At 52.2% G+C, this 62,550-nt stretch overlaps 5 protein-coding genes across 5 annotated transcripts; all 5 read right to left on the reverse strand.

Moving 5' to 3' along the window:
• Window positions 1-20,968: 20,968 nt before the first annotated feature.
• LOC128972876 (protocadherin alpha-C1-like) lies at window positions 20,969-27,518 on the reverse strand. The gene is made up of 2 exons (XM_054389001.1): window positions 25,064-27,518; window positions 20,969-21,022 (listed from the first exon to the last, which is right to left on the reverse strand). Exons 1-2 carry the CDS (start codon window positions 27,464-27,466, stop codon window positions 20,969-20,971), a joined length of 2,457 nt encoding a protein of 818 aa, XP_054244976.1. The 5' UTR covers window positions 27,467-27,518.
• Window positions 27,519-32,434: 4,916 nt separating this feature from the next.
• LOC128972877 (protocadherin alpha-2-like) lies at window positions 32,435-37,255 on the reverse strand. Its single transcript, XM_054389002.1, has 3 exons — window positions 34,757-37,255; window positions 34,466-34,481; window positions 32,435-32,559 (listed from the first exon to the last, which is right to left on the reverse strand). The coding sequence occupies exons 1-3, from the start codon at window positions 37,253-37,255 to the stop codon at window positions 32,435-32,437; spliced, it is 2,640 nt and encodes an 879-aa protein (XP_054244977.1).
• A 4,016-nt stretch (window positions 37,256-41,271) lies between these two features.
• Window positions 41,272-43,914, reverse strand: LOC128972878 (protocadherin alpha-2-like). The gene has a single exon (XM_054389003.1). It carries the CDS (start codon window positions 43,912-43,914, stop codon window positions 41,272-41,274), a length of 2,643 nt encoding a protein of 880 aa, XP_054244978.1.
• Window positions 43,915-43,920: 6 nt separating this feature from the next.
• LOC128972880 (protocadherin alpha-8-like) lies at window positions 43,921-51,578 on the reverse strand. The gene is made up of 3 exons (XM_054389004.1): window positions 49,076-51,578; window positions 48,919-48,960; window positions 43,921-44,105 (listed from the first exon to the last, which is right to left on the reverse strand). The coding sequence occupies exons 1-3, from the start codon at window positions 51,576-51,578 to the stop codon at window positions 43,921-43,923; spliced, it is 2,730 nt and encodes a 909-aa protein (XP_054244979.1).
• Window positions 51,579-57,771: 6,193 nt separating this feature from the next.
• On the reverse strand, window positions 57,772-60,396 carry LOC128972881 (protocadherin alpha-6-like). The gene has a single exon (XM_054389005.1). It carries the CDS (start codon window positions 60,394-60,396, stop codon window positions 57,772-57,774), a length of 2,625 nt encoding a protein of 874 aa, XP_054244980.1.
• Window positions 60,397-62,550: the final 2,154 nt, after the last annotated feature.

A 62,550-nucleotide genomic window follows, 5' to 3' on the forward strand; every position in this document is an offset into this window, starting at 1 on the left:
GCATTTAAGTGATGAGGTGGGCCAGGAACTGAGCTTTCAGCAGCTCTGCCCTGCTAGGAGATCCAATTGGAAGGCACTGGAGCAGAGCTTGAAGGATGATCAGAAGTCACAGAGCTCTAGGGCAGTGTGAAAGACTCCTTGCTATTAATATAATTAATACTAACCCCCTGGATGTGGGATTGGTGTCCTTCATTCACACACTGTAAGCAAAATCACTTGTGGCTGGAAGAGGATTGCCTACAGAGATGAGTTTTGATTTCTCATCACCTCTTAGCCTGTGCAGTGTCCATTTCCAGGAAAGTCTCTACCAACACATTCTTCAAGGCAGGGTCTTAGATGTTGCTGATGTGCACAGACTCAGCATAGAATGGGTTGGGTTGGAAGGGACCTCAAAGCTCATCCAGCTCCAAACCCCTGCCATGGGCAGGGACACCTCCCACCAGCCCAGGTTGCTCAAGGCCTCATCCAGCCTGGTCCTGAACACCTCCAGGCAGGAGGCAGCCACAGCCTCCCTGGGCAACCTGTGCCAGTGTCTCCCCAACCTCACTCTCAACAATTTCTTCCTCCTCTCCAGTCTCAATCTCTCCTCTCCCAGCTCAATGCCATTGTCCCTCATCCTGGCACTCCCAGCCCTTGTCCAAAGTCCCTCCCCAGCTCTCCTGGAGCCCCTTCAGGTACTGGAAGGCTGCTCTGAGGTCTGCCTGGAGCCTTCTCTTCTCCAGGCTCAACAGCCCCAAGTCCCCCAGCCTTTCCCCATAGGGGAGGTTCTCCAGCCCTCTCATCATCTGTGTGGCCTCTTCTGGACCTGCTCCCACAATTTCCAAGTCCTTCTTGTGTTGGGGGTCCCAGGACTGGCCCAGGTTAGCAAAACAGCACAGAGTTGGATTCTAACTGTGCCCTTCAAAGTCATAGCTGGTAACATGCCAAAAGATCCTCTGCCAGTAATTAAATGCAAAAAAAAAAAAACACCCTGCAACAAACAGCAGCAATTTTACCTCCTCACTTCTTGTGGAGACTTTATCAACAGGTTGAGTTCCTTGGCCATAATTAAACTGAGCTTTTAATTTCTCTAATCCATGGTGGTTTACCTGCACTCGTTTATTTTCTTTCTTTTAAGAGGTAGAGATTTGTAAAGGAAAAGTACATTAAAAAGAGTATGAAGGGATCACAGAAGCACAGAGTGTTAGAGGTTGGATGATCCAGAGATCATCCAGTCCAACCCCCCCTGCCAGAGCAGCATGACCCAGGGTAGTCTGCACAGGAAAGCATCCAGGTGGGGTTTGAGTATGTCCAAGGAGAAGAAGGAGACTCCACAACCTCTCTGGGCAGCCTGCCCCAGGGCTCTGTCACCCTCACACCAAACAAGTTTCACCTCATGTTGAGGTGGAGCCTCCTAGGTTCTAGTTTGTATTCACTTGGTCCTTGGCTGATTCCTGTGCACCACCCACAAGAGCCTGGCCCCCTCCCCTTGCCCCCCACCCCTCAGCTATTGATAGACATTGATCAGATGCCCCTCAGCCTTCTCCTCTCCACACTAACCACCCCCAGGGCTCTCAGCCTCTCTTCACAGGGGAGATGCTCAAGTCCCCAAATCCTCCTCCTTGCTCTCCCTTGGCCTCTCTCCAGCAGGTCTCTGTCTCTCTTGACCTGGGGAGCTCAGAACTGGACACAGGATTGCAGCTGTAGTCTCAGCAGGGCAGAGCAGGGGGGCAGAAGAACCTCCCCAGCCCTGCTGGCCAGACTTTGCTTGCTTCCCCCCAGGATCCCATTGGCTCTCTTTGCCACCAGGGCACATTGCTGTCCCATGCAGAACTTGGGACAGCAAGTTCTCCAAGATCTTTCTCTGTGGAGCTGCTCTCCAGCAGGGCAGCCTCTCACCTGTCCTGGTGCCTGCTGTTATCCCTCCCCAGATGCAGGACTCTGCACTTGGCCTTATGATCTTCATGAGGTTTGCCTTCCTCCAGCCTATCAAGATTTTGTTGGATGGCAGCACAGCCTAAGGGGGTGCTGGGCACCCACCCCCCCGAAGGAAGCTTGCCTGCAAGTGTGTGCAAATGGGAAAGCATCCCTTGAGATCATCTGAGTCCAGCCATAACCTAACATCTTCTTGTACACAACTCTTAGGCCATGTCCCTAAGCTCCTCAGCCCAACATCTTGGATCCTCTGAAGGAAGTTCTGCACATGTATAATTCACTATCTGTAATGGGTGCTGAAGGGAGAGAACTGTTTGGCTTTTCTGAAGTGTACCTTTAGTAGATTTGGTTTCAAACCTCCCTTTGGAATCCTGTAAAACCCCAGCAATGCAAAATATTTCTGGTTTGAGTTTAGTAGGTCAATATTACTTTCCTTGAGCACAAGAGTTCAGAGTGGTTGACCTAATAAAGTATGGGTTTGAAAACCAAACTATATCCAGTGGTTAGTACTAATGAATTAATTAAGATCAAGGAGGGAAGACTGAGACTGGAGATGAGGAGGAAATTCTTTCCAGTGAGGCTGGGGAGACACTGGCACAGGTTGCCCAGGGAGGCTGTGGATGTCCCCTCCCTGGAGGTGTTCAAAGCCAGGCTGGATGAGGCCTTGAGCAACCTGGGCTGGAGGGAGGTGTCCCTGCCCATGGCAGGGGGTTGGAGCTGGATGATCTGCAAGGTCCCTTCCAACCCAAGGCATTCTGTGACTCTCTGAATCACTGCTGCTCTATTAATGCAGATGGACCTCATGCATGCTGCATGGAGCACACACACAGCAAACTCATTCTTGCTACTGAGAGAAGCCCACATTGCATTGGATGGTAGGAAGAAATTCTTCCCCATGAGGGTAGAACTGGCACAGGTTGCCCAGGGAGGTGGTGGAAGCCTCATCCCTGGAGGTTTTTGCAGCCAGGCTGGATGTGGCTATGAGCAACCTGCTCTAGTGTGAGGTGTCCCTGCCCATGGCAGGGGGCTTGGAATTGGATGCTCCTTGAGGTCCCTTCCAACCCCGACAGTTCTGTGATTCTATGTTCCTGTCCCTGCAACAGCAGATAAGGCTGCAGCCATGCACAGGACTTATCCTCAGCTGCTCTTCCAGAAGGGCACAGACCTCCCACAGGTCATAGCTGCCAACCTTGCAGGGATACATCTGTTAGCTCTGGTGTACCTCAGATGACACCAGACTCCCAGCTTTATCAGCTCAGCTGAGCTCAGTGTATTTCCTCCACCCTTGAGTAGAGAGACCACAGCAGGATGCAGGAGGACACTGAGTGACAAGCAGTGATGATGCTATCAAATGGACCCACTGAAATCAATCCTCCTTCCCTTGCACTAATGCAAACATTGTCCTCCACAGCCAGAGAGACCTGAAAAGTGTCAGCAGGATTCTGCCCACTGCATATTCTTTTTAAACTGTCCTGTTTGGGGACAGCTTTCAGGATTGAGCATTTGGAATATGAACCATTAATGACCACAGGGTTAGGGGAAAGAAAAATCATAGAATGGTTTGAGTTGGAAGGGACCTTAAAGTTCATCTAGATCCAAACCCCCTGCCATGGGCAGGGACACCTCCCACCAGCACAGGCTGCTCAAGGCCTCATCCAACCTGGCCTTGGGCACCTCCAGGGAAGGGGCATCCACAGCCTCCCTGGGCAACCTGTGCCAGTGTCTCCCCACCCTCACTCTAAAGAATTCCTTCCTCATCTCCAGCCCTTCTTCTGCATCCTAATTTGACAGACTTCTTTCCTCAGCCACACACGCACAACCTTTTGCACCTTCTCTTACATTTTTTGGCTGTCCTGTGTGAATACAGGTGACAAATGTCAGACCTTGCCATTCCTTGTAGAATGTTGTCACTATTCCCCCAGAACCAGAACAAGCACCTTGACAAGCATCCTCCAATTTATTTTCATACTGATAGAATCACAGAATTGTCAGGGTTGGAAGGGACCTCAAGGCTCAGCCAGTCCCAACCCCCTGCCATGGGCAGGGACACCTCACACCACAGCAGGTTGCTCACAGCCACATCCAGCCTGGCTGCAAAAACCTCCAGGGATGAGGCTTCCACCACCTCCCTGGGCAACCTCTGCCAGTCTCTCACCACCCTCATGGGGAAGAATTTCTTCCTAACATCCAATCTGAATCTACCCATTTCCAGTTTTGCTCCATTCCCCCCAGTCCTATCACTCCCTGACACCCTCAAAAGTCCCTCCCCAGCTTTCTTGGAGCCCCCCTCAGATCCTGGAAGGCCACCAGAAGGTCTCCTCAGAGCTTTCTCCTCTCCAGACTGCACAACTCCAACTCTCTCAGGCTGTCTCCAGAGCAGAGCAGCTCCAGTCCTCTGCTCATCCTCTTGGCCCTTCTCTGGACACTTTCCAGCACCTCCAGATCCTTCCTGTAGACATCTTCTGCACAGCTTGGCTCATGCTGCAATCCAGGTCTTTTGCTCCTCAGGAAACCTCACTTCAACTAAAAGAAACTATTTGAATTCTATCCCAGTTCTCCGTTGGATTTTGTTAAGGACTATCAGGACCTCTCCTATTGGAGAACCAGCACAGAGAGAACCCTGCTCTGGCAGGGGGTTGGACTCAATGATCTCTGGAGGTCTCTTCCAACATCCTGTGAGCCTGTGAACCAGAATGCTGGAACCCAGCCCAGTGCCCTGGGAAACAAAGTCTCTGCCCAGGCTAAGTGATGCAGCTGCTGCCCTCTCATTTGCAAGTTTAAGCAGTGGCAAAGCTGAGCAGAGAGACACAAATGACACAGCCATGGCTGGTCACAGACTGCCACAGGCAAGGTGCTGCCTTCCACACCACCCACAGCCACGACTCAGACAAGACAGAAGCACAGACAGCCAAGTCCCCTGCTCCTCTTCAGCTGGCAGAGGCAGGAGGTCATTAGTGCAAGTGCCACACACTGCACTCACAGCTCTCTGGGGTTGTGCAGTCACAGAGCCCTCAGATACTCACAGGGTGGGGGTCAGGGGCGTGGGGCCAGGCTTGGTTCAGTGGTGTCCAGTGACAGGACAAGGGGTACCAGGCACACACTTGAACTGTAGAAGTTCCATCTAAACATGAGGAGAAACTGCTTTAATTGAAGGGTGGTGGACCCCTGGAGCAGGCAGGGGGATGTCTCCATCTCTGGAGGCATTCAAAACCTGCCTGGATGTGTTCCTGTGTGATGTGTCCCCCTTGGCAGGGGGACTGGACTCAATCTCCAGAGGTCCCTTCCAACCCCTACCACTCTGTGATTCTGTGAAGCACCAGCACAGCCCTTCTGCTGCTGAGTACCCCAGCTCCTGGCCCTCTGACCCACCCCACATGTCCCCTGCTCCCTGCCTAGTCCATCTTGATGCTCATTGCCAACACTCAGCACTCACACACTCATCCAGTAGGTAACCCCACACCCATGGCTCCCCCTGGAGACCAAGGGCCCCTTCTTGCCTGCACCCAAGCCCCCCTGTACTGCCCAGTTTGAAGTCTGCAGGTGAATACCTCTGCATGCCCCACACACACCCATTTGAAGCAGGTACAAGACACCCTCCAGCTGCAGGCACGTGGGCTGTGACCTGCTGCCCCATTCCAGCCATTGATGCTGAGTCCCTCACTCTTGCCAGTCCATCAGGAAGCTGGAATTCAGAACATGACCACTTCCACTCCACTGACTGGCACTGAGACCTCCACTTACTCCAGCTGCTGACACTGTAGCTGAGGGACACCTCCAGCTCTAGTAGCTGGCACCCAGTTAGGGGCTGGAAGGGACCTCCAAAGATCATCCAGTCCAACACCCCTGCCCAGGGCAGGATCATAGAGAGTAGGTCACAGGGGGGATTTTAATATCTCCAGAGGAGGAGACTCCACAACCTCTCTGAGCAGCCTGCTCCAGGGCTCTGTCACCCTCACAGCAAAAAAGTTTTTCCTTACATTCCCATGGCACCTCCTCTGCTCCAGCTTGCACTCAGTGCCCCTTGTCCTGTCATTGGACCTGGCTGCATCCTCCCAACACTGCCCTGCACATCTTCAGCACCAGCAATGAGGGCACCCCTCAGGCTCCTCTGCTCCAAGCTCAAGAGCCCCAGCTCCCTCAGCCTGTCCGTGTTGTGGGAGGTGCTCCATCCCTCTCATCATCTTTGTGACCCTCCTGGAAGCTGGAAATGATGACACTGAACAGAGAAAGGACAAACTGACAATGGCAGAAGGACATCTCAAGACCATGCAGGAGAACCAAAAGCACATCCTGTCTGTCTCCCACAACCAGTCCAGTTCTCTTCTCAAGGGGTCATTTGGTCTCCTCCCATGCAATGTATTTCTGCACTTCTGCACTGAAATTAGGACCCATCCCCTCCTCTTCCCTGCAGCTTGATCCTAGACTGGGCATTGATTTTTCTTTGCTTCAAAGCTTTAGATCACAACAACCCCAAGCAATGCTCCAGGCTTGGGGCAGTGTGGCTGGAAAGCTGCTGGCAGAAAGGGACCTGGGGGTGCTGATGGCCAAGCAGCTGAACAGGAGCCAGCAGTGCCCAGGTGGCCAAGAAAGCCAAAGGCATCCTGGCTGGGATCAGCAATGCTGTGTCCAGCAGGAGCAGGGAGGGGATTGTCCCCTGGGACTCAGCTCTGGGGAGGCCACACCTGGAGTGTTGTGTCCAGTTTGGGGCTCCTCAATCCAAGAGAGATGTGGAGGGGCTGGAGCCAGGGCAGAGGAGGGCAAGGAAGATGGGAAGGGCCTGGAGAAGAAATCTGATGAGGAGCAACTGAAGGAGCTGGGGATGGTTAGTGTGAAACAGAGGAGGCTGAGGGGAGACCTCCTGGCTCTGCACAACTCCCTGAAAGGAGGTTGTGGAGAGGTTGGTGCTGGTCTCTGCTCACAGGTAATTAGTGACAGAACAAGAGGGAATGGCCTCAAGCTGTGACTGGGAGGTTTGGACTGGACAGTAGGAAACATTTGTTCCCAGTAAGAGTGGTCAGGGATTGAAATGTGCTGCCCAGGGAGGTGGTGGAGTCCCCAAGCCTGGATGTGTTTGAAGGTGGTTTGGATGTGGTGCTTGGGGACATGGTTTAGGGGTGAGCCTTGTAGGGTAGGGCTCTGGGTTGGACTTGGTGATCCTGAGGGGTTTTTTCCAACCTGAATGATTCTGTGGTTCTGTGATTCATGTTCTCAGCTCCAGCCCCAGCTTTCTTGTAGGCCACAATCATACAACTGGAATTACAGGAAGGTTCTGCCAGCTCTTGGCTGAAAGAGGGCTCTGTGCTGGCAGGACTCAGAAGGAGCTGAGCTCTGCAGCTCTTGCAAGATTCTCTCAAGTACAGTGAAGAGGAATTTCTAAAAAGTTTGTCACTCAGCCAGCCTTAGCAGACCTTAATGGCTACCAAACATGACAGAAAGACAACTTCATGACAAATAGCAAATTCTGCTTCCAAACTATACATCAGCAAGACTTCAGGGGAGATCAGACTCACTTTTATTCCAGCCCAAAGGGATATTTTTCACTACTCTTGAGGCTGGGGACTAACCATATTGTGGAGCTGAACTTGTCTGACAGGCAAGCCCCAGCTGACACACATCACCTCCCTGAGAGTCCAGGAGGGGCTTGTGATGAACAGCACAGAGCAGTTTTACAGTGAGCAGGGGTTATGAGCACAGCCTGAAACCCTGCAAGGTTTTCAGCCATTCCTTCAATAAGGGAGAGAGCTGGAAAAGTAGAATGAACCTCTGGAGATCATCCATCCTGCTCCAGCAGGGTCACTCACAGAAGCTTGCCGAGGGTCACAATGGTCAGGTGGGTTTGGAAGCTCTCCCCAGGAGACTCCACAACCTCTCTGAGCACCCTCACAACGAAGAAGTTTTTTTCTTGTACTTAGGTGAAACCTCCTGGGTTCCACTTCATCCCCATTGGCCCTTGTCCTATTGCTGGGCACCATGGACAAGAGTCTGGCCCCAGCCTCTTGCCTCCCACCCTTTAGCTGTTGGTGAGCATTGCTCAGATCCCCTTTGGGGCTGCTCTTCTCCAGCCCCAGGGCTCTCAGCCTTTCCTTGCTAGAGAAATGCTTTTGCCCCTTAATCATCTTTGTAGCCTTTCATTGGACTCTCTCCAGCAGTTCCTTGTCTCTCCTGAACTGGGGAGCCCAGAGCTGGACACAGGACTCCAGCTGTGGCCTCAGCAGGACAGAGTGGATGGGGAGGAGGACCTCCCACAACCTGCTGGCCACTCTCTTCTCAAGGGACCCCAGGAGCCCATTTGCCTTCTTGGCCACAAGAGCACACTGCTGCCTCATGGGGAACTTTTGCCCCAGGATGTAGCTTCACAAAAACCAATCGTAATTGCTTTCATTACATAAATAGGACCAATGTGAATGTTGCTCACACTGAGGAATGGTCTTAGATTTGTCACTGAGGTGACAGAGTGCTCTTCAGATGGCACAACATCAAACTCACAGAATGGTTTGAGCTGGAAGGGACCTTCAAGATCATCTGGTTCCAACACCACTGCCATGGGCAGGGATACCTCCCTCCAGCCCAGCTTGCTCAAGGCCTCATCCAGCCTGGCCATGAACACCTCCAGGGAGGGAGCAGCCACAGCCTCCCTGGGCAACCTGTGCCAGTGTCTCCCCAACCTCACTCTCAAGAATTTCTGCCTCCTCTCCAGTCTCAATCTCCCCTCTCCCAGCTCAAAGCCATTGTCCCTCATCCTGGCACTCCCAGCCCTTGTCCAAAGTGCCTCCCCAGCTCTCCTGGAGCCCCTTCAGGTACTGGAAGGCAGCTAGAAGATCTCCCTGGAGCCTTCTCTTCTCCAGGCAGAATAGCTCCAACTCTTGCTGTTCTCCAGCCCTCTGGATTATCTTTGTGGCCCTCCTGAACCCTCTCCAGCATATCCATGTCCTTCTTCTGTCAGGGGCCCCAGAACTGGGTGCAGTACTCCAGACGAGGTCTCACAGCTAATCTATCTTCCTTGGTTTAAGCAATTAAGAGCTTTCCAGTACCTGAAGAGGGCTGCAAGGAGGCTGCAGAGGGACTGTTCCCAAAGGCCTGCAGTGAGAGGATGAAGGGCAGTGGTTTGAAATTAGAGAAGAGCAGATTTTGACTGGATATCAGGAACAACTTCTTTATCATGAGGCTGCTGGAATACTGCAACAGGTTGCCACGGAGGTAATTGAGGCTGAATCCCTGGAGATATCCAAGGTCAAGGCTCTTGAGCAACCTGATCTAGTGGAGGACATCCCTGCTGATTTCAGGGGGTTGGGCTAGATGACCTCCGGAGGTCCCTCCCAACCCAACCCATTCTGTGATTCTAATCAAACAGCATAGGTTGGCTACCAGGAGCAAATGGAGCTGCAGCACCAGAAGCTGCTGCACCCAGGAGCTGCCACTGCTCAGGTTCTCACTGTGACAGTGTGAGAGCTGAAACCCCTGTCCCACACTGACATACCCAGGCTAGCTCAGTCTGGAAGCAAATGCAAGCTGTATGTACAGGCAAAGCTACAACCTGTGATGCAATGCAATGAATCTGCACAGACAGACACTCCTCACAACATTTACACATGTGTACAATCAACAGGAAAGCACAACCAAGCTCCCCCTGCTTCCCCCAAGGGGCCTCCCCCCCAGCCAGAAGGAATCCCCCCAGACCCTCCTGGCAGAAGGCAGAGAGTCAAGAAGCAGAGAGGCTGTTAGCTTGTCAAGGTCAGTGTGGTATCTTCAGCCAGAAAAGAAGAAGCAGGCAGACTGAGAGAAGACTGAGAGCCTGCCTGACTGCCTGACCTTGTTTTGAGTAGAGATTCTTAAACATTTCTCTCTCTCCAGTGGAAGTGTTTAGAATCATCAATATTTTGCTTTCTTACACCCAAATAGTGATTTATTTACATAAAATCATCATTAGTTTGCTTTCTTGCACCCAATAATGATTTATTTACATAAAATCATCATTAGTTTGCTTTCTTACACCCAAATAGTGATTTATTTACATAGAATCATCATTACTTTGCTTTCTTACACCCAAATAGTGATTTATTTACATAGAATCATCATTACTTTGCTTTCTTACACCCAAATAGTGATTTATTTACATAAAATCACCATTAGTTTGCTTTCTTACATCCAAATAGTGATTTATTTATATAAAATCATCATTAGTTTGCTTTCTTGCACCAAATAGTGATTTATTTACATAGAATCATCGTTATTTTGCTTTCTTACACCCAAGAGTGATCTATTTACATGCTTTCACTTTTCTCTGCTCAAACTTTATGAAGGAAAATTAAATACAGTCTTAAACCCACCACACTCCCTGTGAAAGCATTGTGCAGGAACTTTCCTTCTGGAAGAACTCCTACTGCATTAAAAATAGATGATAGCAAGTGACTGTATGCTCCTCCAGAACAGTAACTACAAAATACCTTTCATGCAGAACACTCCTCCCTAAAAATCCTCCCAGCTTTATTGGAAGGAAACCAGGGCAGGGCATGGGAGGAGTGGCTGACAGCCCCCCAGCAGCTGTGCTACCATTCAGCAAGACTTGGACCCCACCTGGACCTCATGAAGTGCAACAAGGGTTAAGTGTAGAGTCCTGCACCTGGGAAGGACCACCACCACGCACCAGTACAGGTGAGAGGTTGACCTACTGGAGAGTAGCTCCACAGAGAAAGGCCTTGGGGTCCTGGTTGATAATTAATTATCCATGGGACAGCAATGTGCCCTGGTGGCCAAGAAGGCCAATGGGATACTTGGGTGCATTGAGGAAAGTGTGGCCAGCAGGTTGAGGGACGTTCTCCTCCCCCTCTACTCAGACCACATCTGGAATGTTGTGTAGAGTTCTGGGCTCCCCAGTTCAAGAGGGACACAGAACTGCTGGGAAGGGTTCAATGGAGAGTGATGAGGATGCTGAAGGCACTGAGGCATCTCTCTCATGAGGAAAGACTGAGAGCCCTGGGGCTGTTTAGTCTGGAGAAGAGGAGGCTGAGGGGGCACCTTATCAATGCCTACAGCAGGGTGGCTGTCAGGAGGATGCAGCCAGGCTCTCCTCAGTAATCCTCAGTGACAGCATGAAGTGCCATGGTCTCAATCACAGGAAACTCCATCCCCACATGAGGAGAATCGTAAAATCATAGAATCAGTCAGGGTGGGAAGGGACCACAAGGATCAGCCAGTTCCAACCCCCCTGTCATGGGCAGGGACACCTCACACCAGATCAGGCTGGCCAGAGCCTCATCCAGCCTGGCCTTAAACACCTCCATGGATGGGACCTCAACCACCTCCCTGCACAACCCATTCCAGGCTCTCACCACTCTCATGCAGAAGAACTTCTTCCTCACATCCAGTTTGAATCTCCCCACTTCCAGCTTTATTCCATTCCCCCCAGTTCTGTCACTCCCTGATATCCTAAAAAGTCCCTCCCCAGCTTTCTTGGAGCCCCCTTCAGATACTGAAAAGCCACAATAAGGTCACCTCAGAGCCTTCTCTTCTCCAGACTGAACAGCCCCAACTCTCTCAGTCTGTCCTCATAGGAGAGGTGCTCCAGCCCTCTGCTCATCCTGGTGGCCCTTCTCTGGACACCTTCCAACATGTCCAGATCCCTTTTGTAATAGAGGCTCCAGAACTGGACTCGGTACTCCAAGAAGTACTACTTCCAGAAAAAGAACCTTCTTTGCTGTGAGGGTGCTGGAACCCTGGAGCAGGCTGCTCAGAGAGATTCTGGAGTCTCCCTCTCTGGAGATCTTCAAACCCCACCTTAATGCATTCCTGCTCTAATTGGTCCTGCTTTGCAGGGTGGTTGGACACAATGACCTCTGGAGGTCCTTTCAAACACCTACCAGTCTATGATTCTGTGACTAGCAGCAGCCAAATCTATACTTGGAAGAGTCTAAAGCTGCTTCTGTGGAGGTGGCTGGAAGCCCTTGGTCTAGAAAGATGAAATAAATCATCAGACACATTTCTTGGAGATTTTTTATGTGTTTTAAATGGCCACAAGTGGTGGAGATTTGCCAGAGATTTGCACAGGAGAAAAGCTTCTGCCAAGACTGTGATTTATTTAGAGATTAGTTTAGTTTTTATTTGCTTGCCTTTTTTTTTTTGGTGTTCCCGTTCTTTACAAATGAGGGAAAAAATATCTGGCCATGTTTTCAGGGAAAATAAAAAAACCTCCAACACCCAACACAACAAACCCACAGCTGCTGGAACTCTGCTCTTCTGCTAATTCTGTCCTAAACTGACTTCTTCTCCACAGACTCATTTATAAGGAAATAGAGAATTTAAAGACATCTTTGCCATTTCCAGTGCTTTGTGCTGCCATCAGGTGGGATTCAAGACTCTTCAGAACCCTTCAATTCCAGGAGTGTTGCCTCACTAACCCAATAACTTTCTCCCTTCCCTAAGGGCAGAACTGGTAGCCCTGACAACCTGCAAGCTGCTCTACAGATGACTTAAAGAAGCCTCATGATTACAGAATCACAAAATTGTTTCAGCTGGAAAAGGCTTCCAAGATCCTCCAAGATCCTCCAGTCCAAGCAGCAACCCACCCCCACCATGGCCACCAAACCATGGCCCCAAGTGCCATGGCCACAGGATCCTTGAACACCTCCAGGCATGGGGACTCCACCACCTCCCTGGGCAGCCTGTGCCAATCTCTGACCATTCTTGCAGAAAAGACATTTTCCTAATCTTCAGCCTGGCACAATTTGAGGCCATTTCCTCTCCTTTCACCTGAGATGAAGCAGAAGAGCCCAAACCCCACCTGGCTCCAGCCTCCTCTCAGGAGCTGTAGAGAGCAATGAGGTCTCCCTCAGCCTCCTCTGCTCCACACTAACCACCCCCAGCTCCCTCAGCTGCTCCTCCCCAGCCCTCTTCTCCAGACCCTTCCCCACCTTTGTTCTCCTTCTCTGGCCCTGCTCCAGCTCCTCAATGTCCTCCTTGCACTGAGGGCCCAAAACAGAACCAAATATTCGAGGGATCAAACTGCCCTGCAGATGGAGATCCCAACACCATTCCAGGTCCTATCCCTGAGTTTCAACACACTCATGAAGAATAATTTCTCACTCAAGTCCAGCAAGATTTTCCCTTGGTGCACTCTGCCTCCTCTCTGTCATTGCAATGTCCATGAGGCAGTAGAAAACTACTCCTCAATTCCCCCCTTGTGGTGTTTTGGGGGTTAGGTTTGGGGGGAGTGGGAGGAGGTGTGCATTTTTATGGGTGAGGTTGCTTTTTGTGCTTTTTGGTTGGTTTGGTTGTTTTTTTCCAATCAGCTTTAACACCCTGCTGGAGGAGAACCCCTCCTCTCTGGAGGTATTCAAGGACAGGCTGGGTGAAGCCTTGAGCAAAGTGTCCCTGCCCATGGCAGGGGGGGTTGGAACTGGCTGGTCTTAAAGGTCCCTTCCAATCCAACCCAGTCTGTGGTTCTATGCCTGCAATCTGTTTGCTACAGCAGGGAACATGAGCCATGCTCCATGTGTGCTGAAGAATCAGAGAGTGAAATACAAACCTTGACTGTGATTCATCTGGGGGGAGGGAGGGAAAAAGAGGAGCAGATGGCTTCACTTTGGACACAAGAGGGGCAGGAAATTCGTTTAGCAAACAGATTCCCCTCACATTTTAGGGAATCACTCTGCTGAGTGCAATGAATTGGCAAGTTTGGAAGTGGTGCAAATCAGGTTCTGGCCTCAGAGCCAGCCCAGGTGTGCAAAAGCAGAGAGGTGTGCAGAGCAAACTACTGCCTGCCTGCTGTGGTGGGTTGAAATTACCAAACTCCCCCAACTAATTAGGAGAAAACTACCCCCAAAAGAAATTTCCAGAGCAGCTGCGGTTGGGATGGAAGCAACTGAAGCTCTAGTTACAAGCAAACAAAAAATCTAGAGATATGAAATGCAATGAATGTGTGCAAGATACACAATAGATGTACAAGAGAGAGAGATTTCCACTTGATAAACAACACAGAAACTTCTCAGACTACCCTGGATGGATCCAGGGAACCTGTTCACCTCCTCCCCCATGCTCTCCCTCCTTCACATTACCTCAGACAGTAGTTAAAACAGAGATTCTCTGGCTAGGCCTTGGGAGAGAGAGAGAAGTTGCAAGCAGAAGTGACAAGAAGAAGAAGAGAGGAGAAGGAACTGTTTCTGCCTCTTTAAGGTCCCTTCCAACCTAAACCAATCTATGAATCTATGGCTGTTGGTTCCAAGTTTTCCAAGAACCTAACCTGGCTCCATTTCAGATCCTGGGCTCCATACCCTGGATGATAATGCAAACAATCTGATGAGCTAACTTTGTGCTGCATTCTATGGTCCTGCTCTAGCAGGGGGGTTGGACTCAATGATCTCCAGAGAGGTCCCTTCCAGCCCCTCACATCCTGTGTGATCCTGTGACCTATTAACTCAGAATGGTGATTTACACTTCCAGGGCTTGATGTTTCCATTCAGATTTTATCCAAAACCAAACAGCTGGGACCTCCTAAACCAGCTTGAGGGAAGAGAAGCTTGCTCATCAAACATGGTAGTGCCATAAGGAATGGCCTCAGCTGCCTGAGAGCTCCAAAAAGGAGAATGTTCTTCAGTATGAATTTGTATTCCACAGCTACCTTCTGACCAGCATCAATCTGGCATCTTGCCATGCTCTGACCATGCTCAAACTGGCATCTTGCCATGTTCTGACCAGCATCAAGCTGGCACCTTGCCATGCTCTGCATTACTTGGGGTTCATTTTTCTTGTAGGGTTGGTTGTGGTTTTTTTTTTCAACTAAGGTGAGCTGCATTAAAGAGATTGAGAGCCTTGTAGAGAAGCAGGATGCTGTTAAAGAGAAGACAGCAACTCACTAATGCTAAATTCCCCAGGCAGATGCATAGTAAGATTAAAACAAAGCTAAAAGTGCAAATAGCAGCCATGGACCAACAACTCATCCCCCTTGGAAGGTATTCCAGCTTGCAGCTCTGATTAGAAAAATCATTGATGGGCTGAGGGAGCCTGGAGAAGACTTCAGGGGGGATCTTAGAGCTGCAGTCCAGTACCTGAGGGGAAACTACAAGGAAGCTGGAGAGGGACTTTTCATAAGGGTGTCTAGAGACAGGACAAGGGGGAATGGTTTGAAGCTGAGGGAGAGTAGGTTTGGACTGGAACTTAAGAAGTTCTTGAGTACAAGGGTGGTGAGACTCTGGAATAGGTTGTCCACAGTGGTTGTGGATGCTGCCTCCCCGGAGATGTTCAAGGCAAGAATGAGGCCTTGAGCAACCAAGTCTAGTTGAGAGATGTCCCTGCCCACAGCAGGTAGCTTGCAGTAGATGATCTCTGAAGTCCTTTCCAACCTAAGCCATTCTGTGTTTTCCTAGGATGATTTTACTTCACCAGAAGAGGTTGAGAATGGTTTAGAATCATAGAATCATAGAATCAGTCAGGGTGGGAAGGGACCACAAGGATCAGCCAGTTCCAACCCCCCTGCCATGGGCAGGGACACCTCACACTAGATCAGGCTGGCCAGAGCCTCATCCAGCCTGGCCTTAAACACCTCCAGGGATGGGACCTCAACCACCTCCCTGGACAACCCATTCCAGGCTCTCACCACTCTCATGGGGAAGAACTTCTTCCTCACTTCCAGCCTGAATCTCCCCACTTCCAGCTTTATTCCATTCCCCCGAGTCCTGTCACTCCCTGATAGCCTAAAAAGTCCCTCCCCAGCTTTCTTGGAGCCCCCTTCAGATACTGGAAGACCACAAGAAGGTCTCCTCAGAGCCTTCTCCTCTCCAGACTGAACAGCCCCAACTCTCTCAGTCTGTCCTCATAGGAGAGCAGCTCCAGCCCTCTGCTCATCCTGGTGGCCCTTCTCTGGACACCTTCCAACATGTCCAGATCCCTCTTGTAACAGAGGCTCCAGAACTGGATGCAGTACTCCAGGAGTGGTTTCACCAGAGCTGAGCAGAGAGGGAGAATCCCCTCCCTTGACCTGCTGGCCACACTTCTCTTGCTGCAGTCCAAGCTCTGCTTGGCTCTCTGGGCTGCAAGTGCACACTGCTGGCTCCTGTTGAGCTTCTCCTCCCCCAGCACCCCAAGTCCCTCTCCTCAGGGCTGCTCTCCAGCCAGTCCCTGCCCAGCCTGGATTTGTGCTTGGGATTGTCTCGACCCAGCTGCAGGACCTTGCCCTTGGTCTTGCTGAACCTCCTTAGGTTGGCTTGTGCCCAGGTCCCTCTCCAGCCTGCCCAGGTCCCTCTGGATGGATCCCTTCCCTCCAGCCTGTCAGCAGCACCACACAGCTTGGTGTCATCAGCAAACCTGCTGAGGGTGCACTCAATGCCTCTGTCCATGGCACCAACAAAGATGCTGAACAAGCCTGGTCCCAGCACTGATCCCTGAGGGACTCCACTTGTCCCTGGCCTCCACTGGACCATGGAGCCATTGACAGCCACTCTTTGGGTGTGGCCATCAAGCCAGTTCTTTATCCATCTCATGGTCCACCCATCAAACCCATGTGTCACCAGTTTGGAGACCAGGATGTGGTGTGGGACAGTGTCAAAGGCTCTGCTCAGCTCGAGAAGGAAAAAAATCTCTCCACTGAGGGTGGTGAGACACTGGCACAGGTTGCCCAGGGAGGCTGTGGCTGCTCCCTCCCTGGAGGTGTTCAGGGACAAGGTTAAATGAGGCCTTGAGCAACCTGAGCTGGTGGGAGGTGTCCCTGCCCATGGATGATCTTTAAGATCCCTTCCAACCCAACTCATTCTGTGACTTTGAGAAGGCAGCTTTAGCAGAATAAGAAAGAAATGAAAAGCTACTACAAGAGGTGTCAAGAGCCATCAGGCTTGGACAAGCCCAGGGGGAGATGGAAGGAACAGCAGATCAAAATGTGAAAATCATTCCTTTGGAGAAGAAAGAATCCAAAGAGCAGAAATGTGTTTGTTTCCCTTGGTGACTGCTCAAAGACTCCAAATATTTTCTTTACTGCTAAAAGTACCTTCTTGCTCTGATATTTCCACTTGTCCTGTTTGTTCAGTTTGCCTTTATTCTCCAAATGCCTCTGATAGCATCAAAGCTTTGAGCTGCTGCCCTGCCCCAGGCTTAGCCTCACAAATCTCAGCTGAGTATCTCAATTATCCTGGTTGGTAATAGGTTGTCCATGGCACAGCAATGGGTCCTGGTGGCCAAGAAGACAAACAAAACTTGCCCTGGCATGTCTTAAACCCATTTCCTCTCCTCCTGTCCCTAGTTACCTAGAATCATAGAGGCACAGAATTGTTTGGACCCTTCCTTATTTTGGCCACCTATTTTCTATCACAGAATGGTCTGGGTTGGAAGGGACCTCCAAAAGTCAGCAGGAACATCCCCAACTGATACAGCTGAAGGCTGTAAGGCCATCCAGCAAGAGCTGGACAGGCTGAGAGCTGGGCACAAGAAGGGCAAGTGCAGAGTCCTGCATCTGGGGAGGAAAAATAAACTGCAGCAGTACAGGTTGGGAGGTGATCTGCTGGAGAGCAGCCCTGTGGAGAGGGACCTGGGAGTGCTGGTGGATAAGAAGTTATCCATGGGCCAGCAATGTGCTCTGGTGGCCAAGAAGGCCAATGGGATCCTGGGGTGCATTAAGAAGAGTGTGTCCAGCAGATCCAGGGAGGTTCTCCTCCCTCTCTACTCTGCCCTGCTGAGACCTCATCTCGAGTACTGTGTTCAGTTTTGGGCTCCCCAGTGTAGCAGGGACAGGGATCTGCTGGAGGGGGTCCAGCAGAGGGCTGTGAGGATGATTAGGGGACTGGAGCACTGCCTGGTGAGGAGAGGCTGAGGGACCTGGGGCTGTTTAGTCTGGAGAAGAGAAGACTGAGAGGGGATTGAAGAAATGTTTATCAATATCTGAGGGCTGGGGGTCAGGAGGGGACAGGCTCTGCTCACTTGCTCCCTGGGATAGGACAAGGAGCAATGGATGTAAGCTGCAGCACAGGAGGTTCCACCTCAGCACAAGGGGGAAGCTCTTTACTGTGAGGGTCCCAGAGCACTGGAACAGGCTGCCCAGAGAGGTTGTGGAGTCTCCTTCTCTGGAGACTTTCAAGGCCTGTCTGGATGTGTTCCTGTGTGACCTGAGCTGGATTGTATGGTCCTGCTCTGGCAGGGGGGTTGGACTTAATGATCTCCTTGGGTCCTTCCAACCCCTGACATCCTGTGATCCTGTGATCTAGATCAGGTTGCCCAGAGCCCTGCCAAGCCTCACCTTGAATATCTCCAAGGACAGGGCCTTGACTACCTCCCTGGGCAACCCTGGGAGAAGAGACCAACCCCAGCCTCACTGCAGCCTCCTTTCAGGGAGCTGTAGAGGGCAATGAGGTCTCCCCTCAGACTCTTCTCCTCCAAACTGAACACCCCCAGCTCACTCAGCTGCTCCCCTTACAACATGCCCTCCAAACCCCTCACCAGTCTCATTGCTCTTCTAGAGTCTAACCTTCAACTTGTTCAGCTTAGTCAAACAAAGCCTAAGAAAAGCTGTGGCTGCTGCCTCAATTATGAGACAAGCAAGCCCCAAAGAGGGGCCAGAACCATGCACACCAAAAGGACATTGTCAGCACAAGAGCAAATGTCTGCAAATTCCTAGCAAGTAACTGCTGACAGGATGTCAGAAGAAGGTTTCAAAGCCTTTGAGGAATAATTTTCCATGGACATGATCTGGTGAGTTTTGCAGCTGAACTATTTGTACAATTTAAATTCATTTTAAATCTTTGCCTGTGAAGAGTTGAGATGTTTCAGGTGGCTGATACAGGACAGCTCCTGGACTTGATCCAAATTGTATTTCCTTGTTCTGTGCTCTCTTACAAGGATTGCTACTCACATCTACCCTCCCTCAACCCAAGCCACCATCCAATCTCGTTTTTCTCCTGTCCAACCCATGATCAAAAGTAGTCAGCATGGATTTACCAAGGAGAAATCATGCAGGGGGTGGCACTCCATCTCTGGAGGTCTCTTCCAACCTCTAACAGTCTATGATTCAATGATAGCCTTCTGTGATGCCTAACTGAATGGGCAATGCAGGGAGAGCAGTGGCTGTAGTCTGCCTTGACCTTAGTAAGGCTTTGACACTGCCTCCCATAACATCCTTGTGAGCAAGCTCAGGAGGTGAGGAGATAGCAGAGCAGGCAGTGAGAGGGAGCAGGAACTGCTGAGACAAGAGAGTCCAAAGGGTGGTGGTCAGTGGTGCCAGGTCCAGCTGGAGAGCTGTGATCAGTGGAGTCCCCCAGGGAGCAGTGCTGGGTCCTGTCCTGTTCAACATCTTCATCAATGACATTGATGAGGGGACAGACAGACAGACAGAGTCTGCTCAGAGAGTTTGCTGCTGATACCAAACTGGGAGGCTTGGCTGAGACACCTGAAGGCTGTGAGGCCATTCAGAGACTTGGAGAGGCTGAGGGCTGGGCACAGAGGAACCAAATGAGGTTCAACAGGGATGAGTGCAGAGTCCTGCAGCTGGGCAGGAAGAAGAAACTGCAGCAGGACAGGTTGGGAGGGGATCTGCTGGAGAGCAGCCCCAAGGAGAAGGAGCTGGCAGTGCTGGTGGGCAGCAAGTTCTGCATGGGACAGCAATGAGCCCTGGGGGCCAAGAAGGCCAAGGGGGTCCTGGGGGGCATTCAGAGTGTGTCCAGCAGAGCCAGGGAAGTTCTTCTCCCCCTCTGCTCTGCCCTGCTGGGACCTCACCTGGAATATTGCATCCAGCTCTGGGCTCCCCAGTTCAGGAGGGACTGGGATCTGCTGGAGAGAGTCCAAGGGAGGGCTGCAAGGATGCTGAAGGGACTGGAGCACTGCCTGGGGAGGAGAGGCTGAGAGCCCTGGGGCTGAGAGTCTGGAGAGGAGAAGGCTGAGAAGGATCTGATCAATGTCTATCAATAGCTGAGGGCTGGGGGTCAGGAGGGAGGGGACAGGGACAGGCTCTGCTCAGCTGCACCCTGGGATAGGACATGGGGCAATGGATGGAAACTCCAGCACAGGAGGTTCCACCTCAACATGAGGAAGAAATTCTTAACTGTGTGGGTCACAGGGCACTGGAACAGGCTGCCCAGAGAGGTTGTGGAGTCTCCTTCTCTGGAAACTTTCAAGACCTATCTGGATGCATTCCTGTGTGATCTGAGATAGATTCTGTGGTCCTTCTCTGGCGGAGGGGTTGGACTCAACCCCTACCATCCTGTGAGCCTGGACCCCTGCCTTATGCATCTCCAAAGAGTGACATTGCTCTCCACATCCCCTCAAGCCCTTTCTATCCAGCTACTCTTTCTGTCATTCTCTCTTCCCCTCCCTCTAAAAACAGCACTCCAGGGCAGATATCAGTCAAGCAAAGTTCCAGCCCAGGCTTTCCTGGATGTGGTGTTATTTAGTTGAACACTGGAGCTGCATCCATCATTGCAAAAGGCAACTGAAGTGGGCAGAAAGAGGAAAATCTGCAGCAGTTTCTCTGGCTGAACTTCCTTTCATCATCTCTCTTTCTAGGATTTTCTTGGCCTGACCCCAAGAGTCATTTCTGTAACCAAGAATCACAGAATGGTAGGGGTTGGAAGGGACCTCTAGAAATCGTTGAGTCCATCCCCCCTGCCAAAGCAGGATCACCTACAGCAGGCCACACAGGAACACATCCAGGTGGGTTTTGAAAGTCTCCAGAGACTCCACAACCTCTCTGGGCAGTCTGCTCCAGAGCTTCAGCACTGTCATGGTAAAGAAATTTCTTCTCCTGTTGAGGTGGAAGTTCCTGGGTTCCAGTTTGTACCCATTGCTCCTTCTCCTATCACTGGGCACCACCAAAAGGAGCCTGGCACCTTCATCCCAAGCCCCAGCCATCAGATATTGATAGACATTCATCAGACCCCTCTCAGCCTTCTCCAGGCTCAACAGCCCCAGGGCTCTCAGTCTTTCTTCATAGGAGAGATGTTCCAGTCCCTTAATCATCCTCATAGCCTCTGTTGGACTCTCCCCAGTAGATGCCTGGCTCTCTTGAACTGGGGAGCCCAAAACTGGATACAGTATTCCAGGTGTGGTCTCACCAGGACAGACAGGAGGGGCAGGCAAGCATCTGCCTTCACAACTGAATTCTTGGAGCGTGGGCATAAGACTGCTGGTTCTGGGCAGGTTGCTATCAGCATAGAGAGAAAAAAATGGGGCAAGTGCTTCACCCTTCCTCTACTCTGCCCTAGTGAGGCCCCACCTGGAATATTGCATCCAGCTCTGGGCTCCCCAGGTCAGCAGGGACAAGGATCTGCTGGAGAGAGTCCAAGGGAGGGCTGCAAGGATGCTGAAGGGACTGGAGACTGCCTGGGGAGGAGAGGCTGAGAGCCCTGGGGCTGAGAGTCTGGAGAGGAGAAGACTGAGAGGGATCTGATCAATGTCTATCAGTAGCTGAGGGCTGGGGGTCAGGAAGGAGGGGACAGGGACAGGCTCTGCTCAGTTGTGCCCTGTAATAGGCCAAGGGGCAATGGATGGAAACTCCAGCACAGGAGGTTCCACCTCAACATGAGGAGGAACTTCTTGACTGGGAGGGTCACAGAGCCCTGGAACAGGCTGCCCAGAGAGGTTGTGGAGTCTCCTTCTCTGGAGCCTTTCCAGCCCTGTCTGGATGTGTTCCTGTGTGACCTGTGCTGGATTCTATGCTCCTGCTCTGGCAGGGGGGTTGGACTCAATCTCTGGAGGTCCCTTGCAACCTCTAACCTCCTGTGAGCTGTGATCCTTGTATCTGGCTGTGTTGTGGGGCATGCTCCCATGAGAATGAAATGCAGGGAGGGTTACCCTCATGGCTGGTCTTGACTTGGGCAGGGAAGCCACTGATGCTTAGCCTCCAGCAGCTCAGCCTGGATTGCACAGCATTGTCTCCATGTAAGCGGATCCATTTTTGTCCATGCAGATGCACGCCACACTGCACTAAATCATTCCACTCCTCTTACACTTCAGCAAAAAGCAATTCCCCACTGCAGGCCTGGAGTCTATTTCTGGATGTAACCTAAATATTGAATGTCGAGTCACGGGGAGGTCACCATGCTCTGCACACAGAGAGATCTGACAGGCCTGGTGAGGAGCACAATGCCCAACACAAGCAAACAAAAGAGCTGCAGCAAATCCATGGCCACATCGTGGTCCCAGATATACTCTTGTGAGCTACTGCTTGCTGGAGTGATTCATAGATTCATAGAATGCCTTGGGTTGGAAGGGACCTTAAAGATCAGCCAGTTCCAGCATCCAAGGGATGTCTTCCACTAGCCCAGATTGCTCAAGGCCTCATTCAACCTTTCCTTGAACACCTTTCGTCCAGAGAGGGGGCATCCAAAACCTTCCTGGGCAATCTGTTCCAGTGTCTCACCATCCTCACTGGAAAGAATTCCCTCCTAACCTCCAGAATAACTCTGCCCTCCTCAAGCTCAAAGCTGCTCCCTCTCATCCTGTCACTCTCAGCCCTTGTTAAAAGTCCCTCCCCAGCTCTCATGGAGCCACTTCAGGTACTGGAAGGCTTCTCTAAGGTCTCCCTGGAGCCTTCTCTTCTCCAGACTAACAGCCCCAACTCTCTCAGCTTGTCCCCAGAGGGGAGGTTCTTCTGCCCTCTGATCATCATTGTGGCCTCCTCTGGACCTGCTAGAGCAGCTCTCTGTACCTCTTATGCTGAGGGCACCAGAACTGGATGCAGTACTCCAGGTAGAGCCTCGTGAGAGCAGAGTGGAGGAGCAGACTCATCTCTCTTGTCCTGCTGATCACACTTCTTTTGATGCAGCTCAGGAAACAGTTTCCTTCTGGGCTGCCAGTGACCATTGCCAGCTTACGTTGAGTTTACCATCACCTGATACTCCCAAGTCCTGCTCCTTGAGACTGCAGCTCTAAGGGTCCCCCCACAGTCTTCTCTTCTCCAGGCTGAACAACCCCAGCTCCCTCAGCCTGTCCTCACAGCAGAGGTGCTCCAGCCCTTCAGCCATCCTTGTGGACCTCCTCTGGACTCACTCCAATAGTTCTCTGTCCTTCTTACAGTGGGACACCAGAACTGGCTGCAGTATACATATAAGGTGTAGCTGATTCTTCAGCTGCTTCTCTGGAATCATCATCACCAAATCAAGAGCAACTGATATTCTTCAATTTCTGAAAGTAAGTAACTTTTCACAGTCCCTGCCTCTGCTCCCCATGCTCAGCTAAACAAATCCACAGCCTTTGGACTTGCCATCTGTGGTCACCCATTTCTGCATATCAAGAGCTAAAAGAGTTAATTTGCTAAAGCTGACATCTGAGATTTCTCCTACCAAAAGGCTCCTAAAGAGGTGTCTCATACTTCAAACTGAAAAATTCCTCTGACTGAGTGAAGTACAGCAAGACACAATGACAAAACCTCACAGTGGTAGGGCTTGGAAGGGACCTCTGGAGACCATCCAGTCCAACCCCACCTACTAAAGGAAGGTCACTCACAGCAGGCTGCCCAGCATCACAATGTCCAGGTGGGTTTGGAAGCTCTCCAGAGCAGGAGACTCCACAACCTCTCTGGGCAGGCTGCTCCAGGGCTCTGTCAACCTCAAAGTAAAGAATGAGTCCTTATATTTAGGTAGAAGCTCCTCTGTTCCAGTTTGTGCCCATTGTCCCTTGTCCTGTCACTGGCCACCACTGAAAAGACTCTGGCCCCATCCTCTTGCCCCCAGCCTTTAGCTATTGATCAACATTGATCAGATCCTCTCTCAGGCTGTTCTCCTCCAGGCTCAGCAGCCCCAGGGCTCTCAGCTTTTCCTCATCAGAGAGATGCTTCAGACCCTTCATCACCTTTGCAGCCCTCCATTGGACTGTCTCCAGTAGTTCCCTGTCTCTCCTAAACTGGAGAGCCCCAAACTGGACACAGTACTCTAGAGAGATGTATCAATGAGATACATTTTGGATGTTCTCACTACAGAAATCAGAGATGCTTCTCATTTTTACTGTTTTTCAGTCCATGAGTACAGTTGGTAACCTGAGTTTCAAGATCTTGATCAATGGAAACATGGAAATTGATGCACCAAGGCTTCTTTGGGGTTTTTTGTATCCCTTTTATTATAGAAGTTTTGGAGCTATGAGCAACTCTCCAGCCAAGGATATAACTCCAAGAGCACTATCAGGACTCTTGAAAACACCTTGAGTTATGAGATTGTCAAAGAGGTTTTTAGTTACTCATTACAAAGGCTCTAACTCAGCCTTGTTTGGTTGTTTTGGTTTGGGTTTTTGGGTTTTTTTTTTCAGATCCGCAAAATAATCAATAACATTCCCAAGGTACACCAATGGCTGTTCCACCCCAGACTTACTCTGGCGGGAAGGGGAAGGGGAAGGGGAAAGGGGAAGGGGAAGGGGAAGGGGAAGGGGAAGGGGAAGGGGAAGGGGAAGGGGAAGGGGAAGGGAAGGGGAAGGGGAAGGGGAAGGGGAAGGGGAAGGGGAAGGGAGGGGAAGGGGAAGGGGAAGGGGAAGGGGAAGGGGAAGGGGAAGGGGAAGGGGAAGGGGAAGGGGAAGGGGAAGGGGAAGGGGAAGGGGAAGGGGAAGGGAAAAAAATAAAAAGGAAAAAGATCATAGACTCTCCAGAGTGTAGATTAGAACCACCCATGGATAAGAAACTTCCAGTCTGTTTTCCTGCCTCTACTTAGCTACCTGCAAACAATGGCTCAACTTGCAAGGTCTTCAGTTCTCACATTTTCTTTACAACATTTACTTCTCACTTATCTCCCCTTTACCTTCAGTTATATCTGAAAGTCCTATATTTGTGAGGGAGGAAAAAATAATCTTTTTTGTCATCCCACAACCAAATTTCCCCCCCAGAGAGCTTGGCTTTAGGAAATACATACAAGGAAATGAAGTTTCCATCAGGTGCCAGGAGATGACACCTGCTCTCCTGGAAATGCCCTCAGTACCATCAGGTACCAGGAAATGACACCTACTCTCCTGGAAATGCCCTCAGTACCATCAGGTACCATGAGACGACACCTGCTCTCCTGGAAATGCCCTCAGTATCATCAGGTACTAGGAAATGACACCTGCTCTCCTGGAAATGCCCTCAGTATCATCAGGTACCAGGAAATGACACCTGCTCTTCTGGAAATGCCCTCAGTACATCCTTCCACAGTGACAGAAACCTGATGTAGACACAAGCCCAAGTGCCTGAGAGAGAAGAACAGTGAAAGGAAGCAGTACTCACCACCAGGACAGCACTCAACTGATCACTTTGGACCTGCTGTACTTGGATGCAGGGTCCTGGCACTTGTAACCTTGAGCCACTGGGAGCATTCCCAGCGTCACTGTTCGGGATGTTGCTGTTCGGCCCAAGACCAACAGCTGCCCTGTACAAGTAGGTATGAGTCAGTTTACCCACGCCAGTGACCTCCAGCATATCCGCTGGGAGGTGGGAGCTGGGCAGCATGTGCACACTGTAGCAATACTTCCCACCCTCATGCTCTGGGCAACAGCAGCCACAAGTCTGGCAGCGGCAGAGCCGCACGGCGGCAAAAAAGAGGAGGAACGCCGCGAAGACGAAGGAGACGCAGGCCAGGGAGGCGATCAGGTAGATGTTGGTGGCGTTGAGCAGTGGCGGGGGCTGCCCGCTGTCGTCAAAGTCAGGCAGCACCTGGGGCAGGGTGTCGGCCAGCAGGATGCCCACCGTCAGGGTGGAGGAGAGTGGCGGATCCCCGTGGTCCTGCACCACCACGACCACCTTGTGCTTGAGGAAGTCGGTGGAGCGCATGGAGCGCGTGGTCCGCAGCTCGCCGGTGTGGGGTGACAGGTGGAAGAGGGTGGAGTCAGAGGAGTAGGTTAGGTGATAGGAGAGCCAAGCGTTCTGGGCATTGTCCTCGTCGTCTGCCACCACTTTGGTTACCAGGTAGTCCTCATCGGCCAGACGGGGCACAACTTCGACAGCCACAGAGCCGTTCTGGCTGCTGGGGTAGAGGATGGCCGGGGCGTTGTCATTCTGGTCTGAGATGTAAACATTCACAGTTATGGCAGCACTCAAAGCTGGGGACCCATTGTCCTTGGCTTCCACCTGGAAAGAGAAGCTCTTCAGCTGCTCAAAGTCAAAGGCACGTTTTGCATAGACGCTCCCGTTGGCCACGCTCACAGACAAAAGGTTGGCCAAGGGACTGCCTGCAACGGTGGAATTCCTGAGCATGTAAGAGACCCTTCCGTTCTCCCCGGTATCAGGATCGGACGCTGAGACCTGGTAAAGAAAAGCACCGAGTGGATTGTTCTCCTCCACAAACACATCGAAGCTGTCAGTGCTGAAGACAGGAGGATTGTCATTGACGTCAGAAATCTGCACCCAAAGTGTCTTCTGAGTGGTGATGGGTGGAGAGCCCAAGTCTGTGGCAGTGATGGTGATGTTGTAGTCGCTGATCAGCTCTCGGTCCAGAAGCCCACTAGTGACCAGGCTGTAGTAATTTTCAAGGGAAGGCTTTAACTGGAAGGGAAGGTTATCCGGGATCTGGCAGGTAATTTTCCCATTCTCCCCAGGGTCCTTATCCAAAATACTCAGCAGAGCTATCACTGTGCCGGGAACAGCATCCTCAGGAATGGGACTGGAAAGGGATGTCACTGTTATCTCTGGGCCATGATTGTTCACGTCAGTGATTTCCACCAGCAGCTTGGCTGTGCTGGACATGCCAAACGCTCCATTATCCCTCGCTTCAATAAGCAGCTCCAGGAGAGGTCTCTGAACAGCTAAAACGCCGTTGACTGTCACCTCCCCGGTGCGGGGGTGAACTAAGAACATTCGCTGTAGATCAGCAGAAGTAGTATTGCTAAACAAATACCTGATCTCTCCGTTTGGACCTTCATCCAGGTCCGTGGCATGTACCTGCACCACCAAAGTGCCACTGGGGGAGTTTTCCAAGACACTCGCCCTGTAGACCGAGTGCTCAAATTCTGGGGCGTTATCATTGGTATCCAGCACAGTCACAATGACTGAGACCTCACCAGACTTTGGAGGGTCCCCACCGTCTTTGGCTGTAAGGACAAGTCTGTGAGTGGCTTGCTGCTCCCTGTCTAAGGCTTTTTTCAGCACCAATTCAGGATATTTACTCCCATCCCCACGTGTCTGCATTTCCAAATGGAAATGTTCGTCGGGGCTCAGAGTGTAATTCTGGACGCTGTTGGTACCTTCATCGAGATCCTGGGCGTTGGGGAGCGCGAACCGTGCCCCAGGTGAGAGGAACTCAGGCATATTTATGTGATATACACTTAAGGGGAAGGTGGGGGAGTTATCATTTACGTCCAAGACTTTAAATTCCATCCTGTAAAGCTCCAGAGGGTTTTCTAACACAAGTTCATAATTCAGAAGACAGGCAGACTTCAACTCACAAAGCTGCTCTCTGTCAATGGGGTCGTTAACAGACAAAGCCCCCGTGCTGGCATTGATATTAAAATATTGCTTACTTGAACCGCTGAGCATGCGAAATTTCCGAGCTGCCAGCGTAGCTGCCTCTAGCCCTAAATCCTTCGCTATGTTCCCCACCGGTGCTCCGCGCTCCGTCTCCTCGGCGATGGAATACACCACTTGCCCGTCCACGGTGCAGCAAATAAGGCAGAAGACCATCCAGTAGACCCGCATTCTTCCTCCCCTGGCTCAGCTCCCCGCAGACCGGCTCAGCAGGACCATAATCCAGAATTCCACCAGTTCCCCCCAGCCCCAACCAGTTCCCAGCGCGGGGGGAAAGGGCGACCGCGGGGCGCAGGGGGACGGCAAGGCGAGAAGTTTGCGGGTGCTGGCGCAGGCGGCGCCGGGGCTCCGCGGCGGCTCCCCCGCCGCCGCCGCTCGCTCTGACCGGCGCCGGGACTCTGAGGAGAGCGGGGCCGCCGCTCCGGTCACACCGAGCGGCGGCCGCGCCCCCTGCAGGCGGCAGCGGTAACTGCGCCGCCGGGGGAGGGGGATGCGCTCCCCTCCGCTGCTGCCGACCCGCCGGACGGTGACTGCTTCTCCTCCCCCGCCCCTCTTTCTTTTATTTTTTTTTTCTTCTTTTTCTAACCCCTTGACGCAGATCGGCGGCGGCGTGGGTCGCTCCGAGCCCCCGAGTCCGCGGCACGGATGCGTTTCGTGAAGGGGAGATGCGGAGCAGCACCCCCCCACACGCCGTCTTCTCCCTCCCTCCGCTCCCTGCAGGAGAAGCAGCGAGAGGATGCGCTGCCGCCGCTGCCAGGGTTCGGCGGTAGAGGGGAAACGCCGATCAGAAGTGACAGGCATCGGCTAAACATGGGTCAGCACAGTCCAGGCATGCTCCGGCTGAGCACAACATTTCCCAGAGGGGTTTTAAGAGCACAATTAGAGCAGGCAGTCGACTCTATCCTTGTCCAACTTATTAAAAAAATAATAATAAAAGAGAGGAGGGAAAAAAGAAAAAAAAAGGGGGGTGGGGGGGAAGAAAAGAAAAACAAAAGGGCGAAAAGGGAAATAAAAACGAGGGTAAAAAGAAAAGAGAAAAGGAAATGAAAAAAAAGATAATATAAAAGGAAAATAGAGGAAAAATATTTAAAAGAGATTAAAAGGAGGGGGGAGGAAAAGCCTCTTTTCTGCTTCTCCTTCTGAACAAGGTAAATCAGCACAGATTATCAGAGACGAGAAGGGTCTCTCCTCTGACAGTCCCCAGTCGGATTCCCCGCAGCCACGGATGAGCTCCCATCCAGCCCATCCAAACAGGAGGGAGCTGGCTCGGGTGGGCGGGTGGAAACAGGAGGTTGCCGCGATCGAATTACATGTAGAGAAATAAAATTCCGCGCCAGAGAAGATCTTGTATTTAGGACATGCCCAGGAACCAGGAGACAAGCTCCCAAAGGTCTCTACTCCCCGACTTTCTGCACAGTTAGCTACCGTCCCCGAAACAAGTGGGAGAGGGCAGAAAGCTTTTCAGTATCTCCCGGATTGACCTTCGGCAGCAATTTACAAAGGAGAGCCTCCAGCCCTGGCAACGCCTCCGGTCTTCTCCATTTAACAGCTTTCGTCTGGAAGAACTTATTGTCATAAGATACTTGATCGATTAAAAGCAAGAGGCTATAAACGCGTGAAAAGGTCAGTTCTTAACCCTTCCTGTGTCCATTGTGGGGTTTATGCACCTGAGAATTTCCCAGCAAGTGAAAAAAAAGAACATTTCAATTGCACGTAATATCAGGAATTTTCAAGAAAGGGGGGGAAATGGAGCACAGCCAAAAAATGTACATTAAATGGGGGGGCGGGGAATAATCGATAGCTCTCTTTGCTTCCTCAAATTCAGCAAAAGCTCCCAGTGAGGTTTTTATGCTGCCCACACTGGAGCAAGCCTTGGTCAGTCCCAGCACAACTATCTGTGGATATTAGGATTTGGGGTTTCATTCCAGCTGTACCTGAATGTGTTTTACTTCTACTGCGCAAGTTAGAGCGAGGGGGAGGGGGTGTTGGGTCTGAGTGCAGGAGCTGTGGAGCTCGTTTGTAACCACCTTAATTCACACACTATGTAAATTTGCTCAGTGGACCATTACACAGAGTGTGAGTATTTGTAGTACCCTCTTTGCAGCTGTTTTTTTCATGATTCCTAAACAGAGAATTCCCCAGTTCCCACCTCACCACCACAAAATTGTGATCCCTAGATTACTCTTCTGCCAAGATACGATGTCACCTACAACATGTGAAAAAAGTCACTAGTTGCACTGCTCTGTAGTGATGCAGCATCGTTACAAACACCCTCACCCCACCACTGAACACCCACTGGAGTCATAGCAAAGACTGAAAAACTTATCTTAATGCTGCAGCAAAGACAAATCCCAAATCCCAATTTTGTCATCTGGGAAGGGCAGCAGATGTTGACATCCCAGACCCACACACAGACACTACTCACCTATAGCTAGGTTTGCAACAAAGCAACCCACGAATTTGGGATCTGAGGTGCTCCTGTTGGTAGAAAACCAACTGGAAGGCAGTTTTCCTTTAAATCTTGGAATAATATTGCCTGAAACACCATCAGCACAGAAATGGATTAGCAAAGAATAGCCAAAATCAGTCAAAATAGTTTGCCTCTTTCCAAGATGTACTCACCTTTTGAGAAGTCTCTGTTAGCCTACTGCCAGCTTTTATCGTTAGTTACCTCATCTACTACTCATTTACCATCGAAATAACCTCTTCAGCTTTCTGATGCAACTCTTAAATCGTGTATCATTGTCTAATGCTTGTTTGCAGTGGTCTAAAGGAACTCAGCCTCGTTTCCCTTTCTCTTTAATAACATTTTTTAACCTTACAACCCTTCGGCATCCCTTGTCCTAATGTCATTTCCCACACTCTGCTGTGGACAGCATGTTCCCAGCAGTCAGGTAGTTTCATACACTGGAACATGTATGTTGCCAGCACCATCTCAACACGCAGCTCCCACCACACTGGGACTGGATACACATTGCTCAGGTAGACAGCTCTGGGTTACCACCAAAATCCGGTGCCCAGCGATATTAAATATCCAGGGCCAGTTACCACCACATGGCCACTCCTGCCGTGAAGGGAATAGTACTGTGGAGGCATAATCCAGCCTCGGTTTCTGTGTGAAAGTCTCCATTCTCAAAAACCTCCTCTTCATCTCAAGTCATTTATCCTAATTACGTTATTTGCACATCTATTAGAGGTATCAAACATCTCTAATGCAGACACTTCCCCTGGCATCACAGCAGAAAACGTAACGTGAACTCACTCTTAAACTTCATTTTACCCGAGTCGCCGATGAATTCAGCTTTCAAGAGATCCCGAGGCATTGGGCGGGACCTCTGAGGTCATACCTACTCACAACCCTTCTCATCACCTCCCGCTTCCTGACGTGCTCATAAAGCGCTTCCTCCACGTCCATCCGCCCGACAGGCACCGCCTCAGAGCCCCAGGTATCCCTTTTATGTTCTTTCTCCCACCCCTTCTTCTATTTTCAGTCAGTAATCTCCTTTTCTGGCAGGAAGACGACATTACTCCAGCCACGCGCTTCGTGCTGGGAACAATGTTACTCTCCAGAAAAAACTGTTACAGAATCATAGGATGGCTTCATGTGGAAGGGACCTTAAAGATCATCTAGTTCCAACCTCTTACACAGGCAGGGGCACCCCCTGCTACACCAGGTTGTTCAAAGTCTCATCTAGCCTGGTCTCAAACACTTTCAGCAACGAGGTGTCCACATCTCTGGGCAACTCGTTTCAGTGTCTCACCACCCTCATAGTAAAGAATTTCCTCCTAATGTCCAATCTAAATCTACCGTGTTCTACTTTGAAACCTTTGTCCCTTGTCCTGTCACTCGTGTTTGAACGTCATCAGCTACGTCAGCAACAGTTTTAAGGCACCGTTTCCGCGGTCAACATGAGAAAAGCAGTGAAGACGCCGACAGGTGCCTTTGACAGACTTTAGCAAGACAAGTCCTGCTTGGGAAAATATCAGGGACGTCACCAGAAGTCGAAGGACATCCACCAGAACTCATCGGGAGATACAGCAGAATATGCTGGATCCGTTCAGGGAAGTAGTCGGAGTGGGGAGCCCTGCGGTTTCTCCTTCAAGAGGAATGGACGAGTTTTCCGCGGTGGCAGCTGCTCCTGGACCGACCGGCAACCCCAGCCCTCATCTCCCCCCGTGGAAAGGAGCACCTGAAAAGCTCGTACGCCGACGAGAGCCCGATACAAAAAGCATCTGCCTAGGGACTGAAGAAGACGGAGCCCTTCCTCGGACCGAGTCAAAACCGCCGTCGCTGAGCAGCCGGCAGATGTGCAGACTCCGTTATCGCCCCTCGCTTTTGGGCGGCTCCGGGCAGCGATGGGAGCAAGCACAGTGGTACCAACACACAGGACTCCTCCCGCTCGAGACCCGGCGTGACAGGCAGTCTGCACTGTCCCCCGTGAGTCCTATCGTCCCGTCCCCCCCACACACTTCCTCCGGTGAAAGGAGCGGATAAAGCATCTCTGCTGCTGGCACAGCTCCGGAATGATCCGCTGTTGTTCTCGCAGCTCCGCACCCCGCTCCCCCGCCGAACCCATGGAGGCAGCCTGTGCCTCCGGCAAGGCGGGCAGCGATACCAGGATGCCCTTCAGCAAGCCACGGAAGCTCGCAGATGCAGCGTGGGGACAGAGAGAGCGGAGATGACTAAAATGACTAAAAGGAGTCCAGTGGAACAATCTCGTACGCAGAGGATTTCTAGATTTCGGCGACCCCCACTAAAGCCCTCATTCCCCATATCAAGCGACAAAAACACGGAGCCACGACGTGCTGCTCGGTACAAGAACTCGCTTCTGGAACGCGAGAGCATAGATTGGTCTGTTCGCCCGAGTTAGAGACCGCTGGACTTGGAAGAAGCTGTGACAGCGACAGCTGTGAAGCTGAAGCAGCGACAGCGGATTATGGGAGACCAGAACCGCTCTTGTAGCAGAGCAGCTCCTGCCAGCTCCCGCATCTCCCCCCAGCAGCCTTGTCGGGCATTTCCCTGCCTGTAAAATCTGCGCTTGTGAGGCTGCGAAGCAGCCTCCGACCAGCATGGCGGTGCGGGCGCCGCCGCCGCTGCTCCGCTCCTCCCCGCTCCCATTGAAATGCTCCACAGCGCGCCTAGCCGCCAGCCCGGATTCGGCCGCCTCCATTAACACAGCGCCTGGTGACGTCACTGCTTATCATCATTCCCCAGAACAACGTGCGGGAGGAGTGAGAGATTGGTCGGGCGGCGGCTGACAGCTCTGCGCAAACGCGTTCTCTTTTATTCAAGATACTAACGCGATATTCGAGAGCCTTCAGTTTCTCCTGCCCAGACTATGCCACGAAGTTCTTCAGGCATTCACGATCTCTGTTTCTAAAGTCAGAATTGCTTCATGTCCCTAAAGAAATACAGAGAAATATTTCCTGACAGAGTCTACCTACAATAAATCTCGTTTAGACCTTCAGTTAATTGCTGCTGTCACAGAAACCAAGAGTAACGGTACGGAAGGCAAAGCCTCCCCTGCTCCAAACGATCGGCATGATGAGACGCCACATCACCCTTAAATCACAGCCTAAGGACGCGAATTATTCCCCAGCTCTGTGCGCGAAGTGCTGTGTTTCCATCCTCTTCAACACAAATAGTTAAACCTTGATATAAACTCAACAAAAGGATTTTTCTTTAGGGGGTCGCCGTTTGCTGTTCCTGCCGCTATCACACCCACGTTAATCACGGAAAGAAAGCTCTCTACAGCTCTGGGGTAAATCTTGTTACTCACAAGTGAAGGTAGTTCACGCGTGTTTAAGAAGTGATGAGGCACTCCCCTTAAGCACATCATTAAGCAGGGGCATAATCAAAGCAGACCAGAAGCGCAAACCCCAGCAAATAACACAAAGAGTTGGATATTCAAGCCCTTACTAAATAATCTGAGATAGAAATAGGAAAGAAAGAAATTAGTGGGACAGTGAGATGGATCAGTGAGAGATAATTCACTCCTACGGGCATGACATTTTTAACCTTTTTTACCGGTTTTCAACACATCTTGCTTGCCACTTTGCAACCAACTACCTACGATTTTAGTTTTTTAGTCCATCTCCTTCGTCTAAAACGTTGTCTGTGGTGAACTGAACGCCTACCACGAAAAAGAATGATACCAAAGTTCTGATTCTTACTACCGCGGCAGCCCTACAGACTTCCATTTTATGCTATAACGAAATTAAAAGAGATATGAGAAATCTTGGAGAAGTTGTATACAGTATCAAACATCGGAAAAGGAACATAAACAGGACTTTAACATCCCATTTCAAATAGAGAAATAGAGCTTCGGGACTGGTCTCGATGAGAACGGAGACGATTCAGTGTCATCAGTGCACGGCCAGGGTCACCTGCTTCAGTAATGGAGTTTAAACAACTCGGTAATTAATCAATCGCTCTGCAGGTGGGGAAATCAATGTGGTAAACGGTATGGAAAATGTTTTTCTAGCAGAAAAATCTCTTTTTCTGATGGGTGAAGCAGAAGTTTTCAATCTACCACCCCTGGGACTGCAGATAAAATGTCTCCATTCTACTTTTCCCTTAACCACTCTACCTCCCTTTCTCGCCTCGCACCCTACATTTGACGCTAGGGTAGGGGGTAGACAGGGTATGAACGATTCCACAACGCTATGGAGAGCAGGATCATGTCGTGAGGAGAGGCACAAGGAGATCGGAAGCACTCAGTCCCTCAGTTTTCCACTTTATCATGAAGCATCCCGTATCTTCCTCCACTTTCCCCACGGTTTCAATGAACTTCCAGAAGTGAAACGGTTCTCACGACGTCCAACAAAGTTTCTTCTCCTCTCTGCATCCCACAATTCTCTCTACGTGTATTTCAGCTTTTTAAACTTGGCGAAATCCAAACCCACTAAGTTTCTGAATCAATAACATTTCCAGCGAGCCTTGGCACAGTTCTTGACACGATATTCATCAACCCAACTGCAATCATTCCTGGTTCCAAAGATATTTAGTACCCTAATCATAGTCACCCTGAGGGAAGTGCCCTTAATCACCTCCCGCCTGTTTTCACACCTTCAAAAGCACTACAAAAGAGAAATAAAAGATCCGCTAACACCCACTACTGCCATTAGATTCCCAGTAAGGGGAAGGGAAAAAAATAACTCCAAGATTACGCTTGACCAAAACGCTCTACGAATGAAGAACGAAAACAAGAAAACGAGACATCAAAATTTTGAAAGGAATAGACGTAAAACTAAAAATAATCCATGAAATCTCGAAAGGCGAACATGATTGTCTGATGCAGATGACTGCGGCTACATCCAAAAGCAAGACAAGGCTATAACAAATTAGGTAAAACTAATAGGTCCAAAAAGAGGCTGTAATACCTGGAAAAACCATGAAAAGTACGAGGCAGATAAACTTAGCCAAGAAGGGAAAAAATACACATTGACGAATACACTTACCACGCTTGAAGCGAGTGGGGAAGGAGACAGCGCATTGCCAACAGAACCATGTTCTGCAACGGGACCGGGCGGCGGAGGTGGCAAATTAGGGGTGAAAACCATCAGGTCGCTCTTGCCCGCGCCCTCCGCCACGCACAGGCTCCGGCTCTGCCGCTGCGAGTACGACCAGCTGCCCACTTCGCTGGCGCACACCAGCGTCGCCGGAGCCGGCCCCGACAGCACGGCCGCCCGCGGCGCCCACCGCGCCGCACCGTACAGCACCAGCGCCAGCACCAGCAGGCTCGACACCGCGCAGATCGCCACCACCAGCCACACGTTGGCCGACGCCGAAGCCGCGCCCACCGCCGCGCCGCCCTCCGCCGGCAGCACCACACCCGACACCGACGAAGACGACGACCCCGCCGCCGCCAGCGCCGCCTCGCCGCCCTCCACCAGCGACACGCTCAGCGTGGCCGTGGCCGAGCGCGACGGCTCGCCGTGGTCCCGCACCACGATCACCAGCCTCTGCCGCGGGCCGTCCGCCTCCTCCAGCGCCCGCGCCGTGCTCACCTCGCCGCTGTACAGCCCCACGCGGAACGGGCTCTTCCCACGCGGCTCCCACACCTCGTACCGCAGCCACGCGTTGTAGCCCGAGTCCGCGTCCACCGCACGGATCTTCGCCACCACCTGCCCTGCCGGAGACCCCCACGCCGCCCACGCCCACAGCGTCTCCGACTCCGATCCCGAAGCCCCCTCTACCGACGACCCGCCGACACCACCCGCAAACGGAACCAGCCCCGCACCGCCGTCCGCGGTCGGCAGCAGCACCGGCGCGTTGTCGTTCTCGTCCACCACGAACAGCTGCACCGTCGCGTTGCCGACCAGCGGCGGCTCCCCCGCGTCCACCGCTCGCACTTCGAACTGCAACACCTGCAGCTCCTCGTAGTCCAGCGGTTGCACTGCCCACAGGCGACCGCTCTCCGCGTCCACCGACACGTAGCTCGACGCCGGACGCCACCCGCCGCCTGACCACGGGGCCCCGGCGACGCCCTCCCACAACGAGTAGCTCACGCGACCGTTACCCGCCTCGTCCGGGTCCCGCGCCCACAGCCGCGCCAGCTCCGCGCCCGCCGCGTTGTTCTCCCGCGCCAGCACCGTGTACACGGCCTGCGAGAACGACGGCGCGTTGTCGTTCACGTCTGACACCGGCACACGCACGCCGCGCCTCGCACGCAGCGACGGCTTCCCGCCGTCCTCCGCCCGCACCTCCACCTCGTACTCCGACACCCGCTCCCGGTCCAGCGCCTCACGCACCACCAGCGAGTACGACCCCGCGAACCTCGACTCCAGACCGAACGGCGACGTCGGCCACACCGAGCACTGCACTCGCCCGTTCGCCCCCGAGTCCCGGTCCGACACGCTTAGCAGCGCCACCACTGTCCCCACCGACGCGTCCTCCGGCACCGGTACCGACAGTGACGTCACCCACACCTCGGGCGCGTTGTCGTTCACGTCCAGCACCTCCAACACCACCTTGCAATGACCCGACAGCGGGGGTGTCCCCTTATCTCTGGCTTCTATTGTAATCTCGTAATTATCCATTTCTTCATAGTCTAATTTCCCTTGCAGCTTGAGCTCCCCTTTGTTTTCATCGATACTGAACATTTCTTTAGCTTGAGCAGCAACTCGCCTGCTAAATAAATACATAATATCACTGTTGCTCCCTTCGTCCAAATCCGTGGCACTGAGAGTGATTAACAGACTTCCGACTTCTGATCCTTCTAACACTTTAATTTTATAGACCGACTGATTGAACTGCGGGGCGTTGTCATTCGCGTCCACCACCGTGATCACCAGCTCCATAGTACCTGTCAGCGATGGCCGGCCCCCGTCAGTTGCAGTCAGCACCAATCGGTGCACAGTTACCATCTCCCGGTCCAGTGGCTTTGCTAGAACAAGAGCTAAGGAGTCACTCAGGTCATCATTTCTCTGATGGTCCAGTCGGAAGTGCTCGCTGGAGCTGAGGGTGTAGGAGAGCTGCGCGTTCGCTCCGATATCTGCATCCGACGCGCCCTCCAGTGGGAAACGAGAACCCGACAGAGACGATTCCGCGACATTAAATGCTTCTTCGTTCACGGGGAATCGCGGAGCGTTGTCGTTAATGTCGGTCACCTCCAGCTCCACATAGAAGACGCGCAGCGGCCGCTCCAGCAGCAGCTCCAGACGCAGGGAGCAGGGAGCGCTCTTGCCGCACAGCTCCTCCCGGTCCAGCCGCGAGCTCACCACCAGCGCCCCGCTCGCCCCGCTCACCTCCACGCTCGCCCGCCGGCCCTGCCACACCACACGCAGCCGCCGCGCCTCCGCATCGCCCGCCTCCACACCCAGCTCCTGCGACAGCCGCCCCACCACCGTCCCGACCTTCGCTTCCTCCGGCACCGAGTACCGCACTTGCCCCGACACCAGCGCCCACGTCCGCACCAGCACCACCAGACGCACCGCCGCACTCCAACGCGCCTCCATCTCCGTCACCGCTGGGCCCTGCACGGTTCTCGCACGGCTCTACGCCGCTGTCCGGATGCCCGACTTAATGGCCTTCTGTCAGAGATGGAGCCCTTCTCCGCTCACCGTTGCCCCGCCTGGCCCTGCCTGCCGCATCCTTCATCCTCCCGCCGCTCCGCTACCGCCGCTCGGTGACGCCGCCGTGGCAGAGGCTCGGGGAGGAGCAGCCGCCCCACCACCACAGCGAGCTCACGCCGCCTTCGCGGCCAACAGCGGCACCTGGTGTGCGGCCGCGGCTCTCCTGCGCTGAGTTCGCCCAGGTAAGGGAAAAGCTGTTGCTAAGCTCCATTGACCGACAACCTCCTCAATTTCCCTTCGTAACATTTCCCTTCCTCTAAAACAGTAATAATTGCTGCTTCTTCTCTTCGCTTCTGTTCGCTTCTCTTCTCTTCACACTGCATAGAAAAAAGTCCGTTCAACTCCTGATCTCTTGTTTTTGTCTTCCTCAGATGTTGCTGAGGTTGCATAGGTCATTTCCCTCATTCATTTATTTCTTTGAGATAAGAATTTCAGTTTCTTCTGCAGAAGAAGACTGTACCCCTGGTCTCTCATGCATGGAAAATGCTCAGGTCTCCAGAAGACATAGATTCACATGGAATTTATTTGTGTCTCTTGCACCAACTGTTGCTTGCAACCAAGCAGAAACTGGTTTTCCTTGTATTTGTGATAGTGATGTGGCTGAGCAATCATGAGCTCAATTTTCTTACAGGAAATAAGATCAAGGACATCCTATTACAGTGAATATCTGTGTCGTCAAGACTACGTTTACCTTTTGATGTGTAGATCCAACCTAAGAAACCAGCAATGAATACAAATTCCAAAGAGTTCCAAATCCACCAGTGACTCTCTGTTGGTTTAAACATAACCCACAAATCCTCTTGGAAGGGAACCTGAGCTCTCTGGTTGTCTTTATGTGTTTCACAAAAAGTGTTTCCTGTTAGCTTTATTCCCTACATATAGTTGCACAACAAATGACAAATTCTTTCTTACCTTTTTAGGCAGGTTGGCACTCACCACGGATTCATTACTGATGGAGATGAGGGGCTGCAGGATACAAGACATCATCCACCCATAAAATAACTGAGGACAACTCAAAAGGGTCACAGCACAGCTCTGGCAAGGCACATTCTGTTTTACATGTTCCCAGACTGCTCCACTGATACAAACACACCAGGGTCTCTTCTCCACACAGCTACAGCTGCTTGCTGCTGTCCCACCACTCAGGCCAGGCACCAACATGGAACAGATGATTTCACACAATAGTGAGTTGCTGGTTGTATCATAGAAGCAATGCAACAGGAGGTTAAACCAAAATTAAGATACCCAATACTAAAAAAATCCAGGTAGGTCTGTTGACAGGTCACCTTTAATTACACCTCTCACTACTAAGACAGCGATCTTGGTTTATTTCTAGGTTTTCATTGTCAGGGGGTTGCTCAAGAATCACTATTCACCATTCCAGGTGTGCTGGTTTGGGGCCAGACAGATCCTCTCTTGCCCTGAAAGGGACAAAAGAATGACACTCACACAAAACGGACTGGAGAGTGATGGAAAGTTTAAATGGAAAAGCGATTGGTGAAGCTACAGAAAACTACAAACTACACAGCATAGTGGCAGAGAACATCCCAAAGCGTACAGAGCCCGTTACATAATTCCCAAAGCTTCCCAGTTCTTCCCTTCTTCCCACCTGAGGGTCTACCCAAACCCCCAGGGCTCTTTCTTCGCCACCCTTCTCCCACTGCTAGGCGAGTCTCAGGCTGGCCAGGTCTGAGACTGCTCCCCCTCCATTCTCCTCCTGGCATTAGGCCTAGACAGGCCTAAGAGGCCTTGAGGATACTCCCCCGGCATTACCCAATAAGAGAGGACATCTCCCATGGGAGCAGAGAGGGAAGAAAGAGGAAGAGAATGGCTTTGCAGATGGACTTATAGGGCACAGGATTTATGGGTAGAAATATGCCGTTTCCTGTGTCCACCCCTATTGGGTGGGCACCCAGGACACCAGAGGTGTAATTTATGTAGCAGTGGCAGGGGGCACCCAGCCTAAACTGCCACACCAGGAAAGCATGGTGGGAAAAGCAAACAAGTTTTGTTTAGCTTCCCAGATCCCTGCTGTATCCCTGGGTTTTCTGCATCCACTGCCATGAGAGCAGAAACAGAAATTAAGCCCTTGGGTTAAACCTTGTTTGAAGAGATAAAGACAGTGAACCACCATGATGGCAAGGGGCCATTGACAACAAGCAGTCAACAGCATTTGGCAGCATGGCTCTCACTCACAATTCCCAACAAATCTCCCGAGAAAGGCAAGCTAAGCCATGCTTCTTCTGGAGGAATTAGGAGTGTCAGGTGTCATCCCGGTTCACACTCACATGATTATCACAAGGCACACAACGAGATACAAAATAACCATTTATTTTTAAAAGCATTCTCAGGAAGGAGGGAAAAAACTAAAACAAAGGAAATGCAAAGGCTACCACCGCAGGGGGCTTGGATCTAGCAGTCACGAGTCATAGCTGAGGTGCTTCTACAAATACATGTGCCCACCAAAATCAAATCCTGTAGCGACACATCCTGCCCAACACAACACTATAGATGCCCACGTTTCACACCTACCTTAGTTCATGCTCTTCAGCCATCAAGTACTCTGTGTTGGGAAGTACATCTACATCATACTTGAAAAGGGGCAACATGAAATGCTTCTGCGAGCATTTCCATGCTCATAGTCATTCTGTACTCCAAAATCTAACACATACCATGCAAGGTGAACATAAGAGAACTCAGAGTACCAGCTATGGTCACCTTCCATGACCTCTGTTTCAGAGGAAAATCAAGAAGCAAGACAGATTTATGATTAAACCTAGAAACCAGGACTTCACAGCAGCCAAAAGCAAGAAGTTCATTACCACTGCCCTACCTGCAAGGCAGGAAAACGCACGCAAATTAAGACACTTCCTACAAAATTAAAGAAGGCTGAAAGAGGCTATTTGAGCTGTGATTGACGACACAGGTGGCAATAAAAACAAAGCTGGTCACTTCAGCAAGGCAATAAGGTCAATGCTGCCGTCAGGGAGAGATTTTTGATGGAAAATGTGCCGTTTAATAGCTCTCCAAGAACCTCAACCAGTCATGGAGAGAGACACAACAAACATTACAGCAGACACTACCCTACAGAGCAGAATTAAAATAAAGGGCTGCTGAGATCTGCAAAAACAGTTAATCACCCTGAAGACCCGGGTGGGGAAATGGTAAAAGATTTGCCCTGCAAAACACCACTAAGAGTTTTCAGGTAAGGGAAAAGAAAAATAAATAGTGAATTCGACAGACTCTGGCACTGAATCCACTTCTTAAGGTTCTGAAATGACATCGTTGGCAGAGGAAACACAGTGACATGGATATGCATTGGTCTGCTCTCAGTACCTATGAAAAGACCAAGGAAAAAAAAGAGCACTTCATCCACGTTTGCAGAAATATAAAGTTCACCAAAACTCTGAATACTTTCCAGAGGTCCTCTTGTTTTTAATATGGTAACAAGGAGAGTGGAAACAAGAAGATCTTAAGAAGTAGCCAGGAAGATGATCAAAGATTATCAAAGATTTAGTGCAGCTTCAATATCAGGAATATCGCCTCGTGTTAAAAATAAAAATAAATTTAAAAAAAAAGACCAACCCCCCAAAACAGACTAAAAGGGAATACGATAAAAGTTTTTGAGACAGAAGTACTACCTTCTGATCACAGTTAATGAGCTCGATCTCCCCATCTGCTCTACGTAACAAGGTGCTACAGAACAAAGCAAATTACCCTGTCACACCTCATTTAGAATGCAGCAACCGATCACATCAGGATAATTGCATTGAGGACAGGATGCTACGAAAACGGATGCAGAATGGATCCCAAACCTCCAATACCCGAAAAGGACTACAAACATTGCAGGACAACACGAGCTTGAAGAGCCACAAGACACAAGGAAGTTTCAGCAAGCACTAAAAGAAAGCCTCCATAAGAACCCTCCCGCAGACTGATTCTGGCATCCAGCAGGCCAGGGGAGACGCGAAAAGGGCGAGGGAAGAGAAGAGGAGTCTCAGGCTATGGGGGCAAGCAAGAAGGGAATGGTGGGTGGAAGAGAAAAGAAAGGGAGGGCCACTGACCGTGTTCAGCAAAGCTGTAGGTTGCGGCTGCGAGGTGTCCTTGGCCGAGGGGCCGGGAGGAGGCGGCGGCAAGTTGGGGCTGAAAACCATCAGGTCGCTCTTGCCCGCGCCCTCCGCCACGCACAGGCTCCGGCTCTGCCGCTGCGAGTACGACCAGCTGCCCACTTCGCTGGCGCACACCAGCGTCGCCGGAGCCGGCCCCGACAGCACGGCCGCCCGCGGCGCCCACCGCGCCGCACCGTACAGCACCAGCGCCAGCACCAGCAGGCTCGACACCGCGCAGATGGCCACCACCAGCCACACGTTGGCCGACGACGAAGCCGCGCCGCCCTCCACCGGCAACACCACACCCGACATCAACGAAGACGACGACGACCCCGCCGCCACCAGCGCCGCCTCGCCGCCCTCCACCAGCGACACGCTCAGCGTGGCCGTGGCCGAGCGCGACGGCTCGCCGTGGTCCCGCACCACGATCACCAGCCTCTGCCGCGGGCCGTCCGCCTCCTCCAGCGCCCGCGCCGTGCTCACCTCGCCGCTGTACAGCCCCACGCGGAACGGGCCCTTCCCACGCGGCTCCCACACCTCGTACCGCAGCCACGCGTTGTAGCCCGAGTCCGCGTCCACCGCACGGATCTTCGCCACCACCTGCCCTGCCGGAGACCCCCACGCCGCCCACGCCCACAGCGTCTCCGACTCCGATCCCGACGCCCCCTCTACCGACGACCCGGCAACGCTACCCGCAAACGGAACCAGCCCCGCACCGCCGCCCGCGGTCGGCAGCAGCGCCGGCGCGTTGTCGTTCTCGTCCACCACGAACAGCTGCACCGTCGCGTTGCCGACCAGCGGCGGCTCCCCCGCGTCCACTGCTCGCACCTCGAACTGCAACACCTGCAGCTCCTCGTAGTCCAACGGCTGCACCGCCCACAGGCGACCGCTCTCCGCGTCCACCGACACGTAGCTCGACGCCGGACGCCACCCGCCGCCTGACCACGGGGCCCCGGCGACGCCCTCCCACAACGAGTAGCTCACGCGACCGTTGTCCGCCTCGTCCGGGTCCCGCGCCCACAGCCGCGCCAGCTCCGCGCCCGCCGCGTTGTTCTCCCGCGCCAGCACCGTGTACACGGCCTGCGAGAACGACGGCGCGTTGTCGTTCACGTCTGACACCGGCACACGCACACCGCGCCTCGCACGCAGCGACGGCTTCCCGCCGTCCTCCGCCCGCACTTCCACCTCGTACTCCGACACCCGCTCCCGGTCCAGCGCCTCTCGCAGCACCAGCGAGTACGACCCCGCGAACCTCGACTCCAGACCGAACGGCGACGTCGGCCACACCGAGCACTGCACTCGCCCGTTCGCCCCCGAGTCCCGGTCCGACACGCTCAGCAGCGCCACCACCGTCCCCACCGACGCGTCCTCCGGCACTGGCACCGACAGTGACGTCACCCACACCTCGGGCGCGTTGTCGTTCACGTCCAGCACCTCCAACACCACCTTGCAGTGACCCAGTTGCGGCGGATTTCCTTGATCCGCTGCATCCACTTGCAGGCGATAGAGACGAACATCCTCAAAGTCTAAGTCACCCCTCAGCCGAATCTCTCCACTCTTTCTGTCGATCTCGAAAACTTCCCTCTCGTCCTGAGGGAACAGCTTCTGGAGAGAGTACACGATATTGCCGTTTGTTCCCTCATCCAAATCTCTGGCGTTCAATTTGATCACCAATGTGCCACGTTCTGTATTTTCCGGCAGCTGTACTTTATACACAGACTGGTTGAACTGAGGGATATTGTCATTGGCGTCCAGCACCGAGATCACCAACTCCATTGTGCCTGTTAAAGAGGGCCGGCCCCCGTCACTCGCCGTCAGCAACAGCCTGTGCAGAGGCACTGTCTCCCGGTCTAGGGCTTTCGTGAGGACCAGGAATAAGGAATCACCGTCCTCCTCGGTTTTTTGTAAATCCAGCTGGAAATGTTCGCTGGGACTGAATTTGTAGGAGAGCTGAGCGTTCGCTCCGATATCTGCATCCGACGCGCCCTCCAGTGGGAAACGAGAACCGACTGGGGAGTTCTCCGGTAAACTGATGTTTTTCCGCGCGGCGGGGAAGAGCGGGGCGTTGTCGTTAATGTCGGTCACCTCCAGCTCCACATGGAAGACGCGCAGCGGCCGCTCCTGCAGCAGCTCCAGACGCAGGGAGCAGGGAGCGCTCTTGCCGCACAGCTCCTCCCGGTCCAGCCGCGAGCTCACCACCAGCGCCCCGCTCGCCCCGCTCACCTCCACGCTCGCCCGCCGGCCCTGCCACACCACACGCAGCCGCCGCGCCTCCGCATCGCCCGCCTCCACACCCAGCTCCTGCGACAGCCGCCCCACCACCGTCCCGACCTTCGCTTCCTCCGGCACCGAGTACCGCACCTGCCCCGACACCAGCGCCCAGGACCGCACCAGCACCACCAGAAGCACCGCGGCACCCCAACGCGCCTCCATCACCGTTCACGGCCTACGCACGGCTCCCCGCCGCGGCCCACACACACCGGTTCTGCTGTCTGCAGGGCTCCGCGCCGCCCCCCCACGCTCCCAGCCCTGCTCTCCGCCGCACCGGGGAGGAGCCGCCGAGCCGCTCAGCTGCCGTTTCTGAGCCTGCAGCGACACCGTGTGCTGCTCCGCCGGCTCGCACGCTGACCGACACCGACCGCGTGGAGGTTTATGTTTTGTTATAATATATATTTATTTATTTCGCTCTTTCTTGCTTCCATTTTCTTTAAATATGTATTTATTTATATCCATCTTTCTTTATTCCACCTTTTTCTTCCTTTCCCCTGCTCTACCTTTATTCCTTTCTTTTTCTGTCTCTGTCGCCGCCTCTTTTCTTCTTCGGTTTCCTTTCCTTTCTTGCTCTGCTGTCCTTGGTTTAGGCTCCCCCTTCCCTTAACTTTCCATCCTCTCTCTAATTAACCCCGCTCCTCAGCTCCCCAGTCTCCCTCCGGTGCCAGGGCGGAAACTCTCAAAGTCGGAGCCATCAGCCTTAATTACTGGACATCAGCGTTGGTTAGGAGACATTCTCTCCTGTGCATGGTTTTCTAACCGGGCGGAGGCTGTTACGGACCAACTGCCTTCACGGTCTGAAGGTAAGTTCGGTGGATACTGATCATCTTCCTTACGGTTTCTCTGCTTTCTCCTCTTTGTCATCTTCCTTCCTCAATTATTCATTGCTTCATTCTGTCCTAACATCTTTCCTTCTTTCTTTTTCTTTATCTTCTTTCCTTCTTTCCTTTGTCTCCCTCAGCACATTTCTGTGTACAGTGACAACCCTGCTGCATGCTGGTAAATTCATTTCTCGTGTCTCGTTTTCTCTCCATTCCTTCTTTCTGATGCTGCCTTCGTCCTTCTTTGATTTTCTTTCTCTGCATTGATCCCTTATTCCTCCATTCTATTATTTCCATTTTTTTCTCCTTGTTTTCTCTTCCATGTCATGTCCCTCCCTGCCTCTTCTTCTCTCTTTGCCTTTGCTCTGCCTCCTCAAACAACACATTTTCTATGTGGTTATGTCATACTTGCACGAAGCATGAAACACAGGATTGTTTTGGTTGGAAAAGGCCTCTAAGATCATCGAGTTAACTATCAACCCAACACCACCACTGCCATTAAACCATAGCCCAAAGTGCCATGGCCACACGTTTCTTGAACACCTCCAGAGACAATGACTCCTTTGACACAATCTCTCTTTTCCCTGACACCTTCCATCTCTCCAGACGATGAACAACCTTCCTTCTTTCCTCCAGTCTATGTAAGACAAACTGCCCCTGCATTTCCCCTTCTGGAAGGAGACCACACCCTTCAGCTCCCATCCTCTGAAGGAATGGAAGCCATCACCCCCTGAAACAGAAGACCAAGCTCCTGGTACTTGGTCGTCTGCACAAATAGGCTCCAATGCATCCAGGTAACCCAGGGGAGTCTTCCTTTTGGGAAATCAAACCCATCACAGCCCAGCACACGCTCATTCTTTACCAACGTGAAAAAGCATGAAGCAGTCACAGGCCCCAAGCCCTCTTCATGTTCCTCAATGAAGAGCTTTCTGGCCTCATTTTTCAGCTGCAAGATGACTGTCAGGTTCTTGCTTTCAGTTTCAGGCCAGCACACTCTGCCAGAACAACACAGCAAGAGCCCCCACACCCAGGGTCATTAGTCCCCACAGAATGCTTCTTACTCATTAGCCTGAGCCACACATCAAAAGCCACAAAGGTCACACCATGCACCATTTTCACTGGGAACATCCCCTCAGCACCCAACACATCCACTCTGAGAAACACATTGTGGTCCCTCCTCCATCCATGCTTGCTGCCACCTACTCACACTGTGCCAGGAAGCAGTAAAAAGGAATCAGAGCAAGCAGTAGTGCTTTGCTGGTCCAGCCATGGAATACCTCAAACTGGAGGGGACCCATTAGGATCATCAAGCCCAGCTCCTGATCCAGTCTGAAGACACTGAGTCAATCCAAGAGGATGATACCAGAACTAAATGGGAATAAAAGTGCCTCTGACTCAGACTCATCTTCAGGTGGGAGCAACTTACCTGTTGCATCACTCATTTCTTCTTCAGAAAAGAAACATTTTCATGGGAGGGGACTTGGTTTTAAGGGACATTTCACATTAATGTTTTGTTAATACCAATGGGAAGATTTCTTGAGAAGATGGATAGGAGAAAATGAGCCACATTCTGCAAAGGCCTGGAAATCATTGGACAGTGCACAGCACTTCTGTAAGCACTTCTATCACAGGAGAAGCAGGAGGGACACCTGAAAGCTAAGAACAGTCTCTTAATGTCAGTGTCAGCTCAAGAGAAAAGCCACCCTAGATTGATGATCATCTCTCTGAGACTCTGCCACCCAACAGCTACCAAATGGCATCAGTCTTCATCTCAAAGCATTGCCAGTAAGAGAGAAGAAACAACATTGTGAGTGGTTTTGGTAAGAGAGTGAAGAAACCCAAAGGATCTCATTCCACTATACTGAAACACAAGGTTTGCCAAATTCATGAATATGGAGAGTATTTCTAGTCTAGTCAGACTAAGATCAGAGTGATGACTGAGGACACATTCAGAGGAGGCTGCTAGCCCCATAATCAAAATTTGGAAAAGTTTCCACTTGACCAGCACCATTCTACATCAAACCCAGCTGACTGAGAGTGCATAAGATACTTATCTTCACAAGGAGTAATACCACGGAGGAAAACACGGCACAAAGACGTGAAGAACTTCTGGAAGTCCTAAGAGGATCCCATGTAAATCTGCTGGACATTTCCTGAGAATTTCTGCCAGCATCCTCTGCCCTACTGCACTGGAAATTGGATCTCCAGCTAAGTGGAAACTCTCCAGTCCGTCCCCAGTGACTCAAACCATATTTTACCCAGTATCTCCATTTCCAGAGGAAACACCTTTCCCCATTAAAAGTCACCCTTCCTTTAACAGATACCCAAACCCTATGTTGTGCCACTCAAAGGATCCACAATACCCAGACACTGCTCCACTGCAAGAACATTCCCTCTAAACTGCTCTGATTGTTACCCAGTCCTTCATCCATCCTCACCTTCTCATGATCAGCACAAGGACCCTATGGAGGGATGAAAACCACACAGTGCCTGGCAGACTCTTCTTGAATGCATGAACTTGAATGCTTGGCGCCTTTCTGATAAGGTCAGATGGAAACACCACAAAGCTGTGCAATAGTGTTCTTGAATGATTCTGTGATGAGAACTGTGACAGCTGTGATCTCAGTCTACACAGATTTCATTCTTGGGCAGAATAATAAATGCTGAAAGGCAAATGATCTCCAGTTATAAACCGAGGGTGAGAACTACAGAAAACCTGCTCTGGAAGGCTTGCTGTGTCCATCCAGATATCAGAATCAGTTACGTGTGACAACACAGCACATGATCTGTACCAAGGCCAACTGTGCAGCAGCACAAGCAGGGGAAATTAGGCTGCAAAAACTGGTATGGCTGCCAACCACTACACAAGGACAGCAAATTTAAGCACTACCCTCACACAACACCTCCCTTTAGGCAAGAGGGAAAAGGTTCATCAGACATAATCTGACAGACTGCATCTCTCCCCAACTTACCTACACATTGCCTACATCAGGCAGGCAGCAGCAAAGGGACTGCCTCTGGTGGTAGCACTTCATAATCCCAGAGGGTACCATGGGCATTTCACTGCCATTTAACTATTTCAAGATCCAGAGGAGCTTTAACTCCAGATTCTTGGAGCTTGGAAAAGGATCTTGAGCAGGAAAACACTGTTCCCATTCTGCCTTCTGCTTTCCTCCAGGAACCCTCCATTTCCGACTCCAGGACAAACACATCATCTCCCATTCCTGTCTTATTAAATTCCCTATGGTCTTCCCAAGGATTCCCAATTTCTGTAGACATGTCTTCCCACTGCTCAAAGTCACCCAGGTCCTACTCAGTGACACTGCCACATTCACCACCCTGACACATCACAGTTTCCTTTGGCACCCCAATACTCACTCCAGCTTTTACAGACCCTTCCCTTCAATGACAGCACTACAAACCCCACACTAATGGTCTGTATGTGTATATCCATGGGGTCCAGCAGAGTCTCTGCAGCTGATCCATCAGCTCCCTCAGATGGAAATGTGGAAGCAATGGAAACTTGGAAGCAATGTTCTTTCTAAAGGTGATTTTGGGAGAGCAGTAAATAGTGACAGCATTAATTTCAAGCCCTGAGAGGCACCATTCGCGAGCACCCTGAAGTAACAGAAGGTACTGAATGTGAAAGAGAATTTGATATGGGTTTTGTTTTCGTGGCTTTATACTGTTTGATTTTCTTATTTCTGGTTTGGTTTGCATTTTTGTTTTGATGGGGTTTTTTTGGTTTGTTCTGTTCTGGTTTTGGTTGGGTTGGGTGTTTCCTGTTTGGTTTGCTTTGTTTTGTTTTGTTTGTTGGGGTTTTTATTTATCTAGTTTTTCTTTCATTTTGTTCTGTTTTCTGAGAAAAACATTTACAGGGCTTCTATATCCATGTGGCTACTGATTATAACTTAGAAGAATACCAAAAGAGGCTAATGTACATAACACCATTTCTGTGCTCATGAACGACCTGTCTTGTTGGTTGAACATTTCAGTCCAGCAACTATGGTTATAAGATTCTTGGGAAAAGATCACGAGAAAAGTTCAGATTTTCTCTCCTACATTAATCACGACAAATCACATCAAAGAACATCTAAAGCATCACTGCTTTAGATGGAAATGCCACACACCAGCAAACAACAGCCTCTCAAAAACGGATGTTGTCACAACATGCAATTATTCCATTTTCCGGGAGAACAATTTACACTCAACACAGGAAAACGCAGCTACCGACGTCCTATGACGCTCGGTCCAGCAATACTCTAATTTCAGCTTCTCTCACTTAAGAGAGAAAGGCAAAGGCAAATGTGCCACTAAGATCTTGAACCACGCGCTAAGCACTAACCGTCCGCAGACCCCGAGGGCTCAGCCCGGCTCTCAGTGGCGCCTCCCAGGGGGGCGCAAGAAGGGCGAGAGAGATTCAGGTTTCGGGAGGAAGCAAGAAAAGAAAGAAAGAAGGCGCGGGAAAGAAAGAAAGAGGCGAGAAAGGGAGAAGGGAGAGCCACTGACCGTGTTCAACAGAGCGGAAGACGCCGGCTGCGAGGTGTCCTTGGAGGCGGGGTCAGCCTGAGGCGGCGGCGGCAAGTTGGGGCTGAAAACCATCAGGTCGCTCTTGCCCGCGCCCTCCGCCACGCACAGGCTCCGGCTCTGCCGCTGCGAGTACGACCAGCTGCCCACTTCGCTGGCGCACACCAGCGTCGCCGGAGCCTGCCTTGACGGCACGGCCGCCCGCGGCGCCCACCGCGCCGCACCGTACAGCACCAGCGCCAGCACCAGCAGGCTCGACACCGCGCAGATGGCCACCACCAGCCACACGTTGGCCGACGCCGAAGCCGCGCCCGCCGCCGCGCCGCCCTCCGCCGGCAGCACCACACCCGACACCGACGAAGACGACGACCCTGCCGCCGCCAGCGCCGCCTCGCCGCCCTCCACCAGCGACACGCTCAGCGTGGCCGTGGCCGAGCGCGACGGCTCGCCGTGGTCCCGCACCACGATCACCAGCCTCTGCCGCGGGCCGTCCGCCTCCTCCAGCGCCCGCGCCGTGCTCACCTCGCCGCTGTACAGCCCCACGCGGAACGGGCCCTTCCCACGCGGCTCCCACACCTCGTACCGCAGCCACGCGTTGTAGCCCGAGTCCGCGTCCACCGCACGGATCTTCGCCACCACCTGCCCTGCCGGAGACCCCCACGCCGCCCACGCCCACAGCGTCTCCGAATCTGATCCCGACGCCCCCTCTACCGACGACCCGGCAACGCTACCCGCAAACGGAACCAGCCCCGCACCACCGCCCGCGGTCGGCAGCAGCACCGGTGCGTTGTCGTTCTCGTCCACCACGAACAGCTGCACCGTCGCGTTGCCGACCAGCGGCGGCTCCCCCGCGTCCACCGCTCGCACCTCGAACTGCAACACCTGCAGCTCCTCGTAGTCCAACGGCTGCACCGCCCACAGGCGACCACTCTCCGCGTCCACCGACACGTAGCTCGACGCCGGACGCCACCCGCCGCCTGACCACGGGGCCCCGGCGACGCCCTCCCACAACGAGTAGCTCACGCGACCGTTGTCCGCCTCGTCCGGGTCCCGCGCCCACAGCCGCGCCAGCTCCGCGCCCGCCGCGTTGTTCTCCCGCGCCAGCACCGTGTACACGGCCTGCGAGAACGACGGCGCGTTGTCGTTCACGTCTGACACCGGCACACGCACACCGCGCCTCGCACGCAGCGACGGCTTCCCGCCGTCCTCCGCCCGCACTTCCACCTCGTACTCCGACACCCGCTCCCGGTCCAGCGCCTCTCGCAGCACCAGCGAGTACGACCCCGCGAACCTCGACTCCAGACCGAACGGCGACGTCGGCCACACCGAGCACTGCACTCGCCCGTTTGCCCCCGAGTCCCGGTCCGACACGCTCAGCAGCGCCACCACCGTCCCCACCGACGCGTCCTCCGGCACTGGCACCGACAGTGACGTCACCCACACCTCGGGTGCGTTGTCGTTCACGTCCAGCACCTCCAACAACACCTTGCAATGACCCGAGAGAGGAGGGGTCCCTCTGTCTTTCGCCTTAATTTGTAGCTCGTAGAAACTGACTGTTTCGAAGTCCAGGGCTCCCCTCAGTCTGATCTCACCACTCTTCCCATCAATGTTAAATAGATCTGAGGACGAGGCAGGAACAAAAGTATCAATTTCATAAACCACTTCCCTATTACTTCCCATGTCCGGATCTGTGGCATTTACCCTCACCACCAGTGTCCCTTCTAAGGCATCCTCGGGGAAATATACTTTGTAAACCGACTGGTTGAAGTGCGGGGCATTGTCGTTGGCATCCAACACCGAGATCACCAGCTCCATTGTGCCCGTCAGAGACGGCCGGCCCCCATCAGTGGCTGTCAACACCAATCGGTGCACAGGCACTGTCTCCCGGTCCAGAGCTTTTGTAAGCACCAGAAACAGGGATTTACTGCGGGAGTCGCTGTTTTCTTTCTCTATTCTGAAGTGCTCGCTGGGGCTGAGGGTGTAGGAGAGCTGCGCGTTCGCTCCGATATCTGCGTCCGACGCGCCCTCCAGTGGGAAACGGGAACCCGGCAGAGACAACTCCGCGATGCTGATATTTTTCCGTGAGGCGGCGAAGAGCGGGGCGTTGTCATTAATGTCGGTCACCTCCAGCTCCACATGGAAGACGCGCAGCGGCCGCTCCAGCAGCAGCTCCAAACGCAGGGAGCAGGGAGCGCTCTTGCCGCACAGCTCCTCCCGGTCCAGCCGCGAGCTCACCACCAGCGCCCCGCTCGCCCCGCTCACCTCCACGCTCGCCCGCCGGCCCTGCCACACCACACGCAGCCGCCGCGCCTCCGCATCGCCCGCCTCCACACCCAGCTCCTGCGACAGCCGCCCCACCACCGTCCCGACCTTCGCTTCCTCCGGCACGGAGTACCGCACCTGCCCCGACACCAGCGCCCACGTCCGCACCAGCACCACCAGACGCACCGCCGCACCCCAACGCGCCTCCATCTCCATAGCCGCTCACTGTCCCCGCCGCGGCTCGCACACCGGTTCTGCTATCTGCCGAGCCCCGCGCCGCCCCCTCGCGCTCATTGCTGTGCTTTCCGCCGCTCCGGGGCGGAGCCGCTGAGCCGCTCGGCCGCTGTTTCTGAGCCTGCAGCGACACCGTGTGCAGGTCCGCCGCCTCGCACGCTTCTCGCCGCCGATCGTGCCGGCTCAGCTCCACTCACACATTTTCTTGCTCTTCCATTAACGCTTCATTCTTCTTTCACTTATTTAATTTTTTTTCTATATTTTTTCCGTGTTTGCTCGTTGTTGTTCGGGGTTTTTTTCATAGATTCCTTTCTTCGTCTTCCTTCCTCCGGTCTCCGATTCTCCTGACCATCATCTTTACCGGGTTTAGTGTTGTTGGGGTTTTTTGTGTGTATGTGTGTTTTAAAATTATTTTCACAGTTCTCGTCGTTGTCTTACTCTTCCCCCTCTCCCCCTCCACGATTCCTTTCTTCCATTGTTCTTTCTCGTGCTTCTTTTATTTTTCTTTTCCTTCATCTCTCTCGTTTTTCCTTTTTCTCACATTCTTCTTTTATCTTTCCTATTGCCTTCTCGCTTGCTTATCTTTCTTATCTCTTCTCTTCCTTCCCTATTTCTTTCTTCCTTTTCTTCCTTCTTCTGCTCCTGTAGCCCTTAGCACTTTCTACCACTGCCTCTTTAGCACCTCTCTCAGCCGACCAGTCCTCTCCTGCGTCACTAGAAGATCATCAAAGTCGGAGCCATCACCGTTAATTACTGGGCTTCAGCGCCGGAGCGCAGGTCTCTAACCGAGATGGTGTCTCTTAGGGACCCTTCGGCATCACGTGACATCGTGCTCTTAATGTCCTCTATAGTTTCTTCTTTCCTGCCTTTATCATATTCCTTGTTTTTTACCTCTGTAACTTCCTTCCTTGTCCTCTTCTCTCCCTCCTACCATTCTTATTTTCTTTCTCACTTTATCCTCCTTTATACACTATCCTTTCCTTCGTACTTCCTCTTTCTTCTGCCTTCTTTTTACTTCACTCTTTCTTTCTTTCCCTGCCCTTCCTCATCTTTCTATCCTAATCCTTCCATTCATACACAAACAGTGGAGCCCTCCTCTCCTTTCTTTTTCTCCTTAACCAAAAATGTTTTCTAAATGCCCACACCATGCTCGTGATGAAGCGTCAACATCCTTTCAGGCACAAGTGTTTATTCCTCTTCCAAAGCAATTTTCATGAAGCCTTACACAGCCTCCCTCACTGCCGAGGATGCTGAGTCAATATAATCTTGGGTCAATATAATCTTGCTGAATGCTACTCATCTCCTCCATCATCTCTTCCTTCTTTCCTGTTCCTTCTGTCTTTCTTGCTCGTTTTCTTTCTTTCTCAAATAATTCTGATTCACACATTCCTTCCCTTTCTTCTCCCTTCTGGTCTTCTCTCATCTTCCTTTTTTTCCTGACTCCTCCTTGTCTCCCCTGCTCTTTTTACTTTCATCCTTGTTGCTTCTGTTCACTTTTCCTTTACCAAACTTCAAGATGTCTACACTACCCTTGCCTTGAAGCATGAACATGTCCTCCGGCCATAGCTCTCATTCCACCCTATCAACTTCTATCCTTCCAGACAAGAAACAACTTTCCAGTTTTCCTTTTCTTCACTACCACTTTTGGAAGAACATCAAATCCTTGTAATTCAAATGGACCCAGCAAATAACAGAGCAAGGCAAAGGACAGCTCTGCTACATCACAGCACAATCCACTGCCATAGCAAACACAAGCCCAAGACCCGTGTGCTTGGAGCTCTGACTGAAAAAGGCTCTAAAGAATCCAAAGAAAGCAGAGGAAATTAAACCCATCACAGACCAGCACAACCACCCTTCAGGAAGGCTGAGAAAGCACAGCACATCCACACCTCCCAAGCATTCTTCATACACCTCCATTCTTCCAACCTCATTGCCATATGCACGAAGATCGAGCTCTTGCTTTCCCTTTCAGGCAATAGCACTCTGCCAGAACAACACAGCAAGAACCTCAGTACCCAGGGCATTGTTACCTCAGAATAGAATGGCCCCCATCACACAGTCAAACACATGCCACAAGGGTAGCATCACGGCATTTCTACTGAGAATATCCTTTGAGGCCTGACTCAATCCACTGCCAGAAACATATTGGTGTCCCTCCTCCATGCATGCTGGCTGCTGGCTGCTCATACTGTGCTCAAAGAGGCAGGAAAGGAACAGGAGCAGGCAGTGGTGCTTTGCAGCTCCAAACCTATTGGCATTTAAATCCAGGCAACACTGGGTCAATCCAGCATGCAGATACCACAACTGAAGAGGAACAAAAGTAGATCTGTCTCTGACACATCTTTCATGGGTATCAGTGACTTACCTGTAGCATCACTGGTTGCTGCTTCAGAAAAAAAAGAAATATTTTCACGATATAAGGATTGGTTTTAAGGGATGTTTCCCCTCAGTTTTATCACGAGATTTCTGGGGAACCTGAACGTAAGATTACATTCTGCAAAAGCCTTCAAAATATGAACCAGTGCTCATTTGTCACTTTCACACTTCCATCACAAGGAAGTTAGGAGAGAGAACTGAAAGGAAAGAACATTCTGTCAGCATCAACCTTAGCTCAGGGCACTGGAAAATCCAACCCCACAACAAACACAAACCATTCCTATGTCTGAAGCAGACAGCTGCTCAAATTCTGCAATCGACATCCCATCCACTGTTATGAAGGCACTGCTTATGGGAGAGAAAATAACACAACAGGATGGGACTTCTTCGTGAGAGGAGAGAAGAAAATCAAAGGGTACCCTTCTACTGTATTGACACACAGGAAGAGAACAACAAGGCACAAGGGTATGGAGAAGTCCCGAAGGCCCTGAAAGGATCCCATGCAAATAGTACTGCATGTGAAGCCTTTTCTTGAGGTGTTCTATTGGAATCCCAAACAAAAGGAAAAGGCATCTCCATTTAAGAGGACATCCTTCAGTTCTTCCCACATGACAAAGATCATGTTCCTTCCAGCACCTCCACTTCCCACAGGCAAGATTTTCCCCACTCAGAGTCTCATTTGCAATGAAGGATGCCCAGGCATGCTCCAACCTCTCACAGGATCGTTGCCACACTACTCAGGACTGCTCCAGCCCAACAAGTCCTACCTCCAAACCCCAACCTGAAGATGAACCAGGCCTTCACCTGTCCTCATTTTCCCTCACAGATGGCACAGAGAACAGATGGAGGACTGCAAAGCCATTCAGTGTCTGGCAGACTGTTCCCAGCTGTCTGAACTTCACCCTGAATATTTTGTGACTTTTCAGCAGTCTCAGATGGAAGCAACAGAGCTATGCTTTAGTACTCAGAGATTCTTGTGATCAGAGCATGACAATGCTGATTCTCATGCACGTGGATATCATTCCTTGAGAGAACCACACCAAATCCTGAACCAGAAGTGCATTGATGATGTCAGCTGTGTGGAGGAAGTTGTACCCAGGGAAAAGCACAACTGGGCTGCTGTGCAGGGTTTGGCCTGTGCATGCACATATCTGAATGAGTTAAGCTTAACAGACTCAAGCACAACTCTCCCACAACACCTTTCCCAAAACAGCACTGAGAACGGTCACCAGACAACATTCAGCAGTCTGCATCTCACCCCTTTTACCTACACGTTGCCTAAGTCAGGCAGGCAGCAGCACAGGAGACTCTTTGGTAGAAGATCTTCATAACCTCAGAAGACACTGTGAGCATTTCAATTCCACACATTACCTCAAGGCCCAGAGGAGGTCTGCAAGTCCAGGCACCTTGGAGCCTGGCAAAGGATCCTGGGTAGGAACACTCCACACTTACCCTGCTTCATGCTTTCCTCTAGGCAGCCTTCATTCTGCACAGCAAGATGTGTTGTCAAGACATCAGCCTCCCCCCACAGTTGACTTCTTATGACACAGACAATAGGCTTCCCAGATCCCTCAGACTACTGTGCAAGGTCAGACTTCACATGAGATGATGGCTAGGCTCCATCAGTTTCAGTGGGACATCCAAGGCTCACTCAAGTCTTTGCAGACCCTTCCCATCAATGAGAGCACCGTGACAGAACATCCGGAGGATATCACAAACACTGGGTCTAGCAGACCATCGCTCCTTCTACAGGTGATGCTGGGACAGCTCAAAATGGCAATAGCATCAATTTAATGCTGTGAGAGAACAATTCAAATGCTGACAAGCACAGTACAGTGACGGGTTTGACTGTGGGAGAATGCAGGTTTGAGATTTTTTTCTCACATAGTTTATCATGAAACGAAGGTTTCTCAGTCCTTGGTATCTGTGCAGCTGCTGAGGCAAATATTGAAGAACCAGGAAAAGAGGCCAACATACATCTCACCACTTCTCTGGCCATGAAAGCAGATCAGCAACAAGGGCATGGTGGGGAGGAGGAAAGGAAAAAGGAAATCCCTGCTTCTAATACCAGTCTGGTGTTACATAAATCTGCCTGAACACTAAGTGCAATGAACCACACTTTCCTGACTTTTCCACAAGAAATCAAATCTGATAGCTGCATGGTTAGCAGCAATGGTAACAGCATTTAAAAATGCCTCGCGGAGTGTCACCACCACAGTCTGCTTCTCTTGCACTTCCTCAGCAAGCTCACGTGGCGATGCTACACACAAGCAAGCATGGGAAATTATTTCCTTCCGCAGGAGAACAATTCACACCCAACACAGAAACCCACAGCTGTATAAAGTAAATCCTGAGTGGTGCCACAAGAGGTTAAATTCGATTCATACGCTTCAGCAAGGACACACAGGCAGAAACAAAGGTACCATCAAGATCATTAAGCACCTCCCAAGCACTTACCACTCGCCAAGCCCTGCAGGCTCAGCCCGACTCAGAGCAGCACTTCTCCGGGGAGACCTAAGAAGGGCGAGAGCGGGGAAGGAGGAAATGACCAAGAAAACTCTGTGCTGATTCTGCCTCAAGCTTTTATCTATGTAAGCACCATTCCTGACTATGAGATAGGCAAAATCAAGGCGAGCAGAACGTCTACTATTATCTTCTTATGACGTAGCTCATGGTAATTCCAAAGATTTTGAAACATGGAGTTAATAACTTCATGACTCATGTATATAGGTGTGGTACATAGGTCTCCCTCTTTCAATTTCCATTGCTCAAGGTCACCCTTCACTCCAAGAAACGGTCAGGCCCTGCTCAGTGTCACAGATACATTCACACCCACGACATTCCACTGCTTCCTTTCCCACTTCAAGGCTCATTCCAGCCCTTGCAGACCCTTCCACCAATAAAAATCTAACGAAAACATTTATACGGTGACCAACAGACTCTACTATAGGTGAAGTTAAGACAGCTCTGAAGACCAGTGGCATTGATTTCATGCTGTGGGAGAACAACCAAAATGCTGACGAGCACAGCACTACAACGGATTGCTTTCAATGTGTGGGACGATGTGTGTTAGGGGGTTTGCTTTTAAATGGGATGTCATCGGCTCTGTTTCTTTTTTATCATGAATGGTACATTTCTAGGACTTTTGTATCTGTGTGGCTGCTGATGTAAATACTGAAAGAACATCTAAGCAGGGCAGTGTACGTAACTCCACTTACAATGTCTGCAGCATGGGCAAGGTGGGGAGGAGGAAAAGGAACAGAAGAATCCCGACTCCAAAAGCTATCTTCTTCACATCCCTCTACCCTGAAACTTAATACTTCTAAACACGACTACTACATACTGACGCTGGCGGGACAAGCAAAGTGAAAGTATTAGGTCTCTAGTAAAACAGAAACACAGAGAGGACAGAGTTTTCCACAAGAGATAATAGCACCATCACTGGTGACAAACGGTAGTAAGGTACTGAAAAGTGCCCGTGGGACTATACAAAGCGAGAAAGAGCCTCACGATAACTGATGTTGTCTCCATCGGCAGACATTTCACGCCACGAGTGAACAATTCACACCCAACACACCAAAATCATCAGCTACGATTAGTAATAGGTGAGGGGTACCACACAAACATTATTTGACACTTCCCCAAAACAAGAAACTGGATGCAAAAATAATATCGTTTCCCACTCATTCAAGATAAGAGCCGTAGGGTCCCGGCAGGAACGCGCGGGCAGAGGCAAAGGTGCAATCAAGATCCTCCTTAAGCACCCGCAAAGCACCCACCGCCTGCAGGACCCGCGGGCTCAACCAGGCTCCCAGCAGAGCCTGCCAGGAGATACCAGAGAAGGGAGAGAGGGGGGAAGCTGAGTCTCAGGCTGTTGCGGGCAAGTAAGGAAGGAAGGAAGGGTGGGTCGAGAGACGAGAAAGCGAGGACTACTGACCGTGTCCAGCAGAGCGGAAGGCTCCCGCTGCGAGGTATCCTTGGCAGAGGGGCCGGGAGGCGGCGGCGGCAAGTTGGGGCTGAAAACCATCAGGTCGCTCTTGCCCGCGCCCTCCGCCACGCACAGGCTCCGGCTCTGCCGCTGCGAGTACGACCAGCTGCCCACTTCGCTGGCGCACACCAGCGTCGCCGGAGCCGGCCCCGACAGCACGGCCGCCCGCGGCGCCCACCGCGCCGCACCGTACAGCACCAGCGCCAGCACCAGCAGGCTCGACACCGCGCAGATCGCCACCACCAGCCACACGTTGGCCGACGACGAAGCCGCGCCCGCCGCCGCGCCGCCCTCCGCCGGCAGCACCACACCCGACACCGACGAAGACAACGACCCTGCGGCCGTCAGCGCCGCCTCGCCGCCCTCCACCAGCGACACGCTCAGCGTGGCCGTGGCCGAGCGCGACGGCTCGCCGTGGTCCCGCACCACGATCACCAGCCTCTGCCGCGGGCCGTCCGCCTCCTCCAGCGCCCGCGCCGTGCTCACCTCGCCGCTGTACAGCCCCACGCGGAACGGGCCCTTCCCACGCGGCTCCCACACCTCGTACCGCAGCCACGCGTTGTAGCCCGAGTCCGCATCCACCGCACGGATCTTCGCCACCACCTGCCCTGCCGGAGACCCCCACGCCGCCCACACCCACAGCGTCTCCGAATCTGATCCCGACGCCCCCTCTACCAACGACCCGCCCACGCCACCCGCAAACGGAACCAGCCCCGCACTGCCGCCCGCGGTCGGCAGCAGCGCAGGCGCGTTGTCGTTCTCGTCCACCACGAACAGCTGCACCGTCGCATTGCCGACCAGCGGCGGCTCCCCCGCGTCCACCGCTCGCACCTCGAACTGCAACACCTGCAGCTCCTCGTAGTCCAACGGCTGCACCGCCCACAGGCGACCGCTCTCCGCGTCCACCGACACGTAGCTCGACGCCGGACGCCACCCGCCGCCTGACCACGGGGCCCCGGCGACGCCCTCCCACAACGAGTAGCTCACGCGACCGTTGTCCGCCTCGTCCGGGTCCCGCGCCCACAGCCGCGCCAGCTCCGCGCCCGCCGCGTTGTTCTCCCGCGCCAGCACCGTGTACACGGCCTGCGAGAACGACGGCGCGTTGTCGTTCACGTCTGACACCGGCACACGCACACCGCGCCTCGCACGCAGCGACGGCTTCCCGCCGTCCTCCGCCCGCACCTCCACCTCGTACTCCGACACCCGCTCCCGGTCCAGCGCCTCTCGCAGCACCAGCGAGTACGACCCCGCGAACCTCGACTCCAGACCGAACGGCGACGTCGGCCACACCGAGCACTGCACTCGCCCGTTCGCCCCCGAGTCCCGGTCCGACACGCTCAGCAGCGCCACCACCGTCCCCACCGACGCGTCCTCCGGCACCGGCACCGACAGTGACGTCACCCACACCTCGGGCGCGTTGTCGTTCATGTCCAGCACTTCCAGCTCCACCTTGCAGTGACCGGACAGCGGCGGAGTGCCTTTGTCTGTAGCCTTAACGTGCAATTCATAGAAAGTAACTTCTTCGAAGTCCAGGGTTCCCCTCAATCGGATCTCGCCGTTCTCCGTATTGATGCTGAATACATCTGAGGCGGAGGCAGGAACAAAAGTATCAATTTTGTAAATCACTTCTCGATTACTTCCCATGTCCGGATCCGTAGCATTTAACAGCACCACCACTGTGCCTTCTAAGGCGTCCTCGGGCAAAAATACGTTGTAAACCGACTGGTTGAACTGAGGAGCATTGTCATTCGCGTCCAGCACCGAGATCACCAACTCCATTGTGCCCGTCAGAGATGGACGGCCCTCGTCACTCGCCGTCAGCACTAATCGGTGTACAGGCACTGTCTCCCGGTCCAGAGCTTTTGTAAGCACCAGAAACAGGGATTTACTGCGTGATTTACTGTTTTCCTCCTCTATCCGAAAATACTCGCTGGGGCTGAGGGCGTAGGAGAGCTGCGCGTTCGCTCCGATATCTGCGTCCGACGCGCCCTCCAGTGGGAAACGCGAACCCGGCAGAGACGATTCCGCGATGCTGATGTTTTTCCGTGCGGCGGGGAAGAGCGGGGCGTTGTCGTTAATGTCGGTCACCTCCAGCTCCACATGGAAGACGCGCAGCGGCCGCTCCAGCAGCAGCTCCAGACGCAGGGAGCAGGGAGCGCTCTTGCCGCACAGCTCCTCCCGGTCCAGCCGCGAGCTCACCACCAGCGCCCCGCTCGCCCCGCTCACCTCCACGCTCGCCCGCCGGCCCTGCCACACCACACGCAGCCGCCGCCCCTCCGCAACGTCCGCCTCCACACCCAGCTCCTGCGGCAGCCGCCCCACCACCGTCCCGACCTTCGCTTCCTCCGGCACGGAGTATCGCACCTGTCCCGACACCAGCGCCCACGTCCGCACCAGCACCAGTAGACACACCGCCGCACCCCAGTGCGCCTCCATCACCGTTCACGGTCCCCGCCGCAGCCCTGCACGGCTCACTGCCGCCTCTTGTGCACAGCGGTTCTGCTGTCTGCCGGGCCCTGCGCCACGCCGCCCCCCCGCGCTCATTGCCGTGCTTTCCGCCGCACCGGGGCGGAGCCGCTGAGCCGCTCCAAAGCTGTTTCTGAGCCTGCAGCGACACCGTGTGCTACTCCCCCGCCTTGCACGCTGACCGACACCAACCGTGCTACCGGACCCGAGCGGCTCAGCTCCGCTCTCTGATCGTCTTCCCCCTCGTTATTGATTTTTCTTTCTTTCTTTTTCTCTTTTCCTTCAGTGTTTATTTCATTTTATCCTGCTTGCCTTTTTTTCCACTTCCACTAGTCCATTGCTTTCTTTCTTCCTGACACAACCTTACAGACCTATTACTTCCAATTACGAGGCATTAGCCCCATAGCCCTTGCTCTGAGGGACTAGCGCCATTCGACGACCAAAGAAAATGTCTGTGCACCTGAGCTAACATCTTCCTTGCTTTATTAGTAACCTGTTTCATTTCTTCCGTACTTACCCTTTTATCTCCTTTTCCCCTCCTTTGTCTTCCTGCCCTCTTCTTTTTATCTTCTTTTTCTATAGTTCTTCCTTTGTTCTTACTGACTTTTATTTCTTCCAGTTGCTCCCTTCTTATTTCTTTTCCCTAACCCTTTACTCCTTATCTTCTCTTACCTATCCTCCCCCTCCTCTTTTCTTTACCACCTTGATTTCTGTATGCCTAAATTACACCCACCGAGGAGCAAGAGCTCTTTCTTCTTCCCTACCACTTTCATATCAGGCCTTCAGTGGTGCATAACCCATGCAGGGTTAATGTTGCTGTATCCTGCCAATCAAGTTTTACCATCTCTTACATCTTTCTTTATGATTTGCTTGCTTCTTCCATTGATTACTTAATTTTCTTCTTCCTCTCACCTTTGTTTTGGTCTTTGGTTCCCTTTCATCCCCTTTCTCTTCCATATCTTCTCTTGCAGTCTTTTCCTTTTTCTCTTTTCTCCTTCTTCCCCCTTCTTTTTCTTTCCTGGTCTGTACTCCTTTCCAAGTCTTTCAATTTCTTCTGCTTGCATCCGTGTTTCCGAATCTCATTTTCCCCTTTAATAAAGTGTTTTCCACGTGACTATGAAGCACGGTAATGTGCTTTTGCAAGAGTTCTCATTCCCCTTCCCTTCACCTTCCATGCCTCCAGATGGGGAATAAACTTCTTCCACTCTGTGCTAGACAAGACCGACAGACCCTTCACTCCCCTTCTTCTGGAATAAGATCACACTCTTCATCCACTGTCCTCTCAAGGACCCAGCAAATATCAGAGCAAGGCAACCACATCACAAAGACCAGCTCAGCTACATTAGAACAGAATCCATTCCAATCTGAAACTCAGGCCCAAGCCTCAGGCGCTTGGATGACTGCGCAAAGAGGCTTCAATGAGTCCGAAGAACCCAGAGGAGTCTCTCATGCTGGAAAACAAACCCAGCACAGCCCAGCACAACAGTCCTTCAAGAAGGCTGAAAAAGCAAAGGGCAGCCACAGCTCCCAAGCACTCTTCATGCACCTTGATGAAGATCTGTTCTTCCTGACTAATTTTTCACCTGCATGGTGAATGCCAAGCTCTTGCTTCCCCTTTCACACAGACATATTCTGACAGAACACAACCACAAGAGCTTTGTTACTCAAGAGATTTAATTCCCACAGAACATTACCTTGATCATCACATCACACAGCCAAACAAAAGCCATGAAGGAAACATCATGATGTTTTCACCAAGAACATCCCCTCAATACCCAACACTCCCACTTCCAGAAACACACTGGAGTCCCTCCTCCATCCATGCTCGGTGCCATCTGCTCATGCTGTGCCTGGAAGTAGCAGAGAAGGAACAGGAGCAGGCAGTAGCCATTACAGTGCAGACAACATTGGGTCAATCCAGCATGAAGATACCATGACTGAAAAGGAGCAAAAGTACACAGCTTCCGTTGACTTACCTGCAGCATCTCAGGTTGCTTCTTCAGAATAAGAAACACTTTCAGGAGAGCAGAAATGGCTGTGAGGGACATTTTTCCTGAACTTTATCAGAGTTTTCTGGGGAAGATGGATAGATGAAAAAAGTGACCCACAACCTGCAAAAGCCTC

Source organism: Indicator indicator, chromosome 18 (assembly GCF_027791375.1).
Source record: "Indicator indicator isolate 239-I01 chromosome 18, UM_Iind_1.1, whole genome shotgun sequence".
NCBI lineage: Eukaryota > Metazoa > Chordata > Aves > Piciformes > Indicatoridae > Indicator > Indicator indicator.

Bases quoted from the DNA above. Each gene is read 5' to 3' on its own strand.
- LOC128972876 (XM_054389001.1), bottom strand. From the start codon at position 27,466: ATGCGGGTCTACTGGATGGTCTTCTGCCTTATTTGCTGCACCGTGGAC. The intron at 21,023-25,063 runs GTGAGTACTGCT...CTATGCTGATAG, and splicing joins AGTTGAGTGCTGTCCTGGTG to CAACCTGCCCAGAACCAGCA.
- LOC128972877 (XM_054389002.1), bottom strand. From the start codon at position 37,255: ATGGAGGCGCGTTGGAGTGCGGCGGTGCGTCTGGTGGTGCTGGTGCGG.
- LOC128972878 (XM_054389003.1), bottom strand. From the start codon at position 43,914: ATGGAGGCGCGTTGGGGTGCCGCGGTGCTTCTGGTGGTGCTGGTGCGG.
- LOC128972880 (XM_054389004.1), bottom strand. From the start codon at position 51,578: ATGGAGATGGAGGCGCGTTGGGGTGCGGCGGTGCGTCTGGTGGTGCTG. The intron at 48,961-49,075 runs GCTCTCCCTTCT...CCCCCCTGGGAG, and splicing joins TCTGTTGAACACGGTCAGTG to GCGCCACTGAGAGCCGGGCT. The intron at 44,106-48,918 runs GTTAGTGCTTAG...GGTGTCGGTCAG, and splicing joins GCCCTCGGGGTCTGCGGACG to CGTGCGAGCCGGCGGAGCAG.
- LOC128972881 (XM_054389005.1), bottom strand. From the start codon at position 60,396: ATGGAGGCGCACTGGGGTGCGGCGGTGTGTCTACTGGTGCTGGTGCGG.